The 71,898-nt window shown below is 41.6% G+C and overlaps 2 protein-coding genes, 1 non-coding gene and 1 pseudogene across 5 annotated transcripts; 2 read left to right on the plus strand and 2 right to left on the minus strand.

Moving 5' to 3' along the window:
• Window positions 1-7,001: 7,001 nt before the first annotated feature.
• On the minus strand, window positions 7,002-16,396 carry LOC117076707 (zinc finger protein 177). Of its 2 annotated transcripts, XR_004434450.1 has the most exons (6): window positions 16,305-16,396; window positions 15,561-15,687; window positions 15,030-15,122; window positions 14,495-14,577; window positions 12,825-13,984; window positions 7,002-7,012 (listed from the first exon to the last, which is right to left on the minus strand). XR_004434450.1 is itself a non-coding variant. In XM_033200506.1 (5 exons), exons 1-5 carry the CDS (start codon window positions 16,335-16,337, stop codon window positions 12,968-12,970), a joined length of 1,353 nt encoding a protein of 450 aa, XP_033056397.1. In that variant the 5' UTR covers window positions 16,338-16,396; the 3' UTR covers window positions 12,558-12,967. The 2 variants fall into 2 exon arrangements, 1 of the variants encoding a protein (XP_033056397.1); XM_033200506.1 differs by lacking the exon at window positions 7,002-7,012 and having other exon boundaries at window positions 12,558-13,984.
• Window positions 16,305-56,302, minus strand: LOC117076706 (zinc finger protein 559). Of its 2 annotated transcripts, none has more exons than XM_033200505.1 (5): window positions 56,166-56,302; window positions 55,600-55,688; window positions 54,860-54,986; window positions 52,991-53,073; window positions 16,305-16,390 (listed from the first exon to the last, which is right to left on the minus strand). In XM_033200505.1, exons 1-5 carry the CDS (start codon window positions 56,191-56,193, stop codon window positions 16,319-16,321), a joined length of 399 nt encoding a protein of 132 aa, XP_033056396.1. In that variant the 5' UTR covers window positions 56,194-56,302; the 3' UTR covers window positions 16,305-16,318. The 2 variants fall into 2 exon arrangements, with proteins under 2 accessions (XP_033056396.1, XP_033056395.1); XM_033200504.1 differs by lacking the exon at window positions 16,305-16,390 and adding an exon at window positions 50,027-52,166.
• LOC117077078 lies at window positions 20,210-20,338 on the plus strand. The gene has a single exon (XR_004434664.1). It is a non-coding gene; the product is annotated as a U6atac minor spliceosomal RNA (small nuclear RNA).
• On the plus strand, window positions 43,902-44,719 carry LOC117076072 (annotated as a pseudogene).
• Window positions 56,303-71,898: the final 15,596 nt, after the last annotated feature.

Here is a 71,898-nt window from a genome sequence, read left to right on the forward strand (position 1 = left end):
CCTGCCTCAACCTCCGGGTAGCTGGGACTACAGGCGCCCGCCACCGCGCCCGGCTAGTTTTTTGTATTTTTTTAGTAGAGACGGGGTTTCACCATGTTAGCCAGGATGGTCTCGATTTCCTGACCCCGTGATCTGCCTGTCTCGGCCTCCCAAAGTGCTGGGATTACAGGCTTGAGCCACCGCGCCTGGCGAATTAATTTTCATATAAGGAGTAAGGAAAGGATCCAGTTTCAGCTTTCTACTTATGGCTAGCCAATTTTCCCAGCACCATTTATTAAATAGGGAATCGTTTCCCCATTTCGTGTTTTTGTCAGGTTTGTCAAAGATCAGATGACCGTAGATGTGTGGTATTATTTCTGAGGGCTCTGTTCTGTTCCATTGGTCTGTAGCTCTGTTTTGTTAACAGTACCATGCTGTTTTGGTTACTGTAGCCTTGTAGTATTGTTTGAAGTCAGATAGCATGATGCCTCCAGCTTTGTTCTTTTGGCTTAGGATTGTCTTGGCAATGCGGGCTCTTTTTTGGTTCCATATGAACTTTAGAGCCGTTTTTTCCAATTCTGTGAAAAAAGTCATTGGTAGCTTAATGGGGATGGCACTGAATCTTTAAATTACCTTGGGCAGTATGGCCATTTTCACGATATTGATTCTTCCTATCCATGAGCATGGTATGTTTTTCCATTTGTTTATGTCCTCTTTTATTTCACTGAGTAGTGGTTTCTAGTTCTCCTTGAAGAGGTCCTTTACATCCCTTGTAAGTTGGATTCTGGCTGGGCGCAGTAGTTCAAGCCTGTAATCCCAGCACTTTTGGAAGCCAAGACAGGCAGATCACGAGGTCAGGAGATCAAGACCATTCTGGCTAACATGGTGAAACCCCGTCTCTACAAAAAAATACAAAAAACTAGCCGGGCGAGGTGGCGGGCGCCTGTAGTCCCAGCTACTCGGGAGGCTGAGGCAGGAGAATGGTGTAAACCTGGGAGGCGGAGCTTGCAGTGAGCTGAGATCCAGGAGGCTGTGTCTCAAAAAAAAAAAAAAAAACTTGGATTCCTAGGTATTTTATTCTCTTTGAAACTATTGTGAATGGGAGTTCATTCATGATTTGGCTCTCTGTCAGTTACTGGTGTATAAGAATGCTTTTGATTTTTGCACATTGATTTTGTATCCTGAGACTTTGCTGAAGTTACTTATCAGCTTAAGGAGATTTTCGGCTGACACACTGTTTTCTAAATATACAATCATGTCATCTGCAAACTGGGACAATTGGACTACTTCTTTTCCTAACTGAATACGCTTATTTCTTTGTCTTGCCTGATTGTCCTAGCCAGAACTTCCAACACTATGTTGACTAGGAGTGGTGAGAGAGGGCATCCCTGTCTTGTGCCAGTTTTCAAAGGGAATGCTTCCAGTTTTTGCCCATTCAGTATGATACTGGCTGAGGGTTTGTCCCAATAGCTCTTATTGTTTTGAGAAACGTTCCATCAATACCGAATTCATTGAGAGTTTTTAGCATGAAGGGCTGTTGAATTTTGTCAAAGGCCTTTTCTGCATCTATTCAGATAATCATGTAGTTTTTGTCTTTGGTTCTGTTTATATGCTGGATTATGTTTATTGATTTGCGTACGTTGAACCAGACTTGCATCCCAGGGATGAAGCCCACTTGATCATGGTGGATAAGCTTTTTGATGTGCTGCTGGATTCGGTTTGCCAGTATTTTATTGAGGATTTTTGCATCGATGTTCATCAGGGATATTGGTCTAAAATTTTTATTTTTTGTCGTGTCTCTCCCAGGCTTTGGTATCAGGATGATGTTGGCCTCATAAAATGAGTTAGGGAGGATTCCCTCTTTTTCTATTGATTGGAATAGTTTCAGAAGGAATGGTACCAGCTCCTCCTTGTACCTCTGGTAGAATTCAGCTGTGAATCCGTCTGGTCCTGGACATTTTTTTGGTTGGTACGCTATTAATTATTGCCTCAATTTCAGAGCCTGCTATTGGTCTTTTCAGGGATTCAACTTCTTCCTTGTTTAGTCTTGGGAGAGTGTAAGTGTCCAGGAATTTATCCATTTCTTCTAGGTTTTCTAGTTTATTTGCATAGAGGTGTTTATAGTATTCTCTGATGGTAGTTTGCATTTCTGTGGGGTCGGTGGTGATATTCCCTTTATCGTTTTTTATTGCGTCTATTTGATTCTTCTCTCTTTTCTTCTTTATTAGTCTTGCTAGCGGTCTATCAATTTTGTTGATCTTTTTAAAAAACCAGCTCCTGGATTCATTTATTTTTTGGAGGGTTTTTTGTGTCTCTATCTCCTTCCGTTCTGCTCTGATCTTAGTTATTTCTTGCCTTCTGCTAGCTTTTGAATGTGTTTGCTCTTGCTTCTCTAGTTCTTTTAATTGTGATGTTAGGGTGTCAATTTTAGATCTTTCCAGCTTTCTCTTGTGGGCATTTAGTGCTATAAATTTCCCTCTACACACTGCTTTAAATGTGTCTCAGAGATTCTGGTATGTTGTATCTTTGATCTCATTGGTTTCAAAGAACATCTTTATTTCTTCCTTTATTTCATTAGGTACCCAGTAGTCACTCAGGAGCAGGTTGTTCAGTTTCCATGTAGTTGAGCGGTTTTGATTTTCTTAGTCCTGAATTCTAGTTTGATTGCACTGTGGTCTGAGAGATAGTTTGTAATAATTTCTCTTCTTTTACATTTGCTGAGGAGTGTTTTACTTCCAACTATGTGGTCAATTTTGGAATAAGTGCAATGTGGTGCTGAGAAGAATGTACATTCTGTTGAATTGGGGTGGAGTGTTCTGTAGATGTCTATTAGGTCTGCTTGGTGCAGAGTTGAGTTCAATTCCTGGATTTCCTTGTTAACTTTCTGTCTCTTTGATCTGTCTAATGTTGACAGTAGGGTATTGAAGTCTCCCATTATTATTGTATGTGAGTCTAAGTCTCTCTGTAAGTCTCTAAGGACTTGTTTTGTGAATCTGGGTGCTCCTGTATTGGGTGCATATATATTTAGGATAGCTAGCTCTTCCTGTTTAGTTGACCCCTTTACCATTATGTAATGGCCTTCTTTTTCTCTTTTGATCTTTGATGGTTTAAAGTCTGTTTTATCAGAGACTAGGATTGCAACCCCTGCTTTTCTTTGTTCTCCATTTGCTTGGTAGATCTTCCTCCATCCCTTTATTTTGAGTCTATGTGTGTCTCTGCATGTGAGATGGGTCTCCTGAATACAGCAAACTGATGGGTCTTGACTCTTTATCCAATTTGCCAGTCTGATCTTTTAATTGGACCATTTAGTCCATTTACATTTAAGGTTAATATTGTTATGTGTGAACTTGATCCTGTCATTGTGATATTAGCTGGTTATTTTTCTCATTAGTTGATGCAGTCTCTTCCTAGCATCAATGGTCTTTACATTTTGGCATGTTTTTGCAATGGCTGGTACCAGTTGTTCCTTTCCATGTTTAGTGCTTCCTTCAGGGTCTCTTGTAGGGCAGGCCTGGTGGTGATAAAATCTCTAAGCGTTTGCTTGTCTGTAAAGGATTTTATTTCTCCTTCACTTATGAAACTTAGTTTGGCTGGATATGAAATTCTGGGTTGAAAATTCTTTAAGAATGTTGAATATTGGCCCCCACTCTCTTCTGGCTTATAGAGTTTCTGCCGAGAGATCTGCTTTTAGTCTGATGGGCTTCCCTTTGTCAGTAACCCGACCTCTCTCTCTGGCTGCCTTTAACATTTTTTCCTTCAACTTTGGTGAATCTGACAATTACGTGTCTTGGAGTTGCTCTTCTCGAGGAGTATCTTTGTGGCATTCTCTGTATTTCCTGAATTTGAATGTGGCCTGCCTTACTAGGTTGGGGAAATTCTCCTGGATGATATCCTGAAGAGTGTTTTCCAACTTGGTTCGTTTCCCCTACTTTCAGGCATACCAATCAGATGTAGATTTGGTCTTTTCCCATAATCCCATATTTCTTGGAGGCTTTTTTCATTTCTTTTTCCTCTAGACTTCTCGCTTCATTTCATTCATTTGATCTTCAGTCACTGATACTCTTTCTTCCAGTTGATCGAGTCAGTTACTGAAGCTTGTGCATTGGTCACGTATTTCTTGTGTCATGGTTTTCATCTCTGTTGGTTCGTTTATGGCCTTCTCTGCATTGATTATTCTAGTTATCCATTCATCCATTCTTTTTTCAAGATTTTTAGTTTCTTTGCGCTGGGTACGTAGTTCCTCCTTTAGCTCTGAGAAGTTTGATCTACTGAAGCCTTCTTCTCTCAACTCGTCAAAGTCATTCTCCGTCCAGCTTTGATCTGTTGCTGGCAATGAACTGTGTTCCTTTGGAGGGGGAGATGCGCTCTGATTTTTTGAATTTCCAGCTTTTCTGCCCTGCTTTTCCCCCATCTTTGTGGTTTTATCTGCCTTTGGTCTTTGATGATGGTGACGTGCTGATGGGGTTTTGGTGTGGGTGTCCTTTCTGTTTGTTAGTTTTCCTTCTAACAGTCAGGACCCTCAGCTGTAGGTCTGTTGGAGTTTGCCTGGGTATCAGCAGCGGAGGCTGCAGAAGATAGAATATTGCTGAACAGCGAGTGTTGCTGTCTTTGATTCTTGCTCTGGAAGCTTCATCTCAGGGTTGTACCCCGCCATGTGAGGTGTCGATCTGCACCTAGTGGGGGATGTCTCCCAGTTAGGCTACTCAGGGTTCAGGGACCCGCTTGAGCAGGCAGTCTGTCCGTTCTCAGATCTCAACCTCCATGCTGAGAGATCCACTGCTGTCTTCAAAGCTGTCAGACAGGGTCATTTACATCTGCAGAGGTTTCTTCTGCTTTTTGTTTAGCTATGCTCTGTCCCCAGAGGTGGAGTCTACAGAGACAGGCAGGCCTCCTTGAGCTTCGGTGGGCTCCACCCAGTTCGAGCTTCCCAGCGTCTTTACCTACTTAAGCCTCAGCAGTGGCGGGTGCCCCTTCTCAAGCCTCCCTGCTGCCTTGCAGTTAGATCTCAGAATGCTGTGCTAGCAATGAGGGTAGCTCTGTGGGCATGGGACCCTCCAGGCCAGGTGTGGGATATAATCTCCTGGTGTACCATTTGCTAAGACCCTTGGTAAAGCGCAGTATTAAGGTGGGAGTTACCCGATTTTCCAGGTGTTGTGTCTCAGTTTCCCTTGGTTAGGAAAAGGGATTCCCTTCCCCCTTGCGCTTCCCAGGTGAGGCAATGCCTTGCCCTGCTTCAGCTCTCGCTGGTTGGGCTGCACCAGCTGACCAGCACCGATTGTCCAGCACTCCCCAGTGAGATGAACCTGGTACCTCAGTTGAAAATGCAGAAATCACCCATCTTCTGTGTCGCTCATGCTGGGAGCTGGAGGCTGGAGCTGTTCCTATTCGGCCATCTTGTGCTGGGATCCTTTTTTTTTTTTTAAACAGATTGATGGTGAAGTGTCTGATTGTGGTTTTCTTTGCATTTATCTCACTTGGGTTTGCCGAGCTTGAATCTGCTGGTTTGATGTTTTTAATCAGTTTTACAAAATACTCATTGTTTTCCCGTGTCCATAAGTTTGGCACATTTCTGTTAACCTACCTTGAGTTCACTGATTGCCCTCTTCCCCCACCTTTATTTGCTGTGTTTAGTTTGCTTTTAGGCCCACTTACAGAATTTTTTAAAAAAATTTCAGAGATTGTCATTTTTACCTCTAGTTTGTCTGTTTCTACTTTATAGATTCCACTTAGATAATATAATTCTATGTATTTTCTTTTCTTTTTTTTTTTCTTTTTGATTCTTGCTCTGTCACCCAACCCTGGAGTGCAATGGCACAATCTTGGCTCACTGCAACCTCTGTGTCCCAAGTTCAAGTGATTCTCCTACCTCAGCCTCCCGAGTACCTGGGATTATAGGCATGTGCCACCACACCTGGCTGACTTTTCTATTTTTAGTAGAGATGGGGTTTCACCATGTTGTCCAGGCTGGTCTCGAACTCCTGACTTCGTGATCCGCCTGCCTTGGCCTCCCAAAGTGCTGGGATTACAGACGTTAAGCCTACAATTCTATGTATTTTCATCCATTTGAAATTTTTTATTTAATGTATCTGTGATAACTTATAGGGACAATTCTGAAACTGCTCCTATAAACTTTATAAAATTAATCAGGAAAGAAGGGAGGGGGATAAATGAAAAACCAAGCTTATAGCACATTCAACATTAATCAAGTTTAATCTCTGACCTCCTCCTTCATAGTTCACTGGTGCCTACTGTCCTAGAATCATGTAGACCCTGTGTATTAGTCTGTTCTCATGCTGCTAATAAGGACATCCCTGAGACTAGGTAATTTATAAAGGAAAGAGGTTTAACGGACTCACAGACCCTCATGGCTGGGGAGGCCTCACAATCATGGCCCAAGATGAAGAGCAAAGGGATACTTTACATGGTGACAAGCAAGAGAGCGTGTGCAGGGGAACCGCCGTTTTATAAAATCATATGTTCTCATGAGACTTATATCATGAGAACAGCATGGGAAAGAGCCACCCCCATGATTCAATTACCTCCCACTGGGTCCTTCCCATGACAGGTGGGATTACAATTCAAGGTGAGATCTGTGTGGGGACACAGGCAAACCGTATCACCCTGTTACAAGATCATACTTCCCCTTAACCATTATAAAACATTAAGTTTTTCCTTTGAGATATTCTTTCACACTTTTTACATGCTGATAAACCTACCATGTCAGCTAGTCTGAAGGACCCCATTGACTCAGCTGGTCTGAGGCGCCCCACAAGCTGACTTACCAAAGAATCCAGTTTCCACATCCTGATGACTTCATCCTGCTTGCTCTGACCATCAACAACCCTAATTCTCCAGTCCTTCACCCTCCCTGATCCCCTTTAAAACTCCAGCCTGGAACTTCTTGGGGGTATAGATTTGTCTCCTCTTATCTCCTTACTTGGCGCCCTGTGGTAATTAAACTCTGCTTAATCCCTGTGTAATTGGTCTGCTACTACACAGCAGACATAACAAACCTATTGGTTCTATAACATTTCTAAAGTCCTTGTCTGCTAATTCTAACTTCTCATATCATCTATGGATCTATTTCTGTTGGAGCATTTGCTCTTCATGATTGGTAACATTGTCCTCCTGCTCTGCACATCATGTGATGTTTTAAATTGTATGTGGATATTATGTTTAAAAGAACAGCAGAAATCGAAAAAATATTTTCATATAGAAGTCACTCCGTTTCCTCTGTCAAGCAGTTCAGATGAGAATCTCCTCAACTTTGATCCAATCAGAGGTTGAGATGTGAAAAAAATTAATTTTGGTTCACTTCTGGTTTCAAACATCTTGAGTAAGATCTTTCCTGTGACTGTTTCAGACCACTTCCTCTAGCAGGACTGTGGCATCTAAGCATTGCAAGACAACAGGGATATCTATTTTTTTTCCTGGTTAGTGCCCAACACCAGGTATTGCTACACTCAGCAAATCATCATAGGGATATGCAGCACTGGTAGAGACAGTCCGTTTTTTTTTTTTTTTTTTGAGACGGAGTCTGGCTCTGCCGCCCAGGCTGGAGTGCAGTGGCCGGATCTCGGCTCACTGCAAGCTCCGCCTCCCGGGTTCACGCCATTCTCCTGCCTCAGCCTCCCGAGTAGCTGGGACTACAGGCGCCCGCCACCTCGCCCGGCTAGAGACAGTCCGTTTTATATTACAGTGTCACACTAGCCTTGTGACCATAATCCCTCCCCCACCCTATTCCAGTAAAGTTCCTCTGCCTGTGGCAGGCCTGGCTCGCCACCAATCTGCTCCTAGACCAGGAAAATGCCTTCAGGGAAGAAACCAGCCACTGATTTCTACTCTTCTAGGAGGAGCTCATCCTCTGGCATTTAATTCTCTCACTCCTTTTATTGTCCACAGATTTCCAGGGTCTTTGAAGATGTTAATTCACTATTTATTCATGTGAGTTCCTGTAAATGTCTACAGCCAATCTGGAAGTGGAGCTGTGTAACTTTGGAACTTTTGGAATCAATCAGTTTGGGAGAACTGAGTCTTTTCAGAATTTGGCCTATGAAATTTGTTTAGGTCATCTTTATTGTTTTCAATACTGTCTTCCAAACAATTTTGGTAAATTTTAAATTTATTCTTCCGTATGTTATACTACTGTTGCTATCATTAAGTGGTATCAACCTCTAAATTTTATTATTTCTATTCCTGAGTATAAGTTGCAAGTTTACCTTAAGATACTAAACATTTTCATTAATTCTAATAATTTATATATAGATCCTTTGAAATTTTCCATTTAGGTAATATTATAAAGACATTTACTTCTACTTTTCTGGTCCTTAGGTTTTTAAATATCATTAGCCTGCCTCACTTAAGATTCCAGTAAAATACTAAGTAGTGTTTTTAATAGTGGATACCATTACCTTCCTGATTTTAAACTCGTTTTCCACCATTGTTTACTTTTGCATTTTTATATAGTGTTTATATTTTGAAAGATTTTTCTCAGTAATACCTCTTTATGGCTTTTTCTATATTTACTGAGATAATCCTATTTTTTCAATAATGTGTTAAATGCTTTGAACACTGCCTCATTCATTTTAGGTGCCTAGTAATTATTAGTATGAGTGAATGAGTAATAAGCCTACTTTAAAAGTGAATTGTATTTATTGATTTTTTCCAATGTATAACCAACTTTGCATTTCTGGGTAAATTTAAATTTGATACGATGGTTTCTTTTTAAAAAATACCCAGTTTCAGCCGGACATGGTGGCTCACACTTTTAATCTCAGCACTTTGGGAGGCTGAGGCAGGCAGATCATGAGGTCAAGAGATCGAGACCATCCTGGCCAACGTGGTGAAACCCCATCTCTAACTAGCTGGGTGTGGTGGTGCATGCCTGTAGTCCCAGCTACTTGGAGGCTGAGGCAGGAGAATTACTTGAACCCAAGAGGCAGCGCCACTGCACTCTAGCCTGGTAACATACCAACACTCCATCTCAAAACAAAAAGTTTCTATCTTGTAAACTGTTTTTGAAGGTTTTCAGGTTTCATTCTGTCCTTGTCTGAGTTTGTTATCCTGCCCTCATACATTGCCAGAATGTGTTGTTGTTCTTTTTTTTTGAAATGGAGTTTCGCTCGTTGCCCAGGCTGGAGTGCAGTGGTGCAATCTCGACTCACTGCAACCTCTGCCTCCCGGGTTCAAGTGATTCTCCTGCCTCAGCCTCCCAAGTAGCTGGGACTAGAGGCATGTGCCACCATCCCCAGCTAATTTTTTATTTTTGGTAGAGGCAGGTTTTCTCCATGTTGGTCAGCTCAGGTGATCCACCCACCTCGGCCTCCCAAAGTGCTGGGATTACAGGTGTGAGCCACCATGCCCGGCCCATAATGTGTTGTTTCTCCAAATTTTCGAAGTGTTGTCATATTGCTTCTTTTCTGTAAGGTAGAAACTTCACTAATATAGTCATCTGCAGATGGGTCAAATGTGTCAATATAGTGCCTCCAGAAACCAAAAAAGCTTACTAAGCATTGTGCTATTTGTTGTTAGTAGCACAAATTACAGCAATTTTCCTTTCACTTTAGAGGGAATATCTTGGCAAGCTCCAGATAACTGAACCCCTAGAAACTTCAGGTAAGGTTAGCCTGAATGTTTGGGTCTATTCCCAAACATCTATTCCCAAACATCTTATTCACCTATGTCTTAAGAAAGAACTCATAAAGGCTTCAATAGAGAGGACAAATTGTGGAATGAAAAGATGAGCATACCTGGTGGATGTTATTGTAAGCAACAGTGTAACTGATGTAATGCTGAGAAAAAGTTGCTCCTGGTTGTCCTTACAGTTTGAGAAAATGGCATTTCTAAGTCAGTAGCTCACATTTATATCAAGTAAATTAATGAAAATTATTACGGGAAAACTATGGGTACTAGATAAGAATAATAGGACAATTTGCCAGAAACATAAAATGAGTAAGCCCATTTATACCCAATTGTAATGCCCCCCAAAAAATGAGAAACAGATTTTTATTTTTTCCTGAGACAGTCTCGCTGTGGCCCAGGCAGAAATGCAGTGGTATGATCTCAGCTTACTGCTACCTCTGCCTCCTGGGCTGAGGTGATCCTCTCAACCTCAGCCTGCTGAGTAGCACACTACTATACCTGGCTAATTTGTGTGTGTGTGTGTATTTTTTTAGAGATGGAGTTTCGACTCATTGGCTGGGCCTGAACTGGTAAGTGCAAGTGATCTGCCTGCCTTGCACTCCCAAAGTGCTGGGATTCCAGACATGCACCACTGCACTGGCCTAAAAAGACTGATTTTTAAAAAAACAATTTGGCTGGGTGCAGTGGCTCACACTTGTAATCCCAGCACTCTGGGAGGCCAAGGCAGGTGATCACTTGAGATCAGGAGTTTGAAACCAACCTGGTAAACATGGTGAAACCTTGCCTCTACTAAAAATACAAAAAGATACCCAGGCGTGGTAGCATGTGCCTGTAATCCCAGCTACTTGGGAGGATGAGACACGAGAAATCACTTGAACTTGGAAGGCATCGAGGTTGCAGTGAGCTGAGATCACACCACTGCACTCCAGCCTGGGCAACACAGTGAGACTATGTCTCAAAAACAAAAAAATTAGAAAAACCATGGTTATAGTATGACGTTTTAACATACTGAGAGGTGACAATGTGCCAGCGGCCCTCACTCTCAGTGCCTATTCGGCCTCGGCGTCCACTCTTGCGGTGCTTGAGGAGCCCTTCAGCCCGCCACTGCACTGTGGGAGCCTCTCTCTGGGCTGAGCCAGCTCCCTCTGCTTGTGGGAAGGTGTGGAGGGAGAGGCGTGGGTGGGAACCAGGGCTGTGTGCAGCACTCACAGGCCAGTGCGAGTGCCCGCAGGCACGGGCTCGGCAGGCCCCACACTTGGAGTGGCCAGCTGGTGCCGCCGGCCCGGGGCAGTGAGGGGCTTATCACCCAGGCCAGCAGCTGTGGTGGGTGTGCCCAGTTCCCCAGCAGTGCCAGCCAGCTGGGCCTAAGCTGTCTCCCCGTGGGGCAGGGCTCAGGACCTGCAGCCCCCCATGCCCCAACCACTCTATGGTGGGCTCCTGAGCAGCCCAAGCCTCCCCGACAAATGCTGACCCCTGCTCCACGGTGCTCAGTCCCATCAACTGCCCAGGGGCTGAGGAGTATGGGTGCATAGCACAGGACTGGCAGGCAGCTCCACCTGCAGCCCCAGCGCGGGATCCACTAAGTGAAGCCAGCTAGGCTCCTGAGTCTAGTGGGGACTTGAAGAACTTTTATATCTAGCTAAAGGATTGTAAATACACCAATCAACACTGTTGTGTCTAGCTCAGGGATTGTAAACATACCAATGAGCACCCTGTGAAAACAGTCCAATCAGCTCTCTGTAAAGTGGACCAATTAGCAGGATGTGGGTGGGGTCAGATAAGGGAATAAAAGCAGGCTGCCTGAGCCAGCCAGCGGCAACCCACTTGGGTCCCCTTCCACACTGGAAGCTTTGTTCTTTCACTCTTTGCAATAAATCTTGCTGCCACTCACTCTTTGGGTCCATGCCACCTTTATGAGCTGCAACACTCACCTTGAAGGTATGCAGCTTCACTCCTGAAGCCAGCGAGACCACGAACCCACCAGGAAGAATGAACATCTCCAGACGTGCCACCCTTAAGAGCTGCAACACTCACTGTGAAGGTCTGCAGCTTCACTCCTGAAGCCAGCAAGACCACGAACCCACCAGGAGGAGGAAACTGCGGACACACCATCTTTAAGAACTGTAACACTCACTGCGAGGGTCCGTGGCTTCATTCTTGAAGTCAGTGAGACCAAGAACCCACCAATTCCGGACACAATACCACTCTCGATTATAGAGATCAGAAGACAAAGTTTGTAAATATACGACCTTTTTTGTTTAAGAGTTGGGGTCTCACTGTTTTCCAGGCTGGAGTACAATGGTGCAAACACGGCTTATTGCATCCTCAACTTCTGGGCTCTAATGATCCTCCTGCCTCTGCCCTCCAGAGTAGCTGAGGCTACAGGTGTGGAGCCTGCACCCAGCTAATTATTCTTTTTTTGGTAGAGATGGGGTCTGTGTCACCTAGGCTGATTTCAAGCTCGTAGGCTTAAGTGATCCTTCTGCCTTAGAAAACACAAATTTTCAACCGTACTTGAAAGAGTCCTAAAACTTGACCATAATATTAGATGTAACAGTTGGGACTGAAATCAGCTGAAAGAGGAACTTCCCACAAGAGTGGTTTAAACCACGTGGCAGTTAATTTTTCTCTTGTAATACAAAACCCAGAGATAAGCAATACAGGATTGGTGCAACCAGATAATATTGTATCTCCCCTGTTGTTTCATTTAGTATCCTTTGTCCTCCTCTTGGTGTATATATTTTCTAGGAAATAAGGGATAAGACAGAGGGCAAATAGTTAAGAAAAAAATACCAGATGAGATATTCCCATTTCCATGAGCTTCCTCAGAAGCTGTATCCAGTGACTTCTGCCTACTTTGCATGGGCTAGGGATGTGGACATATTTGGCCACTCACAGCTGTAAGGAAAGCTGGGTGAAAACTGTCCACATTGCCAGCTTGAACTAAATAGTAAATTTTATTACTTTAACAAGGGAGGAATGAGTATTGAGACAGCAACTAGTTCTGTCTGCCTCAGTACATCAGTGTCCAGCAATTAATTATGTTCAAATCTGTATCACAAAGAATCTACAAATTGAAGACCATGTATTCTGTTCACAATGGAATTAAACTGAAAAGATAACTATAAGATCTACATAATATACTTAGTAAGTTGTGACACATATAAGAATGAAATACGGATAAAAACAATCAGCGCTATAACATAAGGTTTGTCCCAGTGTAACAGCCATCCAGAGTTGGGCCAGAAGGCTGTTTCCATGTGGCCATAACAGGGCTTCTCTGCAATGTATGTTCTAAAGTGAGAAAGGAGGCATGAGGGGCAACAAACACTTTCCTGTCATCATCTCATTCATGGAGTTCCTGGCCAGTGTGGATTCGCTTGTGCATTATAAGGTTAGTGCTTGTGCTAAAGGCTTTTTCACACTGAATACATTTATAAGGCTTCTCTCCAGTGTGAGTTCTCACGTGTACCCTCAGGCAAGAGGAATTCCTAAAGGCCTTCCCACATTCTTTACACTCATAGGTTTTCTCACCAGTGTGAGTTCTCTTGTGCACAATAAGGTAAGAGCTTGTGCTAAAGGATTTTCCACACTGGTTACACTCATAAGGCTTCTCTCCAGTGTGAGAGCGTATGTGTTTCTTAAGGGATGACTGATCAATGAAGGCTTTTCCACAGTCACTGCATTCATATGGTTTCTCTCCAGTGTGGGTTCTCACATGTTTCTGAAGGGATGAAGGAACAGTGAAAGCCTTCCCACATTCTTTACAGTCATAGGGTTTCTCTCCAGTGTGAGTTCTTTTGTGCACATTCAGATGAGAGCTCTGGCTAAAGGATTTTCCACAGTGATCACACTCATAAGGCTTCTCTCCAGTATGAGATCTCATGTGTTTCTTAAGGGAAGACCGAAAAATGAAGGCTTTCCCGCAGTCACTGCATTCATAGGACCTCTTTCCAGTGTGAGTTCTGACACAGTTCTGAAGGGTGCCATAGTCACTGCATTCATTGCCTTTCTCTCCAGTAGGTATTTGCTCATGTAGTGAGCAGGAAGAGTGTAGGCTGAAGGACGTATCACATTGATCATACTCATGACAATTCTCTCTTGTGGGAGTTCTTAAGTGTTTCCCAAGGGATGACTCTTGATTGAAAGCTTTTCCACACTCAGTAAATTCAAGAATGTTCTCTCCAATGTGAATGCTCACATGACTCATAAGACTTGAGGGATGGTTGAAGACTTTGCCATACTCTGTATATTTATAGCATTTCTCTCCCTTGCAGTATCTTGTACAAATAAAGAGAGTGTTCTTTCTGAATTTCCCACAATGGTTACACTCCAGGGAGTTCTTACCAGGTTGATTTTCTGCCTATTGAAAAGGGAGTAAGTGGTGACTAAAGGCTTTTTCACTTTCACCTTATTCACAGGAATTCTCTTCCATGAGGATTCTGCCATATATAGATAGGAAGCACATGATCATAACTGACATGTTTACCATTTTCAGTATGTGCATATGACTTTTGCCCTATTAGCTTTTTCAAGTTGAATAAGCCCAGTCCTCTGTCCAAGGCTCTATTCCTTCCCAGCAAAGGGCTTCTTTAATATAGTTTTTCTAATACTGAGTGAAGAATGAATTATGTACTAAATACTTAACATTAAAATCATATTTAAGTAAATGTTTACTTGTGGTTATTCTCTGTGAGCCAGCAAGCGTTAACTTAGGTTTACAGATTTCTCCAATTTCATGAAAATCAAACTCTCTCCTGAGATAGCTTGGTGCCTGAACTCTTACGCCTGCTTTGGGTGCTGATGTTTTAACTCACTGAAATTCCCAGATGACTTCTACAAAGACCAGGAATAATTCCGAGTTAAGTCTTACCATGTTTATGCCATTGGATGTTTTTCCCCCAGGAATGTTCTGCATAGCAATTACATCTTTTGATTTAAGTCGAATTTCCCAGTCTGAAATAGCACAGGAAAATTTTTATAATTATTGGGAGAAAAGGTTGGGATGAAAGAAAAAGGGAGCAAGACCCTATAGATTTGTTTTCAAATAGTATCTTGCAAGTAGAGAAATGTGAGAGAGAAGACACAACCAGTGATTCACCAGTGATAGGAACAAGCAGTAGAAATGGGAGGTATTTTAGCTGGAAAGGATTGTGGAGGTTGGGAAATAAGACAGTATCTGGAAAATAGGGAGAACTAAACAAAAGGCATTCATGGAAATGTTACATTTAAAGAGGGATTAAAACTTTTCTCGGAGACCAAATTAACACATGAATGATTGGACAGATGGTGAAACAGGAAGGAAGCTCATGTAATGGCCTCAGATTTCTTTTCCTGCACTGAGTGACATTCCCAAATGTACCAACCCTCAATGGCCAAGGCCGTACTCTGTTCTGCTCAGGGCTCACCTGCACAGTCACCTTGTAGAATTCCTCTTTCATCTGTCTTCAGCTCTTCTTGATCCACCTTGGAGATCAGACTGTGTCTGCAGAGCTGATACCCTGCTCGTGCAGAAAGAGAGGATGTGGGAGAAATGTGTGAGAATTAAATATTCCACAAAACTGACTGCCATACTTTGACTTTAATTAAAGGACTGCTAAAATAGTCAAGTGCAGCTTTAGGAACAGCAAAACAATCAGAGCCGAGTTCGCTCTTTCACAAAGACCAAAAAGCATAGTCCATGCCCTATACGGAAGTGACCCTTGAAACCTATACACAAGATCAGAGACAGATCACAAATTACCTAAAGCTATTAGTGACAGAGAAAATGAAATCAGTGCATTTTCATGGGAAGCCACTGGACTGCCCCCTCAAGGGCAGGGACCATTTGTTTTGCGGTTAACCACTGTATTGCCGTTTTTTTCACAGATTCTGGAATACAATATGCGCTTAAGAACTATTTACTACATAAACAAATGAAGGAATGAGGCCAGCCTTACCCACTGAGGCCAGGTTCCTAAAGTTCTCCAGCATCACATCTTTGTATAGATTTTTTTGAGCAGGGTCCAGCAATGCCCACTCCTCCTGGGAAAAGTCCACTGCCACTTCCTGGAAGGTCACGGAGTTCTAAAACATCACATACATATTCTGGCTCAGCCGATGACCATTTTTGACAATATACCAGGAGAAAGGTGGGTGAGGCTCACAGGACTGGAGAGAAGACCCAGGGCACTGGAAACTCAGACATACATCAGAGGCCTTCTATTCATTTGCCTTAAAGCTGACTTCTCAGAACTCTCTTTAAATCCTACTCCCTGGGCCATTTCATTCAGGGTCATGGTCAAAACAGCTTTTCTAAAATATGATTGGCTTGATCTTTGCACAGTGAGGCTGTAAGGACTCTCTTGGTCTTATTCAGATCCAGTATAGATAGGGTATACTGTAGGAATGCAAGAAATACTTGAGAAATGATAAACAGTTTTCCTAGTAAAAGTCTTCGTTTACAGCACTCACTAAAGCATAGAATTCATACTCAAAAATATGGAAGAATATCTGGAGAAAGTTAACAAATGTGGGAACACAAGCCTTTCCCAGGGATTCCCTCTTCCACATGAAGCAGCCTGGGAACTGCGGAAGATGAAGCCAGCTCAGATTGGGCTGTGAAGCTTCAGGTCAGGGGCAAGAGATGTGTTCTTTTCAGGAATGGCAGTGTGCTTTTGGAAATCAAGAAATTTCTTGTGTACCTGTGACCAGGCTGTCAGCCACCTTGCAGCCATTCTTCCTCCTGTAGGTTTCCTTCCTGGCTGGGCAGAGTCCTAAGCAGGCAGAGCTAGAGGAGAAAATAGAAGCCATTAGAGTCTAGGCCTGCTAGATACTCAACACTAGAAGGCTTGGAAGCTTCTTCATACTAAAGGGTATACACACACGTAGAGTTTAGTTACAATTTGTCTCCTTATCCAAGAACACAGTATATCCTCAAATTAGAAATATAGTATGCATTTTTCATTTTTTCTTATTGGACTTTTTTCTAGCCTGAACCACTAAAAAGGCTTATGACTGCTAACAGCTCAGGAGGAATGAGCCTCTAAAGTGCAAAACTCTCTCTGAATACCATTCACCCATGACAGAAACCAGGACTTACTGGGGAAATAGCTGAGTCTGGTATAGAATAAGAAATCTTCAAGATGAGTTTGGAGTATCTTATATCGCACCTCACTTTCCTCATTGTTAGAATAGGACAGACTTCATAGGGTTGGGCTGAGTTAATATCCCTAAATTACTTACAATAATAATGAGTAACTTGTAAGGACCATAAAGGTGAGCATATTTGCATTTCATAATAAAAGGGTGACATTCCAGAACAACATTTAGTACACTTAGCTGTATATGTGAAGTCATCAAAATCTGCTGCAAATCTTCCAGGACTCTGTCTTCTTAACTCAGTAGCCTACCTTCAAGGCCCAGTTTGCCTGCCCAATTTTACTTTTTAAACTTTTTTGTTGTAAACGAAGACACATATGCATTAATCTAGGCCTACATAGGGTTAGGATCATGAATATCACTGTCTTACACCTTCTATTGTGTCCCATTTAAGGTATTCAGGGGCAATAACACGCATGGAGCTGACATCTATGGTGACAACGCCTTCTGGAATCTCTTCTGAAGCCTCTGCTTGAGGCTGTTTTTGAGTTAACTCTTCTTTTTTAGTAAGTAGAAGGAATACACTCTAAAATAACATAAATAGTATAAAAATAATATAAACCAGTAATGTGGTCACTTATTACTATTATCCATTATTATGTACTGCACATAATCTGTACTGTACATAATCATATGTACTACTGTTACATGACTGACAGTGCAGGATTAAACCACGACATGTGAGTAATGTGCTTTACAGTGTTACATTGGCTATGTCACTAGGTGATTGGAATTTTTTTAGCACCATTATGTTATGAGACCACTGTCACATATGTATCCATCACTGACCAAAATGTCTTTATGCAGTGCATGACTGTACTACCAACCAAGAATGTTTTATCTGCCAAAAATGGCCTTCAGAAATGAAGAGATAAAAACTTCCTTGGACAAACAAAAGATGAAGGGCTTCATGAGTAATGGAGCTGATTTATAGGAAATAGCAAATTCTTCAGCTTAAAAGAAAGGACACTTAGTAACATGAAAACATAAAATTATAAAACCCACTGGGATAAAGGTAATTATACACTCAATCCAGATTACCCTAATACTGTAACAGTAGTATCTAAATAACTTTTAACTCAAGTATAAAAGATTAAAAAATAAAAATATTAAAAAGTTATAATAATTTGTTAATACACAATATAGAAAGATGTAAATTGTGAAATCAAAAACATAAAATGTGGAAAATGGAAGTAAGAGTATAAATTGTATGCAATCAAAGCTAAGCTGTTAACAGCTTAAAACAGACTATTAAAACAACAGGATGTTTTAAGCTTCATAGCAGCCACAAAGCAAGAACCTATATTATGGAGAAAAGAGAAAGGAATCAAAGCATATCACTAAAGAAAGTCATCAAATCACAAAGGAAGGGAGGAAGGGAGGAAGAAAGGAACAAAACATCTGTACAACAGCCACAAAAGAATGAACAAAATGGCAACAGTAAGTACTTATCAATAATTACTTTAAATATAAATGTACTCAGGAGGCTGAGGCGGGAGGATCACTTGAGAGCAGGCAGGAGTTTGAGACCAGCCTAGGCAACATAGCAAGACCACATCTCTACAGAAAATAATTTTAAAAAATTATCTGGGTGTGGTGGCATCTGCCTGTAGTTCCAGCTATTTGGTGGGCTAGGGTGGGAGGATCGCTTGAACTTGGGAGTGGTCAGAGTATGATCATGCCACTGCACTCCAGCCTGGGTGACAGAAATCCTATCTCCTTAAAGCAAACAAAAAAGTAAATGGATTAAATTCTCTAGTCAAAACACATAGTAGCTGACTGGATTAAAAAAGAAAGACCTAAGGTATATGCTGCCTACAAGAAACTCACTATAGCTTTAAGAATGCATGTATCCTGAAAGTAAAAAGATGGGAAAAGACATTCCATGTAAATGGGAACCAAAGAGAGCAAGGGTGAGTAGGAAAGATCTTATATAGCTTAATGTTACACCTCAAGTTACTAGAAAAAGCAGCAGCTAAGCCCAAAGTCAGCAGAAGGAAAAAAGAAGAAACTAAGCCCAAAGCCAGTAGAAGGAAGGAAATTAATAATAAAGATCATAGCAGAAATAAATGAGAAAGATATAAGACAACAGAAAAGATCGATGAAACTGAAAGTTGGTTGTATGAAAAGATAAACCAACAAAAACCTTTAGCCAGACTACCTAAGATTAAAATAGACAAGACTGAAGTAAAATTAGAAATGAAAGAGAAGGCATTACAACTGATAACTACAGAAATACAAAGGATCGTGAGACTATAATGAAACATTATATGCCACAAAATTGGATAATCTAGAATAAATGGATAAATTCCTAAAAACATATAACCTGCTAAGACTGAATCATAAATAGAAAACCTGACAAGATCAATAAGAGTACAGAGATTAAATCAGTGAGGAAAAATCTTCCATCAAAGAAAAGCCCAGGACTTGGTGGCTTCACTGTTGAATTCTACCAAACATTTAAAGAATAATCCTTCTCAAACTTTTCCAAAAAAATCGAAGAGGAGCCCAACCAAGCTCTTCATCAAACTCATTTTATGAGGTCAGCATTACACGGATACCAAAGCCAGAAAAAAACACTGTAACAGCAAAAAACTACAAGCCAATATCCCTACTGAAAATAGATGCAAAACTCCTCAATAAAATACTAGCAAACCATATTCAACAGTACATTAAAAGGATCATATACCATGATCAAGTGGGATTTATCCCAGAAATTCAAGGATAGTTCAAGATATGCAAAATCAATGTGATATGCCATACTGACAAAATGAAGGATAAAAACTATATGATCATTAGAATAGATGCAGAAAAAGCACTTAGTAAAATTCAGCATTCTGTGATAAAAACCCTCAACGAATTAGTTATAGAAGGAATGTACTTCAATAACAGTAAAGGCCATAGGTGACAAAGCCACAGCTTATAGTCAATTATAAAAAATTGAAGGCTTGTCCTCTAAGATTGGGAACAAGATGCCCATCCTCGCCACTTCCAGTCAACATACGACTGAAAGTTCTAGCCAGAACAATTATGCAAGAAAACAAAAGGCATCTACATTGGAAAATAAGTAAAATTATCTGTTTGTAGATGACATGACAGTCTGATGTAGTTTCACTTCATTATTTTTGCCTTTCTTGCCTGTGCTTCTGGTGTCAACTCCTTTAAAAAAAACAAGACCAGCCTGACCAACACGGTGAAACCCCGTCTCTACTAAAATGCAAAAATTAGCTAAGTGTGGTGGTGGGTGCCTGTAATCCCAGCTACTTGGGTGAGGCAGGAGAATCACTTGAACCTGGGAGGCAGAAGTTGCAGTGAGCCAAGATCATGCCACTGCACCCCAGCCTGGGAGACAGAGCAAGAATCTCTCAAAAAAAAAAAAAAAAAAAAAAAAACCAACTGAATTATGAAAGGAAGCAAGGGAAAAAAACAGATGTAATAAGAATGGCAGGTGTTGTATGAAAGGATAGAAGGTTAGCACTCCCCTTGACAAGGATGGAAGAGGCCCTCGGGCCTGACAACACGCATACGGTTAAGGCATTGCCACCTACTACTTCGTGGCATCTAACCATCGTTTTTGATGGGTGCAGCCCACCAACATGGCACAAGTATACATATGTAACAAACCTGCACGTTATGCACACGTACCCTAGAACTTAAAGTATAATAAATATATATATATATATATCGTGAATATAGTTCAATGACAGTCAATAGATGTACATCATCATCATCAATCTTAATATTACATACTTTTCTATTTTATGGAGTTAGTATAATTTGGTCAATTTCTATTTTAAGACTTTAGCTTGTTTCTAATTTTTGTCTTAATAAACCACATTTGATAAAAAAAAAAAAGAATGGCAAAATGGTGACAATCATTGAAGCTGGGTGGTAGGTAAATAGTAGCTTCATCATAGCACTCTATTCCTGGGTATGACTGAAAATCCATGGTGAAAAGTTTTTTAAAAAGTAAGTAAAATTTCCATATGAAAACATGAAGCAAGGAACCGTACCTGTCAGGTGTAACAGGAAGAAAATCTCTCTTGAGGATCTGTATACACAAGTGCTCTCTTTTAGGTTTCAGTCCGAATTCATTTGTGTAGTTCAAACAACCTCAAGAGAATAATTTCACTTAAGAGGGTCCTAAGTGGCATTGTCCCCAAGCAACTAGTGCAAGCAAATGGACCTATCTCTGGAAAATCAACTTTAAGTCAGGTCTTGAGAAAAAATCTTATATGCAAAGTTCTAAGTAAACTGAGGAAGGCACAGTTTAAGAAACAAACACAAATACGCAATGTACCATGTGTAAGACACAGCTAAAACACAGCTATCAGGTGGAAAAGCCTAACACTTCAGATATTATCCTTTTAGACATACTTTAAAAAATATAGAAGCTTAAAGAAATTAACAAAAATTTGAATGGATGTGGAATAAGATACTTTAAAATGGTTAATTAGTTTAAAAACCAATTTTTAGAAATGAAAAATAAACCCACTGAAATGAGAAATTCAATGCCAGTATTAACTACTAGATTAGAACTTAGATGAAAGCCTATTAGATGAAAACCTAGCAATTTTCTTGAATTAGTGAAAGACACTAACCTTTGGGTACTGGAAGTATTATAAGCCCCAAGCTGAATACATAAAAAGAAATCCACATCTAATTTCATTATAGATTTTTCTTCCTTAGTATTTGATTTTTTTCCATAATTTCCAAAGCAGCTAGGGGAAAAACACACGTCACCTATAAAAGGAAAAACAGACTGATAGCTGACGTCTCAACAGCAACAATGGACATCAGAAGAAAGCAGGACTATGTCTTCAGTGTGCTGAGAAAAAAATAACTTATCAACCTAGAATGCTAGACAGTTAAACTATCTAGCTGCTCTTTATAGGAAATACAAAGATAACCAGTTTAAGCAATGAAAACAAACCAGTCAGCAAAATCCAAATATTATGTGGGACATTTTAAGAACAAATAACTTTATTCCTTTAATAAATCAGTGGATTAAAAAAATGAAAAGGGAGGAGGAAGAGAACAGACACAACAGAAACTTAAGGGGTATAAAATAAAAAAAAAATGGGGACCCTGTTAAGCTTCTCATTTGAACAAACCAAACGTAAAAAGATATTCTGTAGCCAATCACGGAACATCAGACTTTGTTAGTTGGGATAATGGAGTAGTGGTGATGAACCAACTAGAGATGCACAGTTAGTAATTTACTGAAGAAATGACAGGATGTCTGGAATTTGCTTTAAAAACAAATCTGGGGGAAAAAAACAGCATTATCCATTAATATTTATTTGCAGTAACCACTAATACAGTAATCACTAATCATGTATGGACAGCTACTGAACACTTGAAATGAGGTTAGTGTTAAACTTTAAGCATTTAAACTTCAATAGCCACACGAGGCTAGTGGCTACTGTATTGGACAGCTAAGGGCTAGATGATGCAAGATGAGCAAAATATTGGTAACTGTCAAAGCTGGGTGTTAAGGACATGAGAATTCATTTTACAGTCAGCCCGCCACACGACCACAGATCAAAAATATGTGGAAAAAAAGATAAATGCTTGTGTCTGTACCGAACATGCAGACTTTCCCCCTTGCTATTAATCCTTAAACAATACAGCATACCTATTTATGGTCCAGCACAGTGGCTCACACTAGTAATCCCAGCACTTTGGGAAGCTGAGGCAGGAGGATGCCTTGAAGTCAGGAGTTCAAGACTAGCCTGGGCAATAAAGCAGAACCCTGTCTCTACAAATATATATATATATTTTAAGTTATCCAGGTGTGGTAGTGCATGCCTGTGGTCCCAGTCACTTGGGAGGCTGAGGTGGGAGGATTACCTGAGTCCAGGAGTTTCACGCTGCAGTGAGCTATGATCACAACACTGCACTCCAGCCTGAGCAACAGAATGAGACTCCAGCTCTTAAAAAAAAACAAAAAACCAACCAACCACTTACAAAACACTTATTGTACTAGGTACTATAAGTAATCTAGGGATGACTTAAAGTAAATGGGAGGGAAAACATAGCATTTATGGGAGGATGTGTATAGGTTATATGCAAATAAAATGCGATTTTATATAAGGAATTTGTGACTGTGGAGTTTGGAAGCCCTGTGGGGGTCCAGGAACCAGTCCCCCATGGATACGAGAGACACCTGTACTATTCTACTTCTGTGGAGAATTAAAAATTTTCATGATTAAAAGCTTAAAAAATATACAAGTTAAACAAAGGCATTTTAATATAAAGACCTGAGACAATGTACCCATCAAAAAAGACCATCACAGAAGTAAATTAAAAGTACTTCAGGAGATAGGAATGTTAAGCAGAATGAACACAGGTAAAATGGATAAAATTAAAGAAACCTTTATTATATAAAATGATAATAATATCCAATTTGTGAGATGGAAAAATAAGCTCAATCCTAATACTAAATAATATATAAATTGGGAAGGAGGTGACTGAGTTGTATGTTCCTTGTATTCTTCCACTGGGGACTCACAATATTGATTAGCTTTAGACTGTAAGTACGCATGATAAAATAGGGTAAAAATTCAAAGGATGGATATAGTGAGTTTAACTCACAGTCTAGAAGACAAAATGGAATTAGGTTAAAAAAAAAAAAACCCTCAATTCCAAAGGTAAGAAAAATAAGGGAAATGAAACAAAAAAATAGGTCAAATGAAAAGCACAATGTAGTAAGATGGTAGAAAATGTCTGACTTTATCAGGAAGTGTACAAATGGGCTAAATTCTGCAGTTTAAAAAGACTGTCCTGGTAGATTAAGATAAACTCCAGCTCTATGTTATTTCATTAGATGCACTGAAACCCACAACAACACATAAAAACTGAGTCTTGCCAAGGCGGAGTGGATCACCTGAGGTCAGGAGTTTGAGACCAGCCTGACCAACATGGAGAAATCCCGTCTCTACCAAAAAAAAAAAAATACAAAATTTGCCGGGCTTGGTGGTGTATGCCTCTAATACCAGCTACTTGGGAGGCTGAGGCAGGAGAATCACTTGAACCTGGGAGGTGGAGGTTGCGGGAGCTGAGATTGCGCCATTGCACTCCAGCCTGGGCAACAAGAGCGAAACTCCGTCTCAAAAAATAAAAAAGAAAAAAAAAAAAAACTGAGTCTCAAAAATAAGAAAGATATACCAGGTGAATATTAACCAAAATAAAGTTTGCTAAATTAATTTCATACATTTTAAGACAAAAAGCACTATCAGAGGTAATGACATGAGGATGTAAAGTACCAATTAATCAAGAAGATATAAAATTCTAGTCTCATAAAACTCATAAAGCAGAAGCTAGTACAATTAAAGAAGAAATAACACAAATCATCAACACTTTAAGACTTTCAAACACGGCTCAGCGATAGATCATATAAAAAAGGATATGGGTCGGGCGCGGTGGCTCAAGCCTGTAATCCCAGCACTTTGGGAGGACGAGACGGGCGGATCACGAGGTCAGGAGATCAAGACCATCCTGGCTAACACAGTGAAACCCCGTCTCTACTAAAAAATACAAAAAAAAAATTAGCCGGGCAAGGTGGCGGGCGCCTGTAGTCCCAGCTACTCGGGAGGCTGAGGCGGGAGAATGGCGTGAACCCGGGAGGCGGAGCTTGCAGTGAGCTGAGATCCGGCCACTGCACTCCAGCCCGGGCGACAGAGTGAGACTCCGTCTCAAAAAAAAAAAAAAAAAAAAAAAAAAAGGATATGAAGATTTGAACAATACAATAAGTATGTTTAATCTAGCACACTGAGGGACACGACTGAATGTATTGAGTATACATACATTCTTTTGAAGCACATATGAAGTGTTTATAAAAACTGACCATATTGTATGGTAAATATACTGTAAAGCTTGTCTTCAACCTTTCAAAATTTGGTATATAAAACATCTCAAGTGCCCCTTAAATATATACACCTACTATATGCCCACAAAAATTAAAAATTAAAAAAATTAGAAAAAGATTTGGTATACAGACACGTTCTCTGACATGTCTTAATTACAATGTAATTAAGTTGTAAGTTAATTACAAGAGATTACGTTGAACTATATGAAATGGCTGTTTTGGTAGTTTAAAACTGTGGTTGATTGTTAGTGGTTTCCTATTTTTCAAGCAAATAGAAAAAAGTAACACACTTGGAATACAGAACACATCACACTTCCAAAGAACTTATGGTTTTATAAAAGAATTGCATTAGAAAATACATAATACTATGGTTATTGATTAGTTCTAAGTACCACAACTTGTAGAATGTGGCTAAACTGGTCCATAGGAAAAAAATAAGCTTTATATGTTTATATTAGAAAAGAAGTAAAGTTAAAAATTAACTCAAGCGGTTGGAGCAGGAATAGCAAAAAATACTATGATGAACTAGAAAACAACAGTATCACTCAAGCGACAAACTGGTTCTTTGAAAGCTACTAGGAGAAAAATCAGGCAAAACTCTTCAAACAAAAAGGGAGAAAAACACAACTATAGATGTTGCAGAGATTAAACAAGACATGAATAACTTTAATCAAATTCAAAACTTTCAGGAAATAAATTGATTCCTACAGAAATATAACTTACCAAAACTGACTATGTAGAAATTACAATAAAAAGAACTAGCTGGTGATGGTTGAGTAACACTGTGAATGCAATTAATGCCACTGACTTGTACATTTAAAAATGATTAAAATGGCAAATTTGGCTTTAGATATTTACCACAATTTAAAACATGTAAAAGAAAGAAGAATCTAGACTGATGCTGTCAGCAAGGCGCTAGGTCTTCCCAGCTTAACTCACCGCCCAGACATTCTTTTAAAATAGAAGACAAAACTGGATTATTTAGGTATTCACCAAAAAACACCATGCTCAAAGGCTTTACCAGTTATGCCACTCAAAGAAGAAAGAATTCTAGTCTGGATGAAAATCTTCCAGAGATTAGGCATATTTATGAAGACTCTGGTTACTTAAACTACACTTCAATGTAATTCATCACTAATGTTTACATTATATTAGGTAAAGGTAACTTATCCACTCTATAGGGAAGAGTTGGGTATTTAGAAGGTTTAATATAGCCTTTATGCAAACCCCAGAATTGTGTATGATTCAAAATGTCACGTTTGCATTTGATTATTCTATTAACAGCAGTTTACAATATTACAAGGGAAAAAAATGGTCACTTTTAAACTAATTTCACAAAACAGTTTAACTTATCAAAGGGATTACAGTGATTAACAGTATAAAAGGAAGAATGTTCTCTGAGATTGGCACACTGATATCAAACATGACAAGGCCACTTTAAGTAAACAAAATTATAGGCAAATTTCAACATAGATTCAGATATTCTAAGGAAAATAAGTCCAAATAAAAAATGTCAATAAATAGGAAAAATAGTACAACAGAATTAAGTTAGGTTTACCAGAGGAATACAAGAGATGCTTACTATTAGAAAATCAATCAATATAATTTGCTTCATTAATAGAGCAAAAGAAAACCAGGATGATCAACTCAAAGTGATAAAAACCAGTATCACATAATGATTTCAAAAATAAATATTTTCAGCCTGAAAACTTTCAGGCTGAATGTAATTCAGCCAGCTTCTTTATTTATTTATTTTTGAGACGGAGTCTTGATCTGTTTCCCAGGCTGGAGTTCAGTGGCACGATCTCTGCTCACTGCAACCTCTGCCTCCCGGATTCAGGCGATTCTCCTGCCTCAGCCTCCCAAGTAGCTGGGACTACAGATGCGTGCCACCATGCCTGGCTATGTTTTTGTATTTTTAGTAGAGATGGGGTTTCACCGTGTTAGCCACGATGGTCTCCGTCTCCTGACCTCATGATCTGCCCGCCTCGGCCTCCCGAAGTGGTGGGATTACAGGCGTGAGCCACTACACCCAGCCTCAGCTGAATTTTTAAAATACAATTCAAAGATGGGCAAAATGACCTGAATGAACATTTTTCTAAAGATAAAAATGTCAACTGCACATGAAAAGATGCTAAATATCATTAGTCACCAGGGACATGCAAATCAAAACCACATTAAGATACCACTTCACACACTAAGGTGAGTGTAATTAAAAAGACAAGTATTGAGGATGTGAAGAAATTCTGTTTTTTTGTGGAGGGGAGTGAAGTGGTGCTGCCACATTGGAAAACAGCCTGGCATTTCACCAGAAGATTAAACATAAAAGTTCGTCTCATGAACAAGCCATTCTACTCCTAGGTATGTATATACCCAAGAGAAATATTCACAGCAGCATTATTCATAATAGCCAAAAAGGAGAAACAACCCAAATGTCTATCAATTGATGAATGGATAAATGGATAAATGAAAATGTGGTGTATCCATACAATGGACTATCATTTGACAACCGAAAGGAATGAAGGCCAGGCATGGTGGCTCATGCCTGTAATCCTCAGCACTAAGGGAGGCTGTAGTGGGTGGACCACAAGAACCCAGGAGTTCAGACCAGCCTGGTAACACAGTAAGACTCAATCTCTACTAAAAATTTAAAAAATTAGCCGGGCTTGGTGGCCCACACATGTGGTCCTACCTACTCAGGAGGCTGAGGTGGGAGGCTGAACTAGGAAGGTCGAAGGCACCACTGCACTCCAGCCTGGGTGACAGAGCAAGACCTCGTCTCATTAAAAAAAAAAAAGGAATGAGGCTGGGCACGGCGGCTCACACCTGTAGTCCCAGCACTTTAGGAGGCCAAGATGGGCGGATCATGAGGTCAGGAGATGGAGACCACCCTGGCCAACATAGTGAAACTGCGTCTCTACTAAAAATACAAAAATTAGCCAGGCATGGCGGAGCACGCCTGTAATCCCAGCTACTTGGGAGGCTGAGGCAGGAGAATCGCTTGAACCCGGGAGGCAGAGGTTGCAGTGAGCCGAGATCGTGCCAGTGCACTCCAGCCTGGCGACAGGGCTAGACTCCGTTTAAAAAAAAAAAAAAAAAGAATCAGGCAGTGATGCATGCTACAAAATAACCTTGAAATCATTACGCTAACTGAAAGCAGCTAGTCGCAAAGGACTACATAGTTTGTGATTTCCATTTCATGATTCCATTTATATGAAATGTCTAGAATAGGCAGATCCACAGAAACACAAAATCTCTTAGTGGTTGCCAGTGAAATGGAGTGGAATGGGGGAATAATTGCTGATGAGTATGGGGTTCTCTTGGGGCAATGAAAATGTTCTAGAGTTAGATTGTAGTCATGGTTGTACAACTCTTAATATACTAAAAACCACTGATTTATACACTTTAAATGAGATGAAATATATGACCTTATGTCAATAAAGCTGTTACAGAAGGGAATGTCCTTAATTTATCCAAAACATACAGCAAACATATAAGTAGTGACAAGCTGAAAGCTTTCGTTCTGACACCTGGAAGGCAGCAAGGATTGCTCCTTCTAATGTTTCGGAGGTCTTAGGCAGGGCAGTAAATTTGCGGGGCAGGAGTGGGGTCATAATAGGATTATAAAGGGAGAATAAACTTCTTATTCATAAACAATATGTCAATATGTAAACATCCGAAACAAACTACAGGTAAACTGAAAACTAAGGTCTGCTGCTTGCTGCATACAAAACATACATTTTCGAGGGCTCAAAACATACATTTTTGAGGGCTCACAAGTCCCATAGACGGGGATCTGGTCATACCTAGGAATTACACATTCATTTACCCTTTGACCCAACAACTTGACTTCCAAAAACAAACTTTGAAGACCTAAGTCCACAAATATGAATAAACACGCACAAGCCCACTCAGATGGAACAACTCAAATGCCTATCAGGCACTAGGGTGCATCCCCATAACAGAGGGGAAAAAAAAGGGACGATCTCCGCAAATTGATAACGCACATCCCAAAATATGCCTTCTAACAGCGGAAAGAGAGGCACACGAGGGCATTTTCTTGAGAAAAATAGTCTCATACTGGGGAAGACGTTTAAAGAGTATGGTACGTAAAGTGGAGTACGCAAAGTGGAGAAGAGGCCCCGGCAACGCGCTCTGACCACGTGAACCCACTCGCCTCCTCCCAGGGACCAACGTCCGGAATGGCCGCCCCAAGCCCAGAGGTGCCGGAAGGAGCCGTAGTCGGGGGCTCTAGGAAGAAACACAGCGATAGCCGGAGGCTTGGGTGGGAAGCGGCAGGCAAAGTCTGGAGCAGCCCGGACTGTGCACGGCGCCCTCGACCCCTTCCCTCCCCACTCCGCCGGCCTGACTAGCGGGGCGCACCTGGGCCTGGCTCGCTGGGACAACAACCGATACGACAATCTCTCTCAGCTACAGGCGGCAGCGCTGGGAGACGGAGAGGCGACGAATGCGCACTTCCGCTTCCGGCCAGCGGCTGTGAGGGGCGGGCTCACCAGCTCGCGCATTTGGCGGATTCGCCCTGAGGACTTGGGAATGGGGCGTGGCAGACGGCTCTGCTCCTTTAGGGCGAAGGCTGTGACTTTATTCATTGCATTAGAGAAAAAAAGAGGCACAAGCCAAGAAACTTGCTTGGGTCTCAAAGTTAAGTAAAAGGGTCCGCAAGAACTAGAATCCGTACGGTCTTCCCAAGGGAAAAAGCAAATGTCCCCAGAGGAAAATGGGACTCTGCAGCCGCAGGGGGAAAAGGGGTCCAATTGCCCCCTCCCCTCTTCCTGACCAAAGGAAGACCCCCGAGGTCAGGGATATTTTGGTCTGGACTCCAGTTTAAACAATTAAGTCCAGGTATTTAAAAAAACTAAGGGTCTCTGTCAGCACTTGAAATTATCCGCCAACAAAGGAAACCCTGTTAGGACCAACAGGGTTTGATTCACATTTGCAAGACTGGAACCTTGGAATTAAAACCGAAAATCTCAGTCCGGTGGTAGAAAAAAAGATGCATTTTAAATGACTTTGGAGTTATTACTGTATTCAGACATCCCAAATCCAGGCTTTAAAAAAATCTCAATAGCCTTTGTCCCTTTTCCAGACACTCCCATGAATAAAATTCCTACCTAGACAGAAGGATTTAAGAATGTTTAAGAGAATCATTATTTTCAAAATTATTTTTTTGAGACTGAGCTTTGCTCGTCATCCAGGCTGGAGTGCAGTGGTGCGCTCTGGGCTCACTGCAACCTCCGCCTCCCAGGTTCAAGCAGTTCTCCTGCCTCAGCTTTCTAAGTAGCTGGCGTTACAGGTGCCCGCCACCACGCCCAGCTAGTCAATTTTTGTATTTTTAGTAGAGATGGGGTTTCACCATGACCAGGCCAGGCTGGTCTTGAACTCCTGACCTCAAGCGATCCACCCGTCTCGGCCTCCCAAAGTACTGGGATTACAGGCATGAGCGCCCGGCCAGAGATTCACTGTTAATGTTATTCACTAGAGCCACTCAGAACTAAGAATCCTGGCTAAAGGAAATCTCAATCTCTCCTGGCAGTTTGTGCCTCTCACATAGACCAACTCCATAAAATAACTGCCTATAAACAGAAGATCCTTAAAGCACTAGGGATTAATTACTAACATTAGATTTAGGCATTAGGGCCATTGTGTTTAAAACAAAAATTTCAATCTAGATCCAAAAAAGGAAAGATTTTAAAAAGTTAGGTTCTTTTCTTTACCACATTATTAGAGACTAAAAAGGAACTACTACTAAGTGAAGTGTGAGGATATTTACACACGTTCATTGACCAAGGACTCTCGACTTTGTTCTGGGGACAAAGTGTGATGGTCTGAGGCAGAAGTAAAATGTCCATTAGCCCTCCTGAGCTCCATGGCAAACATGCAGCCTCTGTTAATGCCGGTCTTGGCCTCCATCTGTATTCATGCAAGAGGTGGAACCTCTTTTTTTTTTTTATTTTTTTTGAAACGGAGTCTCACTCTGCCGCCCAGGCTGGAGGTGCAGTGCCTTGGCTCACTGCAAGCTCCACCTCCCAGGTTCAAGCCATTCTCCTGCCTCAGCCTCCCGAGTAGCTGGGAATACAGGCACCTGCCACCACGCACAGCTAATTTTTTGTATTTTTTTTTTAGTAGAGACGGTGTTTCACCTTGTTAGCCAAGATGGTTTCGATCTCCTGACCTCGTGATCTGCCCACCTCGGCCTCCCTAAGTGCTGCAATTACAGGTGTGAGCCAACGTGCCTGGCCTTTTTTTTCTAGAGAAAATGCCAAGGCTGCATGCATGCAGATGCAAGAGCAGACTGCTTGTTCACTGGAATACAGCTACCTCACTGATTACACCGATTCCATTTTTAAATTATTATTTTTTTCTGGAGAGGGAGGGTGGATAGAGGAGAAGGAAGTTCCAGGGAGTCAAAGGCCCAGAAACTCAGTGGAATGTCTCTTCTCACCACAATCTGTTCTGCTCCCTGCTGCTGACAATTCCCACTGAGCCCTTCAACGGTCTCCCACACACAGGACAAGGGCTGCTTCTCCTACCTCCTCTCCCATGGATGCAAACATTGGTGGGAGCAATCATTTTATTTTTATGGCAAAGAGAAGCCCTGAGGGTACCCACATGGATGCCTTCAAGGTGACAGGCAGAGCCTGAGGCTCTGAAAAAGGCTGGCCTAAAACTACTGCACTAGATGTGCACTTCCTGCTTAGATGAATCTCATTTGAGAATTAATGCTATAGCCTTGCCTACGTGGGGCCCTGTTCTGACTGCAGTCAGGTTTGGGGTAGGCAGTGTAGAAACCCCCAAGATACCCTCACAGGCATCTGTAAAAATCATGTTAGGGATTTATTTACACTAAGCCACAGTAGGTTCACGCAAATCTAAAAACGCTTTATGACGTGTTTGTGTTTGCTAAAATCCTTGATCTCTTAAAGCAATTAAAAAAAAAAAAAAAAAAAGCAGGCCCCAAATTGAACAGGCTTTCCAATTTCAATGGGTAGTATTTCTTCCGTATGAAAACTTTACATTTGTGAGTCCTGTATTATTATTGGCCAGATTTTCAGAATTATTTTTTTAAAAGACTACTTTAGGATTTTTGTTAAAGGATACTGTCACCATTTATATATCAAAAACTGGCAAAATTGTGCCACCTCTGGATCCAGAGCAGAGACATATTTGAAAACAAATTCCCAATGAAACCAAACCTGGGGGTTTTCAGGGCTCAAAATCAAAACCTATAGCCTTGTTAAATGCTCATATATATACTTTTTTTTTTTCCCTGAGATGGAGTTACCCTCTGTTGCCCAGGCTGTAGTGCAATGACGCCATCTCGGCTCACTGCAACCTCCGCCTCCTGGGTTCAAGCTGTTCTCATATCTCAGCCTCCCCAGTAGCTGGGATTACACACGCCTGCCACCATGCCTGGCTACTTTTTGTATTTTTAGTAGAGACGGGGTTTTGCCATGTTGGTTAGGTTGGCTTCGAACTCCTGACCTCAGGTGATCCACCCGTCTCGGCCTCCCAAAGTGCTGGGATTAAAGGTGTGAGCCACCGTGCCCCGGCCTCACATATACTTTCAACTTTTCATTCCTTTGTCAACTGCAAGAACCGTAACAAGTTGGGTGTTTCTTGTCAAATACTACAATTCTTGCAGTTGACAAAGGAATGAAAGTTGTTTTTTTTTTTTCAGTAGCTTGGCAAAACAATCCTCTTATTTCTGATGACAGCAATACTCACTTCCTTCTAATTCCTGAAAATCAGCATATAACATACTTTCATTTTATTGTGCTGTGCAGATAATAGGTGGGGTTTTTTTTTATTACAAATTGAAGGTTTGTGGCAATCCTCCACTGATGAAGTCTACTAGCACCATTTTTCCAATAACACATACTCATTTTGTTTCTCTGTCAGCATTTTGAAGCAAAGTATTTTACAATTCAGGTGCGTCCTTTGTTTTTTAGACATAATGCTACTGCACACTTTTAATAAACTTTTTTTTTTCTTTTAAGATGGAATCTTGCTCTGTTGCTAGGCTGGAGTGCAGTGGCATAATCTTGACTCACTGCAGTCTCCAACTCCTGGGTTCAAGTGATTCTCCTGCCTCAGCCTCCCGAGTAGCTGGGATTGTAGGTGTGCTCCACCACACCTGGCTAATTTTTTTTTTTTTTTTTTTTGAGGCGGAGTCTCGCTCTGTCGCCTGGACTGGAGTGCAGTGGCCAGATCTCAGCTCACTGCAAGCTCCGCCTCCTGGGTTTCCGCCATTCTCCTGCCTCAGCCTCCCAAGTAGCTGGGACTACAGGCGCCCGCCACCTCGCCCGGCTAGTTTTTGTATTTTTAGTAGAGACGGGGTTTCACCGTATTAGCCAGGATGGTCTCGATCTCCTGACCTCGTGATCCGCCCATCTCGGCCTCCCAAAGTGCTGGGATTACAGGCTTGAGCCACCGCGCCCGGCCCACACCTGGCTAATTTTTGTATTTTTAGTAGAGATGGGGTTTCACCATGTTGGAGAGGCTGGTCTTGAACTCCTGGCCTCAGGTGATCCATCACCCGCCTCAGCCTGCTAAGTGCTGGAATTATAGGCACGAACCACCATGCTCAGCATTTTTTTTTTGAGACAGGGTATTGCTCTGTCACCCAGGCTGGAATGCAGTGGCACAATCATAGCTTACTGTAGCCTTGAACTCCTGGACTCAAGCAATCCACCTGCCTCAGCCTCCTGAATAGCTAGAACTACAGCTACTCCACCACACCAGATTTTAAAAAATTTTTTTTGTAGAGATGAGGTCTTGCTATGGTTGCCCAGGCTGGTCTCAAATTCCTATACTCGAGTGATTCTCCTACCTCAGCTTCTCAAAGCACTGGGATTACAGGTGAGAGCCACCTCATCCAGCCAACGTAACTTTTATATGCACTAGGAAACCAAAAAATTTGTATGACTCGCTTTACTATGATGGTCTGTGGACGCAAACCCACAAATCTCCAAGGTATGACTGTATATAACTGTGAAAACCTGAAATTAAATAAACTGTATTGTCTACAGGTGCCAAAACAGTGGCAAAAAATAAACAGCCCTTACTTATATTTTACCTTGAGTGTGGTTCTGAATTTGAAGAATGGTTACTCAGAGGCAAAGTGACTGGGGAAAAAAAGATCAGTCTAACTCTTGATATTATTTCACCTAGACTTAATGGGTCTCCAGGGTCAGCAATAAGGGAGATTTTGGGTTCATCACAGAATCTCTAAAGTAAGTGGCTTAATGACAATGTTGTGAGCTTTATTACTATCATGCTTATACTCTGAAATACTTCATTCTAACAGGATATGACATACATATCCCATTACACAGATGCAGCTTGCTGAGTAACTTCCAAAACAAGAGAGAGGAAAGAAATTGGAGAGAAAAAAAAAAAAAAAAAAATTGGGGCATGGTGATTTGTGCCTGTAGTCCCAGCTCCTGGGAGACTGATGTGGGGGGATCACTTGAACCCAGAAGGTGGAGGCTGCAGTAAGCTATGATCATGCTACTGCACTCCAGCCTGGGTGACAGAGCAAGACCCTGTATCAAAGGAAAAAAAAAAGATATTTTGAACTGTGAGTTCTCTGCCCAGAGGCACACAATAATTCTGAATATCTGGCCAACAATATAGAACCCAGAAGAATGCAAATTGGCTGCTGTTAATTTTGGATGAGGCCAGAAAGTCTGGAATCAGTAACCAGGGTTCCCCTGTTAACTCTAAAGACTGGACAGACTCAAGTGAAACAAGGTACGCTGGAATCCATCAGAGATGGTGGTGGATATTTCATCGTACACAGATCACTTAAGACAGTAACAATGGTGCTCCCTCAGGGAGTTGTAATGAGGTGAGTTGAACCACAGGCATTTTATGGCATCCATTAAGGGCAAAATAACTGTGAAGTCATCAGACCTTGTGACAGTTACGACTATTAGAAAGTTTCCACTGGCATTTAGCAACAAAATCATTTGCCTTATTTATGACGTCATTTAACAAATGAAGAATGAGACTCAGGAAAGGCTAAGGGAAGGGCCCCAGACACACAGCTCAACAGTAACAGCTGCAAGGCCCACATTCCAGCAGCTGGGCTCCAGAGTCTAAGCCCTCAATGCCTAGGCTCTATGTGAGCAAACAGTACCTCTACAGGCTTTGCAACTCTGAAGCTGTTGGGACCCTGGAATCTTCCCAGTCAGCCGTCTAGTCCACTGAAGAAACTAATAATTAAAAAGAAGAAGAAAAAAGGGTATGAGTTTGGTTCTGATTATTATTGTTGTATAAAAAAACCACCTCAAGCTTAGTGATACAGAATAGCGGTTCTCAGGGTTGGTAAACTGCTGAGGGACCCAAAACTCTTTCAGGGGGTCTGTGAGATTAAAACTATTGTTATAATAGCACAAATACATTCTTGACCTCTTCACCATATCCACATTTATACTGATGACACAATATAACAGTGGACAAAAGTGCTGGTGCCTCAGCAGAAATTAAGGCAGTGGGCTGGGTGCCATGGCTCATGCCTGTAATCCCAACACTTTGGAAGGCCAAGGTAGGCACTAAAAATACAAAATTAGCCGGGCATTGTAGAGTGTGCCTGTAATCTCAGCTACTTGGGAGGCTAAGGCAGAAGAATCACTTAAACCTGGGAGGCGGAGGTTGCAGTGAGCCGAGATTGTGCCATTGCACTCCAGCCTGTGGCTAAAAAGAGCAAAACTCTGTCTAAAAAAAAAAAAATAAAGAAATTAAGGCAGTGGCACTGAACTGCATGGTCACTGAATGCCTCACTGTCCCACACTCGGGATAAAAAAAAAACGTCCTTGAGGGAAGAGAAAAAGTTGGAAAGCTTAGATCTGTCACCTTGGAAGTGTCTCAACACATATAACCTTTTCTGATAGGACCAATGGTCACATTCATGAAGGTTTATTTTAGACACTGTACTATAAAATGGGTCAATATTTGGAAGATCTGCATAATGAAGTAAATGACTATTTCCTTTCATTTTAGAAATGAGGGTCTCACTATGTTGCCCAGGCTGCTTTCAAACTCTTGGGTTCAAGTGATTCTCCCACTTTGGCCTCCTGAAGTGCTGAGATTACAGGCATAAGCCACTGTGCCAGCCCTATTTTCTAAGTCATGTAGTAAGGTATAAAGTCATGCATTAATAAAATAGCCAAAGTGCAAGATATAGGCTGGGCGCGGTGGCTCATGCCTGTAATCCCAGCACTTTGGGAGGCCAAGGCGGGTAACTGACTGAGGTCAGGTGTTCGAGAGCAGCCTCGCCAACATGGTGAAATCCTGTAACTACTAAAAATACAAAAATTTGCCAGGCATGCTAGTGGGTGCCTGTAATCCCAGCTACCTGGGAGGCTGAGGCTGGAGAATCGCTTGAACCCAGGAGGTGGGGGTTGCAGTGAGTGGAGATTGCACCACTGCATCCCAGCCTGGGCAGCAAGAGCAAAATTCCATCTCAAAAAAAAAAAAAAAAGAAAGAAAGAAAAGAAAAGAAAGAAAAAAATAGTGCAAGACAAACAAACGGATTTTAATGTAACAGAAAAGAAACAATTCCTTGACAGGATTTCATATTCCATATTGCAACTAATCCTTCACAAACTACCATTTCTTGAGCTTTGGTGTAATATCAAAGAAAATTCAAAATTACCTGAAAATGCTTCTCTCTTTTCCAACTATATATCTCAGCAAAGCCAAATTTTCTATATATACTTTAATCAAAGCAACTAATGACAAAAAATGTAGAAAAAGGTATGAAAATTCAGCTGTCATCTATTAAGCTCTTAAGACATTAAAGAGATTTGCAAAAGCATGCAATATGCCACTCTTTCCACATTATTTTGTTGCTATTGTGGAAAAGTTATTTTTAAAAAGCATGTTATGTATATTACTAAAATATTTTAAAAATTTGCAATTTTTTTTTTTGAGATGGAGTCCTTACTCTGTCACCCCGGCTGGAGGCTGGAGCACAGTGGCATGATCGCAGCTCACTTCAACCTCTCCCCCTGGGTTCAACTGATTCTCCTGCCTAAGACTCCCGAGTAGCTGGGATTACAGGCACACACCACCATGCCAGCTAGTTTTTTTGTATTTTTAGTAGAGATAGGGTTTTGCCATGTTGGCCAGGCTGGTCTTGAACTCCTGACTTCAGCTGAGCTGCTGGCCTCAGCCTCCCAAAGTGCTGGGATTACAGGCAAAAGCCACCACACCCAGCCTTAATTTCTAAAATATTACATATTCACAGATAGAATGCCCATTGGCAAAAGATTTTTGGGGTGCTCAATTTTTGGAGTATAAGAGTCTCAAGATAAAAAGTTGAGAACTGCTGGTACAGAACCATTACCACTCTATTATGTTAAGAGATCATGGGGCAGGAATTTGGACAGGATACAGTAGGAATGAAAGGCTTGTCCTCTGCCTCACAATGTCCAGGGCCTCGGCTGGGAAGTCCTACACAGCTGATGCTGAATCCAAAGGCTGGGGGCTGGAATCACCTTGATTCTATCATCACTCTTTTATCTGATGTTTTCCTTGAAATGGCTAACAGACAGACAGCAGCTGGTGGCTGTTGATGGCAGCCATCTACATGTAACCCCTCCCTGTTACAGCATAGCTGCTAGTTCCCAAGAGGAAGCACTGAGAGGAGCAAGCATCTCAAGAGGGAATGTTCTAGGATAACCATGAGGGAACTGCATGGCCCTTTGTGGCCTCGCTGTGGAAATCTCATGGAATCATTTATGTTGTACTCCTTTGGGAAATGCAGTCAAAGGTCAGTGCAGATACAAGGGGGAGGTAGAACTATCAAAGAATTTTAGGGCGTTTTAAAACCATCGGAGTCTGCACGTGGCTACAAATTATTAATATTTATACTTCCCACATACAAGAAACACTCACCACTTCCTAAGGCCACACCAAAGTCTCATGCCCATAGTAGCAGACTCTGGTTTTCTGTCCAGGATCTAGTCATCTAAATAAGGTGCAATCCAGAAAAGAGGGCCAAGAGCAGTGGCTCACGTCTGTAATCCCAGCACTCTGGGAGGCTGAGGTGGGAGGATCCCTTGAGTCCAAGAGTTCAAGACCAGCCTGGGCAACATAGAGAGACCCCCCATCTCTACAAAAAATACAAAAATTAGGTGTGGTGGCATATGCTTCTGGTCCTAGCTACTCAAGAGGCTGAGGCAGGAAGATCACCTGGGCCCAGGAGATCAAGTCTGTAGTGAGCTATGATTATGCCACTGCACTCCAACCTTGGCAAGAACAGCAAAAAAAAGACTCCCCCCTACCCCCCACAAACACATGCTGGGTATGGTGGCATGTGCCTGTAGTCTCAGCTACTCAGGAGGCTGAGGCAGGAGGATCATTTGAGCCCAGGAATTTAAGGCTGCAGTGAGCTATGATTGTATCACTGAACTTCAGCCTGGGTGACAGAATGGGACCCCGTCTCAAAAAATTTTTTGAAAAGTGGCTGGGTACAGTGGCTCATGCCTGTAATCCCAGCACTTTGGGAGGCCAAGGCAGGAGGATAGCTTGAGCCCAGGAGTTTGAGACCAGCCTGGGCAAAATGGTAAAACCCTGTCTCTACCAAAAACAAATAAATAAATAGCTGGGCATGGTGGCATGTGCCTATAGTCCTGGTACTCAGAAGGCTGAGGTAGAGGATTGCTTGAGCCTGGGAGGCAGAGACTGCAGTGAACCAAGATCATTGTGCCACTGCACTCTAGCCTGGGCGACACAGTGAGACACTGTTTCAAAAAATAAATAAAAATTAAAATTAAAAAATAACAATAAGGCCGGGCGCGGTGGCTCAAGCCTGTAATCCCAGCACTTTGGGAGGCCGAGGCAGGCGGATCACGAGGTCAGGAGATCGAGACCATCCTGGCTAACACAGTGAAACCCCGTCTCTACTAAAAAATACAAAAAATTAGCCGGGCGAGGTGGCGAGCGCCTGTAGTCCCAGCTACTTGGGAGGCTGAGGCAGGAGAATGGCGTAAACCCGGGAGGTGGAGCTTGCAGTGAGCCGAGATCCAGCCACTGCACTCCAGCCGAGGCGACAGAGCGAGACTCCGTCTCAAAAAAAAAAAAAAAACAAAAAAAACCAATAAAAACATAAATAAAAATCATAAGAGCCCTTGGGTTTGGTTTCTTGAATATACTCCTGCTCCTCTAGATCTGAGCATTTGTAAGCTAAAGAGACGTTATCTGTTCCCCACACAACCAATACAGACTTTGGAACAGGAATGAGAGAGTTAAAATAGACATTCCTATTAAAAAGGCCTGGGTGGGAAGAAATGGGATTCCACAGCAGCCCCTGACCCACAGCAATTCTTAAATTCAGGCAGAAACATGTTACCTGTTTCTTAAGCACCAGTGCAACTCCACAGGAGTGATTCTTCTGAAGTTCTGTACTCTGAATCATACTTGCTTTCCCATAAAAAGTAAACATTTTCAACTGAGTAGTTTTATAGGCCTATTTCATCTGTTGTCTAACTGCAGTTTGGGGGTTTGAAGGTCTCTTTTCATTTTGTACTACTTCTTTCCATTTTATTTGGACAAAGTTGGCCTTGCTTTTGCCAGCGCAATAAAAACCCTTTTCCCATTTATCTCCATTAATTTTACTGGGTTTGTGTCATTAGACAAAAGCCATGGCTTAAATATCTTAGGCCCTTCTCTATCTTGGACCCCTGTCTGTGAGAATGCAGGGGAACAATGCCCAGAAGGGATGCTGAGACGCTCTCTTGGTTAATGGAGAGGCACCTTATTTAAACTTCTTACATATTATATCTATTCATAAGACTCTATCAAACACCAAACTAAAGGTCTCTGAGATCTTAAGAAATGGTTCTATGATAAAAGGTTTTCATAATAAAATCTCTCACTGAACTACTGTAGTCCCAGCTACTTGGGAGGCTGAGGTGGGAAGATCACTTGAGCCCAAAGTTAGCAGCTGCAGTGAGTTATGATTGCATCACTGGACTCACGCCTGGGCAACAGAGTGAGACCCTGTTTCAAAAAAAAAAAAAAAAAAGATAAAAAATTAAAATGCATAAATGCTAAAAAAATAAAAATAATAAAATAAAATGTCTCAGTGAACAAGCAGTGGAAGGGAACGTCGTCAACCTAATAAAGCTGTCTTCAAAGGAATCCACAGCTAACATCATACTTAATGGTAGAAGACTGAACGCTTTCTGCCTAAGGCTGGGAATAAGACAAGGATGTATGTTCTTACCACTCTCACTCAACACTACTGGAGGCCCTAGCCAGTACATTAAGAAAACATAAAGAAATAAAAGGCACAGATATCAGAAAGCAAAACTGCCTTAATATAGAGGACAGATTTGTTTATGTAGGATATTCCAAAAAGTTACAGGAATAGGTAACTATACAACGTTTGCAGGATTCAAGGTCAAATATAAATTATACACAATTAGAAATAATTTTATACACTAGCACTGAAAAATTGAAAATTTAAAACTAGTATTTATAATAGCATCAATAAAATGGTGCAATACACAAAACCACAAAACACTGTTGAGAGAAATAAGACCTAAATTAACGGGGAGATTGTCTTAGTCCGTTTGGGATGCTAGAACAAAATACCATAGACTAGATGGCTTATAAACAACAGAAATGTATTGCTCACAGTTCTAGAGAATGGGAAGTCCAAGACTAAGGTGTTGGCAGATTTGGTGTCTGATAAGGTCCCACTTCTTGGTTTACAGATGACTTCTTGCTGTGTCCTCACAAGGCAGAAGAGATAAGCAAGCTCTCTAGAATATCTTTTATAAAGGCACCAATCTAATTCATTAGTGCTCTGCCCTCGTGAGCCTAATCGTCTCCCAAAGGCCTGACCTGCCAGTATCACTGGACTGGGGATTAGGATTTCAATATAAAAATTCTGGCGGTATGCAAACATTCAGATCATGGCAGAGATATTGTGTCTATGGTTCAGAACAGCCAATATTAGTAAGATGCCAATTCTCTAATTCATCTTTAAACTGAATCTCAGTTTAAAAAAAAAAAAAAAAAATCCCAGCAGGCTTTTTATGGAAACCAGTAAGTTTATTCTAAAATTTATGTGAAAAGGCCGGGAGCAGTGGCTCACGCCTGTAATCCCAGCACTTTGGGAGGTCAAGGTGGGCGGATCATGAGGTCAGGAGATCAACACCATCCTGGCTAACATGGTGAAACCCCATCTCCACTAAACACACACACACACACACACACACACACAGACACACAAACACAAAACTGGCCAAGTGTAGTGGCACGTACCTGTAGTCCCAGCTACTCAGGAGGCTGAGCTTGCAGTGAGCTGAGATTGTGCCACTGCACTCCAGCCTGGGAGACACAGCGAGACACTGTCTCAAAAAAAAAAAAAAGAAAAAAGAAAAAAGTGAAAAAACAAAGAACATGGACCATCCCAAATGATTCTGAAAATTAAGGTCAATGATGGAACTCTTATACCACTTGCTTTCAAGATTTACTAGCAAGCTACCATCATCAAAAAAGTGTAGTATTAGCAGGCCAGATGTGGTGGCTCATGCCTGTAATCCCAGCATTTGGGGAGGCTGAGGTGGGTGGATCACTTTAGGCCAAGAGTTTGAAACCAACCTGACCAACATGGTGAAACCCTGTCTCTGCTACAAACACAAAACTTAGCCAGGTGTGGTGATGCGCGCCTATAGTCTCAGCTACTCGGGAGGTTCAGGCACGATAGTCCCAGCTACTCGGGAGGCTGAGGCACAAGAATTGCTTGAGCCTGGGAGGTGGAAGCTGCAGTGAGGTGAGATGATACCACTGCACTCCAGTCTGGGTGACAGAATGTGACTCTGTCTCAAAAAAAAAAAGTGTAGTATTAGCAAAAGAACAGACATACATTAGTTGAACTGAATAGATCCCAGAAATAGATTTAAACATATGTAGTCAATTTGATTTTCAAAACAGGTGCAAATAATCCAATAGAGAAAAGACTGTTTTCAACCAACTGTCCTGGGGAAAAAAAAAAAAAATTAAAACATTCAGATCCCTTCTACCCCTTCCAAAAGAAATCGTGACCCATGCATTGCAAAAAAGATCACAGAAGGGCTCATGCTTCCCAATTTCAAAAATTACTCTAAAGCCTAGGGCAGTATGGTTACAAACAGGTTAGACATGTACAATGGAGGCAAAATGAGAGTCTAGAAATAAATCTTAATGCTGGGCACAGTGGCTCACATCTGTAATCCCAACACTTTGGGAGGCCGAGGCAGGAGGATTGCTTGAGCCCAGGAGTTCAAGACCAGTGTGGGCAACAAGATGAAACCCTGTCTCTACAAGAAATACAAAATTAGCCAGGTGTGATGGTGTGCACCTGTAGTTCCAGCTACTTGGGAAGCTCAAGGTGGAGGATCACTTGAGCCTGGGAGGTCAAGGCTGCAGTAAGCCAAGATCACACCACTGCACTCCAGCCTGGGTAACAGAGCAGGACTCAGTCTCAAAATAAATAAATAAGCCTTTACATTTATGGTCAATTGACTTTTGACAAGACTGCCAAAACAATTCAATGGGAGAAATAGTCTTTTCAACAAATATGCTAGGGTAACTAGGTGTTACATGCCAAAGAATGAAGCTGGATACACTGTTCACAGCATGCATAAATATTAGTTCAAAATGGATCATAGAACTAACGGTAAGAGCTGCAACTATAAAAATCCTAGAAGAAAATATAAAAGACTTCATGACCTTGAGTTGGCAATGGTTTCTTACATTTGACACCAAAAGCATAAGAAAAAAATAAATTTAAAACTTTTACACTCAAAAGGATGCCACCAAGAAAGTGAAATGACAACACAAAGAATGAAAGAAAAATACTTGTAAACCATTTATTTGATACGGTATTTGTAGCTAGAATTTATAGAGCTCTTGCAACTCAATAATAAAAATAACTCAATTTAAAAATGGCAAAGGATCTAAACAGGCATTCTCCCAAAGAAGACAGATACATAGTCAAAAACTGATGAAAAGATGATCAACATCTTTAGTTTTCAGGTGAGCTACGCTCAGAAAAAAAAAATAATAAAAATCTTTAGCCACCAGGGAAATAAAAATAAAAAACAATGAATACTATTTCCCACCCAATAGGTGTTATAAAAAAAAAAAAAGATAATAAAAAAGGTAGTTACTAAATGGTCAAAGATTCAATGATTTACTCTCAAGACCAGAAACAAGGCAAGACTGGTCTCTCAACTTCTATTTAACAATACACTCCAGGTTCTAGTTAATGCAATAAGAAAAATACAAAACGCGGGCCGGGCGCGGTGGCTCAAGCCTGTAATCCCAGCACTTTGGGAGGCCGAGACGGGCGGATCATGAGGTCGAGATCGAGACCATCCTGGCTAACACGGTGAAAACCCGTCTCTACTAAAAAATACAAAAAACTAGCCAGGCGAGGTGGCAGGCGCCTGTAGTCCCAGCTACTTGGGAGGCTGAGGCAGGAGAATGGCGTGAGCCCGGGAGGCGGAGCTTGCAGTGAGCTGAGATCCGGCCACTGCACTCCAGCCTGGGTGACAGAGCGAGACTCCATCTCAAAAAAAAAAAAAAAAAAAAGAAAAATACAAAACGCATACAGATTGGAAAGCAAGAAATAAAAAATTTTATGTGCAGACTCCAGGTTCTAGTTAATGCAATAAGAAAAATACAAAATGCATACAGATTGGAAAGCAAGAAATAAAAAATTTTATGTGCAGACAACAGAATTGTCCTAGTAGAAAATCTGACAGAATCTACTACAAAGCTGCCAGAGGCTGGGCACGGTGGCTTACATCTATAATCCCACCCCTTTGGGAGGCCGAGGTGGGTGGATCGCTTGAGCTCAGGAGTTCCAGACCAACCTGGGCAACATGGCAAAACCCCGGCTCTACTAAAAATACAAAAAAATTCAGCTTGGCATGGTGGGGAACACACGTATTCCCAGTTACTCCAGAGGCTGAGGCACAAGAATTGCCTGACCCCCAGAGGCAGAGGTTGCAGTGAGTCAAGATCATGCCACTGCACTCTATCTAGCCTGGGATACAGAGCGAAACTCATCTCAAAACAACAACAACAAAAGCCCATGCACGCTCCTCAAGTCTGCAGGCAGCAGGTGTGGGCGAACACTTGGTGCCTGGTGGAGACAGAGGCAGACGGGATTATCAACAGCGCAGCCGGGGTACTGGAGGAGGTCTGGGGCGAGGTGCTCCGGGTCTGAAGGGCTCCAGCCAAATGGTGCTGGTGGCCCCTGAGCTGAGTGAGGCCGAGGCTTGGCGGCTATGCTCGGAGTAAGGCAAAAGAAAATGAAAGAAGTAGATAATCTTGAAAGTATAAAAGACTGGGTTTGTGAAACAGGACCTGACAATCAACCTCTTCGTGATAATCAATAAACAAATTGTGAATAGTTTGTTGATAGCCTTTTTGAGGAAGCTCAGAAGGTTGGTTCCAAATGCTTGTCTCCCACTTAACAGAAGAAACAGGTAGATGTAAACATAAAATTACAGAAAAATGGATTCGCTGTCAACGATTTCAGAAGTTATTCAAATGGTGCAAGTCAGCAGTTTTTCAACTCCATCAAAAAGCAAGAATTACTTTCAGAATTACAGGGAATTTTTGATAAAGAAGAGGTGGGTGTCAGCGTTGAAGACAAGAAAAATGAAATATGTATGTCTACAAAGCCTGTCTTCCAGCCCTTTTCAGGACAGAGTCACCGATTAGGAAGGGTAAGCCATAACAAAGACTTCATTGAAAAATACTAAGGATCTCAAAAGAAGTCCTCCCTTTTCCCTGGCAACAACTCTTCCTGTCCTCAGACTGTTAGATGAAACAATCACACTGGAAGAAGCAGATTTACAGAATGCTGTCGTCATTCAGAGGCTCCAAAAAACTGCTGCACCTTTTCGAGAACTTTCAGAGCACTGCAGTGGAAAATTTGCAAAAATGATGGTTGTAAGCAGACATGCAAACCAAACTGGGTACTGGAGAAGTCAGATTCACTGGAGTTTCGGTTCAGGAACTATTGAACTCTCTCCTGATGAGATGTTTAGATAAGTGCAAGTTAGAGAAGTAGCATATGCCCCACCTCTACTAAAATATACAAAAAAAAAAAAAAAAACTAGCCAGGTGAGGTGGCGGGCGCCTGTAGTCCCAGCTACATGGGAGGCTGAGGCAGGAGAATGGCATAAACCCGGGAGGTGGAGCTTGCAGTAAGCCGAGATCCGGCCACTGCACTCCAGCCTGGGCGACAGAGCAAGACTCCGACTCAAAAAAAAAAAAAAAAAAAAAAAAAGTAGCATATGACTGGAAACTATATTCTGTGCACTTTTTCCAAAAGGCTACTTGGAAAAATACACTTATTTCAAATACTAATTATCAAGATATATTAAATAGTTGTATTATTTAGAATATTAATATAGTATAAATTAGCAAATATGTCCACAATATTATTCACTTAAACATCATTCCCAAACAGGGATTTATTTAAATGTTAGCTGTCTCAGAGTTATTAAACGGCTAATACATTGAAAAATTACACATGGCAGGTTTAAAAGCATCGATGTCATTATTTTACAATTTAGATGCACAGTTGGAGAGAGCTGTTTTTATCACAGCTATGCCTAAACCTCAAAGTGTCTTTGGTTATCACTCCGTAATGGCAACATATATTTGAATATTAATTTGGCAGCCAGGTGTGATGGCTCATGCCTCTAATCCCAGCACGTTGGGAGACCGAGGTGGGTGGATCACCTGAGGGCAGGAATTCAAGACCAGCCTGGCCAACGTGGTGAAACTCCATCTCTACTAAAAATACAAAAATTAGCTGGGTGTGGAGGTGGGTGCCTGTAATCCCAGCTACTCAGAAGGCTGAGGCAGGAGAATCACTTGAACCTGGGAGGTGGAAGTTGCAGTGAGCCAAGATTGTACCACTGCACTCCAGCCTGGGCAACACAGCAAGAAAACTCCATCTCAAGAAAACAAACAAAAAACAAATATGAATCTGGCGACGATATCAAAGATCTATTTTCATTTAAGAATAAAATTGCGGCCGGGTGCAGTGGCTCACACCTGTAATCCCAACACTTTGGGAGACCAAGATGGGAAGATCGCTTGAGGTCAGGAGTTCAAGACTGGTCAACATAGCGAGACCTCCATCTCTATTTTTTTTAATTTAAAATAATAAAGAAAGAATAAAATTATGTAGGTTAGTATAATATTAATATAAATATAAAAAATATTCCAGAACAGGTTTAACAAGGTTGCAGCATACGAGATGAATATATGTACAAAAACTGTATTCCAGGTAGTAGTGAACTAGCAGAGAAATTGAAATCTTTAAAACACCATCTGCAATAGCGTCAGAGAAAAAATGTCTAGGAAGACCCAAACACCAAAAAACACAAACATTGCTGAGAAAAAAACTGTAAATCCTAAATAAGTGGAGAGATAGATACATTATGTTCATGGGTTGAAATGCTCAATATTGTGAAGACATCAATTAATCTACAGATTCAACACAATGATAATCAAAATCTTAGTGAGTTACTTTGGGGGTGTGGGGTGGTGGTGGTAGAAATTGACAACCTGATTCTAAACTTTATATGGAAATACAGAAGTCCTAGAAAGGAAGTAAGTCAACAAAGTACAGCCACATCAAGACCAAATGTGGCTCATTGCCTATAACTGTACAGGTTGAATGGAATGTGAGAACTATTTTTATATTTTAAAAGGTCTGTAACAGAAAAAAGAACATGCAACAGAAACTATATACAGCATGTAAAGCTTAAAATCTCTACAATCTGGTCTTTTACAAAAAACTGTGCCAACCTCTGACCTAAAATAGGACAACTCTGAAAAAGAAAAAGCTGGAGGACTAAAACTCTATCAGACTGCAAAAGTTATCAAGTTGTCAAGAGAGGGTAGTCTTGGAATAAAAGATAACTAGCTCTATGGAACAGAACAGTTGAGAAGCAGACACATGTATAAAGACAACTGATTTTCAAGAAAGAAGCAAAGGCAATTAATTAAGTGGAGAAAGGATAGTCCTTTCAACAAATGATGCTAGAACAATTAGATACAAAGAAAAAAAAAAAACCCACAACTTTGATCCAAACTTTGTGCCATGTAAAGATTTTAACTCAAAATGCATCATGTACTTGTACCACAAGTACAACATATATTAAATATATTGTAATACAGATACTCCTCAACTTATGACAGGGCTATGTCCTGATAAACCCATTTTAAGTTGAAACTATCGTAAGTTGACAATTTGTAACCTCATTGTAAATTGAGAAATGTATTGAATGCATCATGTGTTTCCATCATTGTAAATTAAAAACAATACTAAGTCAAACTCTCATAAATTGGGAACTGTATTTATGTTACCTCTGTTAAAATGAAATGTCTTACTATATAAATGTACATTAAATGTAAAGTATTAATATATCAAATACACTAATAGGTTTAATATTAAATAATTACAAAATTTAAACTCCCAAAATTTAATAAAAATTGCAAAACCACATGATCGTGCCACTGCACTTCAGCCTGGGAGACAGAGCAAAAACCTGTCTCTATTAAAAAAAAAAAAAAATTCAAAGCCAATATAAACAGGCAAAAGATTTGAAGAGACTTCCCCAAAGGCTTAAAGAGTGCATGTGAAACCAGGTAAAACCTCATTAGTCACTGGGGAAATACAAATTAAAACCATGATACTACTGTACACCTATTAAAACGGTCAAAATAAAAGACTGACCATATCAATAATTGGCAAGGATGCAGAGGAATTGCAACTCTTATACACTGCTCATGGAAATGTCAAATGGCACTACCACTTGAGAAAGGTTTAGCAATCTCTTAAAAAATGAAACGTGGCCGGGCGCGGTGGCTCAAGCCTGTAATCCCAAAACTTTGGGAGGCCGAGACGGGCGGATCATGAGGTCAGGAGATCGAGACCATCCTGGCTAACACGGTGAAACCCCGTCTCTACTAAAAAATACAAAACACTAGCCGGGCGAGGTGGCGGGCACCTGTAGTCCCAGCTACTGGGGAGGCTGAGGCAGGAGAATGGCGTGAACTCGGGAGGCGGAGCTTGCAGTGAGCTGAGATCCGGCCACTGCACTCCAGCCCCGGCGGCAGAGTGAGACTCCGTCTAAAAAAAAAAAAAAGGCCGGGCGCGGTGGCTCAAGCCTGTAATCCCAGCACTTTGGGAGGCCGAGACGGGTGGATCACGAGGTCAGGAGATCGAGACCATCCTGGCTAACACGGTGAAACCCCGTCTCTACTAAAAATACAAAAAACTAGCCGGGCGACGTGGCGGGCGCCTGTAGTCCCAGCTACTCGGGAGGCTGAGGCAGGAGAATGGCGTGAACCCGGGAGGCGGAGCTTGCAGTGAGCTGAGATCCGGCCACTGCACTCCAGCCTGGGCGGCAGAGCGAGACTCCGTCTCAAAAAAAAAAAAAAAAAAAAAAAAAAAAAAAAAAAAAAAAAAGAAACGTACAGTAACATATGATCTGATCATTCCACTCTTAATTAGAAATAGAAGCATATGTTAAAAGAATAAAGCATTTCTTCTATTTCTTAAAGAAATAGAAGCATATGTTAAAAGAATAATCTGCATATGGGTGTTCAAGGCAGTTTTAATTGCAATAGCCAAAAGGTAGAAATAACACATGCATAAATAGCTTGTGGCATGCCTTACAATGGCATACTGTTCAGCAGTGAAATGGACTCTACAACATAAATGGATCTAGAAATTATCCTGAAAGATGCCAGACTATGATTCCATTTATATAAAAACTGTACATAATATAAAGTTATCTAAGAGAAAGCAAATCAGTGGATCAGGAGAGTGACAGACAGGGAAGGGTGAGGAGAAAAAATTATAAAAGGGCATGAGGAAACCATCTGGTTTGATAGGTATGCTCATTTTCTTGGTGTGTATGTACACACATGTGTATGTGTCCAAACTTAAAGTGTACGCTAAAAACGTGCAGTTTATTACATGGCAATTATACCTCAATAAACGTATTGAAAGAACCTGCCTCAATAATTCAAACCAAAGACTCTCGGCAACAGTGAAAAAAGATCACTAAACGTACACTTCACCAAAGACTCATAAGCATATGAAAGCTATGTTCAACATCATTAGTCTTTAAAGACACATAGAAAGGCAAACTTAAATACTTAGTTGGTTTTCTTTGCTGGCGCCAATTTTCTTTTCTTTTTTTTTAGACAGGGTCTCATCCTGTAGACCAGGCTAGAGTGTAGTGGCACGATCTGGGCTCGCTGCAACTTCTGCCTCCCTGACCAGGCTCAACCAATCCTCTCCTCCCAGACTCCTAAACAGCTGGGACTACAGGCACGAACCACTACACCCAGTTAATCTTATTTATTCTTTGTCAAGATGAGGTTTCACTATATTGCCCAGGCTGGTCCTGAACTCCTGGGCTCCAGTGATCCTTCTGCCTTGGCCTCCCAAATTGCTGGAATTAAGGTGTGAGCCACCATGCCTGGCCAGGACCAATTTTCTCGTATGCAGTAAGTAAAAACTTATACCCCCTAAATGTTCCTCAATTCCTTATTCTTATAACTAAGTTTTTCATGAAAAAACCCTTTGAGGATATTTTAATTTCTTTTTCTTTCTTTTTTTGAGACAGAGTCTCACCACATCGCCCAGGCTGTAGTGCAGTGGCGTGATCTCAGCTCACTGCAACTTCTGCCTCCCAGGTTCAAGCAATTCTCCTGCCTTGACCTCTCGAGTAGCTGGGATTACAGGCATGCACCACCACGCCTAATTTTTGTATTTTTAGTAGAGATGGGGATTCACCATCTTGGCCAGGCTGGCCTCAAACTCCTGACCTCAAATGATCCACTCGCTTTGGCCTTTCAAAGTGCTGGGATTTTAGCCATGAGCCACTGCGCCCAGCCTAAAATTGTTTTAAAGACTAGTGAAGTGGGCCGGGCGCGGTGGCTCAAGCCTGTAATCCCAGCACTTTGGGAGGCCGAGATGGGCGGATCACGAGGTCAGGAGATCGAGACCATCCTGGCTAATACGGTGAAACCCCGTCTCTACTAAAAAATACAAAAAACTAGCCGGGCGACGAGGCGGGCGCCTGTAGTCCCAGCTACTCGGGAGGCTGAGACAGGAGAATGGCGTGAACCCGGGAGGCGGAGCTTGCAGTGAGCTGAGAGCCGGCCACTGCACTCCAGCCTGGGTGGCAGAGCAAGACTCCGTCTCAAAAAAAAAAAAAAAAAAAGACTAGTGAAGTGTAGTACTGACAAATGGGGGAAAGAGTGGACTCCTAAATAATTAAAAGTTCCATCTGTAACCGTGAACAACTGAGATAACTCAGGATCTTCAGACCAGCTAGATATTTTTATTAATAATATATACCTCTTTAAAACATGTATATTTACCAAAAGCATTCTGATATGGCATTCCTCTAGTGTGACTTTTTGCATCTAAATTAATACAGCCTTTTTGACCTTCCATAGTCGAGTTCCTCTTCAGTGTGGATGTTTCCTAATGACCAAGTTCAAGGGCTTTCCAACATCTCTTTCACTCACAGGACTTCCCAATGTGTGCTTTGACACGTTCCCAAAGTGGAAGCTAAAAACAAAGAAGAATCTCCACACATCTTACATTCAAGATTTTAACACTTGTGAGATCACAGTTGAATATTAAGGTATAAGGCAGAGCAAAAGGTTTCAACACATTCCTTACATCCAGAGGATGTGCATTTACATCCAGTGTGCTCACAAGCTCAGTAAGGCCTGAGGAAAATAATGAAAGCTTTTCCACCTTCCTCACATTCACAGCATTTCTCTCCAGCATGAGTTCAAACAGACTCAGTAAGCTGTAAGCATGGACTGATGGTTTTCTACATTCAGTTTGTTTCCTAGGATGCACAGACACATGAATAGTAAGTACGGCTGATGGAAGGAGTCAAGACTTTCCCACATTCCTTACATTCATGTCTTCTCTTCTATTGGAATTGTTGAGATCTGAGACACCAAGGAAGGCTTCACACATTCCTTATGACTGTGTACATTGCCACTATGAGTACATATTCAATAAGTATGAGGAAGTAGTGGCTTTACCACATTCTTTCCAAATATCAGCCCCAATTCACACACATTCAGTAAGGCATGAGGAATTACTAAAGGTCTGCCCACATTCCTTATATGGTTTCTTCACACTGTGACTTCTTATATGTCGAATAAGATACGTGGACCGAGTAAAGGCTTTCCCACATTCCTGACATTCAAAGGGCCGTTCGCCAGTGTGAGTTCTCATGTGTACTGTAAGGCCTGATGAGATAGCGAAGGCTCGCCCACACTTTTGACATTTATATGGCTTCTCCCCTGTGTGTGTTCTTTTATGTTGACTAAGGTGCGAGGAGTATCTAAAGGCTTTCCCACATTCTTCACATTCAAAAGGCCTTTCCGCACTGTGACTTCTTAAATGTCGAATAAGAAATGAGGATCGAATAAAGGCTTTCCCACAATGTTGACAGTCATAGGGTTTTACACCAGGATGAGTCTGCATGTGACTTTTAAAGCAAGAGGAATTAATAAAGGCTTTTCCACATTCCTTACATTGATAAGGCTTCTCACCAGTGTGAGTTCTCATATGTACAGTAAGATGTGAAGAGTTAGCGAAGGCTTTCCCACATTCCTTACATTCATAAGGCTTTTCTCCAGTGTGAGTTCGCCTGTGTTTTATAAGACCTGAAGAATCAGTGAAGGCCTTCCCACATTTGTTGCACTCATATGGTTTTTCTCCAGTGTGAACCCTTATGTGAATGTTGAGTTTTGAGAAACAAGTAAACTCTTTGCCACATTCATTACAAACATAGTGTTTCCCTCTAGTTCTAAGTCTCATATGTTTAGCAAGCTCTGGGGAAAAAGCAAAGGCTTTGCCAAATTTCTTATGTTCTATAGGTAACACTCTACTATGAGTTCTTAAATGTTGAGTAAGATATGAAGACTGAGTGAAGGCTTTCCCACATGCTTTACATTCATAGAATTTTTCTGCATCTTGAGTTTGCATGTGTACAAAAAGGCCTGTAGAATCAGAAAAGGTTTTGACATACTCCTTATGAGTATATGGTCTCTCTCCACTATAAATTCTTACACATTCTCTGAGGTGTGAGGAGGAAGGTAAGCCTTTTTCACAGTCACTGCATTTGTATGGTTTCTCTTGAGTGTGAGTTTTCTTGCAAACAAGATGTAGATTTTGGCTAGTTTTCTTGCAAACAAGCCGTAGATGTTGGCTGAAGGCTGTTTCACATTGATTACAGTTAGGAAGTTCCTCTCCAGTATCAGTTTTCTTGTGTAAAGTAGAGGGCTTTGTGAAGGCTTTTTCACACTGATTATGCTCACAGATTTTCTTTCTAAAGTAGGTTCTCCTGTGAGTCTTAAGGCATGAGTGTTCACACAAGGCTTTTTCACATTGGTTAAAGTCAAACAGTTCCTCTCCAAAATGGTTTCTCTCCTGTTGGTAAAAATTAATGATGATTCATACAAGTTTTTTTTTTTTTTTTTTTTTTGAGACGGAGTCTGGCTCTGTCGCCCAGGCTGGAGTGCAGTGGCCACATCTCAGCTCACTGCAAGCTCCGCCTCCCGGGTTTATGCCATTCTCCTGCCTCAGCCTCCCGAGTAGCTGGGACTACAGGGGCCCGCCACCTCGCCCGGCTAGTTTTTTGTATTTTTTAGTAGAGACGGGGTTTCACCGGGTTAGCCAGGATGGTCTCGATCTCCTGACCTCGTGATCCGCCTGTCTCGGCCTCCCAAAGTGCTGGGATTACAGGCTTGAGCCACCGCACCCGGCCACAAGTTTTTCACATTTATTTCATTCAGATTCTCCCTTTTACTCTCAATTCTGTTATGCATGGAAAATAAGTTAGTATAATTGAAATTGTTTGTTCCTGCCATTTTCATTGCAATGCATGGTTCAGATCTGAGTGCTTTCAAGTGAAACAAAGTGACTGCAGGAAGTTGTTACATTCTTTACTTTCACAGGGCTTCTAAACAGAGCTTAGCTGATAATGGCCCAAGAGTGAATTATTTATCAAAAACATCTCAGATACCTATATGGGAATGTTTAGTTGAAGGAAATACGTAAGCAAATATATTTTGAGGGATGTTTAGAGTGTTTGTCAAACTCATGATCCACAGTGTCTCCAAGAGACAGATTATTTTTGGGTGAAAAACACTAGTCTCAAATGTCTCAAGGTTATTGTGCAGCTTTTCCATTTTATGGGATTTCCAATCTTCCTCTAGCATGGAAGGCAATAAATTATACCTTCTGAATCTTACCATTTCCACCACACTGGATGTTTTCCCCTGCAAAAAATTCTGCTGAGGTGCTGACCATTTGGTATTAATATGACTCTCCCAATCTGAAATAAGATGAAAAAAAAAATTTTAAGTTCTTAGAGAAATAATGATTTTAAAAAGGGTGTTAAAAATGCAAGAATAGAGTGTACTGTAGTTTCAAACACTGGCTTGAAATACAGTTTTTTTTTTTTTTTTTTTTTAGAGAAAGGGAAACAGAAATTGAGAAACTTGGACGTAATAAGAGTCTAGCAACAGTAAGGTACTGAGGTCAAGTTGGTAGGTGATTCACTAAGAAATGGTTCTCTAGGCTGGGGGTTGTGGCTCACGCCTGTAATCCCAGCACTTTGGGAGGCTAAAAAAGGCAGATCACGAGATCACGAGGTCAGGAGATTGAGACCATCCTGGCCAACATGGTGAAACCACGTTTCTACTAAAATACAAAAAAAAAAAATTAGCCAGGCAAGGTGGCACGCACCTGTAGTCCCAGCTACTCAGGAGGCTGAGGCAGGGGAATCGCTTGAACCTCGGAGGCAGAGGTTGCAATGAACTGACAGAGTGAGACTCCGTCTCTAAAAAACAACAACAACAACAACAACAAAGAAATGGTTCTCTAAACACTGAGACTTTAGAGTGAACAAAAAAGAGGTACAGCCAGTGAAACAAAGTTGAAAGGAAATGGATACAGAGCTAAATGCAAATCATAAATTTAAAGGAGAAATGAGACAGATCTTAATGTCAGGGCAAAAGAAAGTTTCCAAGACGGATGGAAAGTGAAAGAGAAAGAGAAGTTAAGGTACCCAAGGAACCACAGAAATCAACTGGCCTTGATATTCTCCCCAAAAAAGTACACTTTCAAAACCTTCCTACTTAACATTTATAAACAGACTGCACCTCTCATAGGTCAGGGCTGTTTCTCACAAATAATCACATCTGTCTTTTCTCTCATCTTGGAGAATTTTCTGCACTGTCTTTAACTCTCCTTGTTTCACCTGAAAAGTCAAACCATGTCTGCATAGCTAGTACCCTGCTCTCGGAGAAAGATGAATGATGTTAGAATGTGCAAGGGATGGCCGGGCGCAGTGGCTCAAGCCTGTAATCCCAGCACTTTGGAAGGGCAAGGCGGGCGGATCACGAGGTCAGGAGATCAAGACCATCCTGGGTAACACGGTGAAACCCCGCCTGTGCTAAAAATACCAAAAAAAACCCACAAAAAAATTAGCTGGGCGTGGTGGTGGGCACCTGTAGTCCCAGCTATTCTGGAGGCTGAGGCAGGAGAATGGCGTGAACCCAGGAGGCGGAGCTTGCGGTGAGCTGAGATGCCACTGCACTCTAGCCTGGGCGACAGAGCGAGACTCTGTCTCAAAAAAAAAAAAAAGAAAGAATGTGCAAGGGATAACAAATGCTTCCATGAATTAAGGGCTAAGATTTTGCTGTATGGGCATTCTGAACCCTCTCAGGTATAACTTAAACAACACAATGTTCATAACAAAAACTTTCACAATGTTCATAACAAAAACTTTCAAGTGAACCTAAACTGCAAATACTCTTTTCTCATTCACTGTGTACCAAAAGGGCTAGCAATCCTTCCCATGCAACCCAGGCTCAAGCTCGTATACATATTCAAGAAGCTCTAAGTCTTTTATCCATGGAGAAAACAAAGCCAGAACAATGAATAGATGTTCAATCTCATCAGAAAAATCACTAGGCAGTAAGGTCTATGAGATGGAAACAATGTTTCACCTGTTTACCAATGCAGCCCATTAACAAGCAGAGAACCTAGAATATAGTTACTTAAGACATATTTGTTCCAGAAAAAAAACTAAATGAAAAGAATGGTACCAGCCTTACCTACTGCAACTAGATTCTTGTAGTTCTCCAGCATCACATCTCTGTATAAGTTTCTCTGAGTTTGATCCAGCAAAGTCCACTCCTCCTGGGTGAAGTCCACAGCCACATCCTCAAAGGTCACTGAGTCCTAAACCATCACACACATGCTGGCATCAAGTAAGTACCTTCTCCACTATGTTGACTGGACAATGAGGGACCTTGTCTTGGCATGCCTTGACAAGACTCTTTGGTCCCCTACCACTTGACAGTCCTCACTTTCTTCTCCTCTGTCTGTACATATTCACTGGTGATCTCATCTAGTCACACGGCTTGAAGAGCACCTCTTTCACCTAACTGAATATATCTCAGCACAACTAGATTGTGACTTCTTATTGTTCACTATTGACAGGTTTTATCACAATCCTGAGTACATTATAGACACTCAAATAAATGCTCTAGTGACAGCACAAATTCTGAGAAGCACAAGTGCATTCTCTCCCTGTCTATCACAGCAAAATGAAAGAGTATAATCAGCATGGATGAGAGTCAGACTGAATTAGCAAACACTGGGATAGTAGGATCATTTCTCTGTGAAATCTGTTAACCACGTGAGAGGCCTGTGGTCCGAAGGAGTTTGATGAGAGATGTAGTCCCTAAGCAGACCCTCTTTACTTGTAGGAGCTCTGTTCCACTAGGAGAAAACACATCTATATGGTAATAAGAAGCATATGCTTCTACAGAAAAAGCAATTTCCTACTTACCTGAGAGTAATTTGTCAACCACCCAGCCACCATCCTTTCCTCTTCAAATTTTGCCTCATGAAGACAGAAAAAGTCTTGAGAAAGATGATCTTGAGAAGAAGAAATAAAACCTGAGAATCCAGGCTGCTGATAGCTTCCATACTCACAAGCCAAGAAGCCACCTCATACTAATACTAAGCGGACACACATTCATTATTACAATAAAATGCCTGAGCAGCATGTCTCACCTGAAGCCAGAAAATATGCTTCAGGCTTTGATGACCAGGAGAATGAGTTTAACAATCCCATTTTATAAGGAATAAAAAGTCTGGAGAAGTTAACATTTTCCTTATTTGCCAAAAATGAAACTCATCATGTGATTAAGCTGAACATCTTCCACAAAAGCCTGCGTACTTACCCCTCCTTCCCAAATCCCAGGATTTAGACCACAGAATATTCATATCTACTTTAGCCCCTTCTAGATATCTCAAAAGCAGAGCCATTTAGACTCTAAACCCTAATCACAAGACAAGCTGTTCACAGACTGGTTAAAGCAGGGTCTCGAAGGACCATTAACACGGACTTACCACAAAGGGAAAGATCGATGGCCAGCATCCTGTGAGTCTAACAGTGAAATGTACCTGAATATCTTGTTCCCAAAGTCTCTTCAAGACATTGTCTGAACTTATGGGTAGGTCAATCTCAATTCCGCTTGATTAAGTAGTAATGGGAGTCTTGTCTCATACCATCCATCTTTAAGCAACAGGCATTACTCATCTATCATCAAGAGCCATTCATTAGCCACCTCTCTGCAGAAGATAAAGTTGTTCATGTGAATGCCACTACAGTATTATGCCACGTGGACATAAATAATAACAAATGCCATTTACCTGGTACCCATGTGCCAGAAACAGTGGTAGGATAAGTTCATATAATTATCAAAGCAGTTTTTGTTACTATCGTATTAGTTAAAGAAACCTAATAAGCTCAGACACTAATTGACCCAACATCACCAATTAGGAAGTGTGAGCCAGGATAAGAATGCAGGTTACTCTGACTAACAAATCTAAACTCTTGAGGTTCTTCTTATTCTCCAACGTGACCATAAGATGGTCATGAAATGATGTGCGGAAAGGTTAACTCAACAGGCCTGGGATGCCCAAACCCTGCACTCTCCTGAGAAAGATCTGTCTTTAGGACTGACACTTGGCTCAGTTTGTGAGAGATGACCTGTTAGCCTGTGGAATATCTTGCCTGATAAGTGTATATTTTTGTATGGTTGAGCTATTGAGCCAAACTATATTAGTGTGACCACATTGTGTATGCTAACCATATGATTTATTCTGAAGGCTTGTTTTTGTATGCCTGAGGCTTCTGGCAATAACGCATGAATTTGAACTGTTGACAGGCTGGACATAAGTGTATGAAGTAAGTCATTCAGGTGCTGTATGCCTACGGGACTAAGCCTTGGTAAAAATCCTGGACACCAAAGCTCAGGTGAGCTTCCCTAGTCGGCAACAGTTTACATGAATACTACACACTTTTACTAGGAGAATTAAGCACTGTCCATGTGACTACACGGGAGAGAAGCCTGGTTTCTTCCACACTTCATTCATCTTTTCCCTTTGCAGATTCTAATCTGTACCCTTTTATTGTAATAAACCATAAGTGTAGGTTTAATAGCTTCTGAGTCCTGTGAGTGCTTCTATCATTGAGCATGAGGGTGGTGGTCTTGAGGACTCCCAACACAAACGGTTTATTGAATTTAGACATCTTTAGCTCCTCCAGCTGGCAAAGTCATGTAGGCCAGGTGGCTTCCCTTCAAGTCCTTATCTCTGGCTTATGCTTTCATTCACTCTACAAATATTTATGAAGGACCTTATCTTCGTAAGGTAATATACTAGACACTTAGGATAGTCAACTATACAAAAAATGTCCTAGACCTTAGGTATCTCACATTCTAAAGTGCTAAGTAGATAATAAACACATAAATAAGTTTTTTTTTTTTTGAGATGGAGTTTCGCTCTTGTTGCCCAGGCTGGAGTTCAGTGGGGCAATCTCAGCTCACTGCAACCTCTGCCCTCCCGGGTTCAAGCAATTCTCCTGCCTCAGCCTCCCACGTAGCTGGGATTACAGGCATGTGCCACCACGCCCAGCTAATTTTGTATTTTTAGTAGAGACAGGGTTTCCCCATGTTAGTCAGGCTGGTCTCGAACTCCTGAACTCAGGTGATCCGCCCGCCTTGGCCTCCCAAAGTGCTGGGATTATAAGCGTGAGCCACCGTGCCCGGCCATAAATATGTATTATGTCAATTGGTGACAAGTGCTATGGAAAAAAGTAGACGAATGGATAAGTAGTATCATCCTCCACCTCTCCTACCACACACACATATAAATGTATATTTACAGACTCAGAACTGGTTCTGGGCAAGAAAATAGAAGAAAGTAACCATAAGACACTTGAAAACTGACATCTGGCTTGCCTAAAAAATTGACACTCAACTTCTTATCCAAAGCAATAGAGTAACACTAATGGTTCACAAAAGAAACTCAGAATACTGACAAGGCTAACGCCTAGATGTAGGCAATTCAGTAATTTCTTTACTTTGCTTCCACATTCAGTCTATAAAACCCAGTTGGGCATGCTGCTACAGCAGAGCCCCTGAACCTCTTCTGGTTTTGACTGCTGCCTGATTCATGAATCCTTTAATGCTTAACTATTACATTTATCTAAAGTTTTTCTTTTAATATTCATAGGTCCTAGCAGAGGGTAGAAAATGTATGGGGTGTGGCTCATGCCTGTAATCCCAGCACTATGGGAGGCCAAAGCGGGCAGATCACTTGAGCTCACAAGTTTGAGACCAGCCTGGACAACATGGTAAAACCCCGTCTCTACAAAAAACACAAAAATTAGCCACGTGTAGTGGTGCATGTCTGTAGTACCAGCTACTTGGGAGGTGGGAAGGTGGCTTGAGCCTGGGAGGCAAAGGTTGCAGTGAGCCGAGATCATGCCACTGCACACCAGTCTGGGCGATAGAGCCAGACCTTGTCTCAACAAAAAAGAAGAAAAAGAAAAAAGAAAACATATGGGGTGGATGAAATGCTGAATCACACATTATGCAAAAGTTTATCTTTTTTTTGAGACGAAGTCTGGCTCTGTCGCCCAGGCTCGAGTGCAGTGGCCGGATCTCAGCTCACTGCAAGCTCCGCCTCCCAGGTTCACGCCATTCTCCTGCTTCCGCCTCCGAAATAGCTGGGACTACAGGCGCCTGCCTTGTCGCCGGGCTAGTTTTTTGTATTCTTTAGTAGAGACGGGGTTTCACCGTATTAGCCAGGATGGTCTCGATCTCCTGACCTTGTGATCCGCCCGTCTCGGCCTCCCAAAGTGCTGGGATTACAGGCTTGAGCCACCGCGCCCGGCCAAGTTTATCTATTTTATACTTTTCTGGGGGTATGGGAGAGACAGGGCTTCACTCTGTCCCCAAGGCTGGAGTGTAATAGTAGGATCAAATTCACAGCAGCCTTGAACTCCTGGGCTCAAGCAATCTTCCTGCCTCAGCTTTCTGAGTAGCTAGGACTTCAGGCACAAGCCCCCACCACACCTGGCCAATTAAAAAAATTTTTTTTGGTAGCTAGAGATTGGTGGTAGGGCTGGAATGGAGAAGGGGTTCCTCACAATGTTGGGAAGACTGATCTTGAATTCCTGGGCTCAAGCGATTCTCCCGCCTTAACCTCCAAACGTGCTGGATTACAGGTGTTAGCCACATGACCAACCAATTGTTTGTTTGTTTGTTTGTTTTTGAGACAGAGTCTCGCTCTGTTGCCTAGGCTGGAGTGCAGTGGTGACATCTCAGCTCACTGTAAGCTCCGCCTCCCGGGTTCACACCATTTTCCTACCTCAGCCTCCAGAGTAGCTGGGACTACAGGCGCTCGCCACCACACCTGGCTTATTTGTTTTGTATTTTTAGCAGAGACGGGGTTTCACTGTGTTAGCCAGGATGGTCTCGATCTCCTGACCTCGTGATCCGCCCGCCTTGGCCTCCCAAAGTGCTGGGATTACAGGCGTGAGCCACCACAACCAGCCATGGCCAGCCAATTTTATACTTCTAAAAAACCTATCACTTGGCTGGGCACGGTGGCTCACGCCTGTAATCCCAGCACTTTGGGAGGCCGAGGCGGGCAGATCACCAGGTCAGGAGATCGAGACCATCCTGGCTATCACGGTGAAATCCTGTCTCTGCTAAAAATGCAAAAGATTAGCCGGGCGCAGGGGCAGGCACCTGTAGTCCCAGCTGCTTGGGAGGCTGAGATAGGAGAATGGCATGAACCTGGGAGGCGGAGCTTGCAGTAAGCCGAGATCACGCCACTGCACTCCAGCCTGGGTGATGAGCAAGACTCCATCTCAAAAAAACAAACAAACAAACAAAAAAACCTATCACTTGAGTTTACTGATCAGTTTTACTTTTTTTCCCATTAAATGTTGCTTTTAGTGTTGTTATGTTTTCTTTACATTCATTTTGCTAATCTCTTTCAAATACTTGGAAATGACACCTGAATTTTTTAAACATTTAATTGAAATATATATTCACAAAAATGTAGAATTACAAAGGTATAATGCATCATTAATTTCTACACAATGCACACGACACATCTAAATCATTGTCCCTCTTCTCAAATGGTAGCACTATTCTCACTTCTAACAGTATAGATTAATTTTGTCTGTTTTTAAACTTTATAAATGAAATCATTTATTTGTTTATGTCTAGCTTTTTTGATTCAACATTATGTTTACGAGAGTCATCCACACTGTTGCAAAGAGCTGTAGTTCTTTTCCTTTTACCTAAAAGCACTCCATAATACAGGCTGAGTATCTCTAATCTGAAAATCTGAAATCCAAAATGCTCCAAAAAAACCTTTTTGAGCATAGACATGACACTCAAAAAGGAAATGCTCACTGGAACATTTTAAATTTCTGAAGTATAATGCAAATAATGCAAAATCTGAAGAAATCTGAAATCCAAATCACTTCTGGTCCCAAATATTTCTGATACTTAACCATTATAGCATGGTTTATTCATGTATTCTTGTAGATAGACATTAGAGCTACTTAATTCTGAGCTACTTCAAATGATGATGTTATATGGTTCTATTTAAGGGTATATCCTTAAGTTCAAATTTGGAATGCAATGCCAAATCGTTTTTCAAAACATATTTTTACTTTACACACTAAAAGTATATGCAAACTCTAGTTTCTCTAAATTCTCTTCGACATTTGGTATTGTAACTCTTTTTGGATTTAGCCATTCTGATGCATGTGTAGTGGAAGATTTAATTTCCATTTGCCTGATTATTAATGAGAATTAAAAACTTCAATTTTTCATATTTATTATCCATAGCACAGTCAGTTTTGTGAAGAGCCTGCTCAAGCCTCTTACCGATTTTTCTACTGGATTGTTTGAATTTTTGGAATTAATGTGTAAGAGAGTTCTTAATATATTTTGGATATAAGCCTTTTTTTTTGTCAGTTACCTAAGTAGGAATTATCTCCTCTTATTCTCAGGATTGTTTTTGGGTGGGGGTAGGGGACAGGGCCCTGTTCTGTTGCCCAGACTGAAGTGCAGTAGCACAATCTTGGCTCACTGCAGCCTTGACCTGCAGGGCTCAAGCAATCCTGCCTCAGCCTCCCAAATAGCTAGGACAAGAAGCATGTGCCACCATATCCAGCGAATTCTTTAGTTTTCTGCAGAGATGAGGTCTTGCTATCTTGCTCAGGTTGGACGCAAGTGATTCTCCTGCCTTGGCCTCCCCAATGGCTGGGATTACATATGTGAGCCACTATGCCTAGCTTCCTTTGGAATTATTTTTAACTTCATTAAAAAAAAAAAAAAAACACTAGGGAATTTGGCAGCATGTAGTTAAATTATATAGGCATTTACCCTTTGACTTAGAAATCCCATTTCTAAAAATCCTCCTGGATGTGTAACTCTACAAATATCTATTTTTAAAATTTTCTGGCTGGGCATGGTGGCTCATCCTAGCACTCTGGGATGCTGAGGAAGGTGGGCTGCTTGAGCCCAGCCTAGGCAACACATGGTGAAATCCTGTCTCTACAAAAAATACAAATATTCGCCAGGTGTGGTAGCACTCACCTATAGTCCAAGCTACTCAGGGGACTGAGGTGGGAGGAACACCCGAGCCTCGGGAGGTCAACGCCACAGTGAACCGTGATCTCGCCACTGCACTTCTGCCTGGGCAACAGAGACCTCGTCTCAAAAACACAACAAAACAAAAACCAAAATAAATGCTCTCATATATTCATATTAGAATGTAAAACTCCCAAGGGTTGATCCTTCTCTCTTAAAACACAAGCCACATAGCTATAAAATCATACCTTTTAAAAATACATCAGAGGCCGGGCGCGGTGGCTCAAGCCTGTAATCCCAGCACTTTGGGAGGCCGAGACGGGCGGATCACGAGGTCAGGAGATCGAGACCATCCTGGCTAATACGCTGAAACCCCGTCTCTACTAAAAATACAAAAACTAGCCGGGCAAGGTGGCGGGCGCCTGTAGTCCCAGCTACTCGGGAGGCTGAGGCAGGAGAATGGCGTAAACCCGGGAGGCAGAGCTTGCAGTGAGCTGAGATCTGGCCACTGCATTCCAGTCCGGGCGACAGAGCGAGACTCCGCCTCAAAAAAAAAAAAAAAAAAAAATACATCAGAGAGCCAAGAATGCAGATACACCTAAATAATAAGCTTCGCTAAGAAAGAATATACCCATGATTTTTCTCAATCTTGGATGAGTGCTGAGAGAAGGAATCTGCCACACATGAAGGTATAAAGAAATCATCATTAAATCTTACCAAAATTTGACAGCAGAGTGTGGTTGATAGACCACATTAGAATTTTGAGACATCTCAGTTACAGAAATCACAGTGATGAATCCATCCACAGACTCTCACAAGTCTTCACCTAATATCAGACCATAGTATATTTAAGGCTGGGATAAGGCAGGATCACTGAGGTGCATGTAGTCTCCCTGATGACCAAGGCAGTCATCCCCAAAAGCAAGTGGCAGGGCAAAGGGGTGAAGATAAATCCATTTAAGGCATTCTGGGCCCTCAGCTATCACAGGTTGATTGCAGAGCAGAGTTAATACAAACCCTTAATAAAATTTTAGCAAAATGAATACAGTGATATATATACACACATAGATATGTATACCTCTATATATGAAGAGATAATACATCAAGTTAGAACATATCCCAGAAATGCGAGGTATTCAAATGTAAATCAATTTAATGCAACATATTGGCAGGCCAGAAAATCAGATGATTTCATGAGATGCAGAAAAGGAATTTGACAAAATTCATTAACCATGATTGTTTTTAATGAAGTTCAATAAGGCCAAGAAAAATTTTCAGCCTAATAAAGGGCATCTACAAAAATGCCAAAGCTAACATTATACTTTAAGGTGACAAAAATGGTTGCTTTTTAACTGTATTACAAATGAATAACAAAACCATATTGAAAGATAAAAATAACTCATATAAGTGAATTTGGAAAACAGTATTTTGAACATATAATCTAAGCCTAAATTATTATAAAAGAATCACACAAAAATAACTCAGTTAATAAATCTGCTTTCCACAGGGGTCTGAATTAGCAATTCAGAGCTACCTTATTTGTATTTTAAGATTCAATAAGTAATATATCACAGAGAATGTCAGTAAAACGGCAGAGTAGGAAGCCCTACCTCTCTGTTCACTCATGGAAACACGTAACAACAATACTGGAACCAAAATACCTTGAAGATAAATCCATAATCAAACTAATAATTGCAAGCAACCCCAGAAGAGCACAAACTGAGAGCAGCTGCATTTATATGGGTAAGAACAATTTTCAACTTACCCTCATCAGCCCTTCCCCCAAACCAGCTCAGCTCAGTTGCTCTGACTGATTATTTCTTCATGGGAAGAAGTGAGATTGGCTACTTGACCTCCTGACCTGTCAGAGGAGGTCAAGGAGGTCCAAGGAGTTAGTAGCCATCTTGTCTCATACTGAGGTGCTGATCATCTGAGAAAGCAATGAGGCAGACATCCTCTTACATCTGCTCTGTATGACTGAGACGCTTTTCTGTGGAGAGAGAGAGAAGATGTACTTGTCACCAATCTTATGGTACACTCCTGTAGGGGTCAGTCCTGATCTTGTCTCATATGGAGCATGGCTCATGGATGAAGGTCTTTCCCAGTCAAGACTAACTCATAAAAGACTGAGAGAAATACCTACTACTACAATTCAGACAGCAAAGCAAACCTACAAATAGCATGACAAATCAAGAAGAAACCATGACACAAAGGAAGAAAACAAATATTCAGTAGCCAACCCAAAAGAAATGGAGACCTGTGAATCACCTGAGAAGGAAGTCATAATAATCATCTTAAAGATCAGTGAGTTAAATTACAGCAGAGATACGTAACTATATGAGGTCAGAAAAATAATAGATGAATGAAGTGAGAAATTCAACCCAGAGATTGAAATGACAAAAAACAAAAGAGAAATACTGGAGCTGAAGAGTACAATAACTGAACTGAAATATTAACTAGAGGGGTCCAAGAGCAGACATCATCAAGCAGAAGAATCAACAAAATAAAAAACAGATTCTAGTCAGTCAGAGGAACAAAAAGAAAAAACAATGAAAAAGAGTAAAGAAAGCCTAAAGAACCTGTGGAACCCTGCCAAGTGAATATAAGCATTAAAGAAGTTACAGAGGGAGCAGAAACAGAAATGAGTAGAAAGCCTATTTAAAGAATAGCTATAAATCTTCCAAATCTGGGGAGACAGAGGCACCCATATTCATGAATCCCAAAGCTCCCAAAAAGGTTCAACTGAAAGAGATCTAAACTGAGACACATTACAGTCAACTTGTCAAAAGGCAAAGACAAAGAGAATTTCGAAAGTAGTAAGAGAAAAATGACTCACTACATACAAAGAAATCTCCATAATATTACCCATTGATTTCTCAGCAGAAACCTTGCAAACCAGGAGACAGTAAAATGGCATATTCAAAAAGTTATCAATTGCAAAGACTGCAAGAGAAGGCAGGAATAAAAGAACTATAAGACAGCCAAAAAGGCCGGGCGCGGTGGCTCAAGCCTGTAATCCCAGCACTTTGGGAGGCCGAGACGGGCGGATCACGAGGTCAGGAGATCGAGACCATCCTGGCTAACACGGTGAAACCCCGTCTCTACTAAAAAAACACAAAAAACTAGCCGGGCGACGTGGCGGGCGCCTATAGTCCCAGCTACTTGGGAGGCTGAGGCAGGAGAATGGCGTAAACCTGGGAAGCGGAGCTTGCAGTGAGCTGAGATCCGGCCACTGCACTCCAGCCTGGGAGCAGAGTGAGACTCCGTCTCAAAAAAAAAAAAAAAAAAAAAAAAGACAGCCAGAAAACAATGAACTAAATGGTAATTACAAGTCATCGTCTATCAACAATTACTTTAAATGAATTAAATTCCCCAATGAAAAGACACAGAATGGCTGAATATGGTTAAAACAAACAAACAGGTGGGGCGTGGCGGCTCAAGCCTGTAATCCCAGCACTTTGGGAGGCCGAGGCAGGCAGATGATGAGGTCAGGAGTTCGAGACCAGCCTGACCAATATGGTGAAACCCTGTTTCTACTAAAAACATAAAAATTGGCCGGGCGCGGTGGCTCAAGCCTGTAATCCCAGCACTTTGGGAGGCCGAGACGGGCGGATCACGAGGTCAGGAGATCGAGACCCTCCTGGCTAACACGGTGAAACCCCGTCTCTACTAAAAATACAAAAAACTAGCGGGCGAGGTGGCGGGCGCCTGTAGCCCCAGCTACTCGGGAGGCTGAGGCAGGAGAATGGCTTAAACCCGGAGGCGGAGCTTGCAGTGAGCTGAGATCTGGCCACTGCACTCCAGCCTGGGCGACAGAGCGAGACTCCGTCTCAAAAAAAAAAAAAAAAAAAAAACATAAAAATACTTTGGGAGGCCAAGGTGGGTGGATCACAAGGTCAGGAGATCGAGACCACGGTGAAACCCCGTCTCTACTAAAAATACAAAAAATTAGCCGGGCGCTGTAGTGGGCATCTGTAGTCCCAGCTACTCGGGAGGCTGAGGCAGGAGAATGGCGTGAACCCGAGAGGCGAAGCTTGCAGTGAGCCGAGATCGCGCCACTGCACTCCAGCCTGGTGGACACAGTGAGACTCCGTCTCCAAAAAAAAAAAAAAAAAAAACCATAAAAATTAGCCAGGCAGGCCGGGCGCGGTGGCTCAAGCCTGTAATCCCAGCACTTTGGGAGGCCGAGACGGGCAGATCACGAGGTCAGGAGATCGAGACCATCCTGGCTAACACGGTGAAACCCCGTCTCTACTAAAAAATACAAAACACTAGCCGGGCGAGGTGGCGGGTGCCTGTGGTCCCAGCTACTCGGGAGGCTGAGGCAGGAGAATGGCGGGAACCCGGGAGGCGGAGCTTGCAGTGAGCTGAGATCTGGCCACTGTACTCCAGCCTGGGCGACAGAGCGAGACTCTGTCTCAAAAAAAAAAATTAGCCAGGCATGGTGGCGCATGCCTGCAGTCCCAGGTACTCAGGAGGCTGAGGCAGAAGAATTGCTTGAACCCGGGAGGCGGAGGATGCAGTAGGCTGAGATCAAGCCACTGCACTCCAGCCTCGGCCACAGAGCGAGACTTTGTCTCAAAACAAACTAAACAACATCCAACTATCTCCTGGCTACACGATACTCATTTTAATTTTAATGGGCACAGACTAAATGTCAAGGGTAGAAAAAGATATTCTATGCAAATGATAACCAAAGGACAGCAGGAGCCCCTATTCTTGTATCACACAAAATACACGTTAAGACAAAAATTGTTACAAGAGACAAAAGTCCTTATATAATAATAAAGGGACCAATTTATCAAAAGGATATAAAAGTTTTAAGTACCTATACACCAATATATGTAGGGAGCTCATAATACATAAAGCAAATATTAATGGATCTGAAAGAAGAAAAAGCAATATGATAATAGCAGGAGACTTCAATACTCCACTTTCAACAACAACTAGATCATCCAGACAAAATATTAGTAAGAAAATAGACCTTGAAAAACAATATAGATGAAATGGATGTAGAAACAGAACATTCCATCCAACAGCAGTACAAAATACATTCTTCTCCAGCACACAGGAGAATATTATCCTGGAATATTCTCCAGGATGATAAGATGTTGAGTGACAAAGCAAGTTAACAAATTTAATAAGACTGAAATCATAAAAACCATCTTTTCTGAAAATAATGGTATGAAGCTAGAAATCAGTTAACAGGCTAAAAACTGGAAAATTTAGAAAGAGGTGGAAATTAACCAATATACTCTTGAACAAGCAAGGGTCAAGGAATACACTAAAATAGAAAACTAATAATTATCTTGAGACAAACAAAAGTAGAAACTTGACATACCAAAACTTACAGGATGCAGTTAAAAGAAGTTCTAAGACAAACCTTTAGAGCAATACATACTCATATTAGAAAAAAAAAGATATCAAATAAACAACCTAATTTATGCCTCAAGGAATTAGAAAAAGAACTAAGCCCAAAGTCAGAAGGAAGGAAATAATAAAGATTAGAGCAAAAATAAATCAATGAAATAGATACTAGAGGCCGGGCGCGGTGGCTCAAGCCTGTAATCCCAGCACTTTGGGAGGCCGAGTCGGGTGGATCACGAGGTCAGGAGATCGAGACCATCCTGGCTAACACGGTGAAACCCCGTCTCTACTAAAAAATACAAAAAACTAGCCGGGCGAGGTGGTGGGCGCCTGTAGTCCCAGCTGCTCGGGAGGCTGAGGCAGGAGAATGGCGTGAACCCGGGAGGCGGAGCTTGCAGTGAGCCGAGATCCGGCCACAGCACTCCAGCATGGGCGACAGAGCGAGACTCCGTCTCAAAAAAAAAAAGAAATAGATACTAGAAAACAAAAGATCAACAAAACTGAGAGCTTGTTTTTTTAAAACAAATTAAACAAATGGAGAAATCTTTACCTATAGTAATTAAGAAAAAGAGAAGGAAAACTCAAATAAGATTATAAACTTAAAGAAAGGGACATTAGGCCGGGCGTGGTGGCTCAAGCCTGTAATCCCAGCACTTTGGGAGGCCGAGACGGGTGGATCACGAGGTCAGGAGATCGAGACCATCCTGGCTAACACGGTGAAACCCCGTCTCTACTAAAAAAATACAAAAAACTAGCCGGGCGAGGTGGCGGGCGCCTGTAGTCCCAGCTACTCGGGAGGCTGAGGCAGGAGAATGGCGTGAACCGGGAGGCGGAGCTTGCAGTGAGCTGAGATCCGGCCACTGCACTCCAGCCCCGGCGACAGAGCGAGACTCCATCTCAAAAAAAAAAAAAAAAAAAAAAAGAAAGGGACATTAAAATGGATGCCTCGGAAAAACAGAACCAGAAGAGACTACCGTGAACACTTATATGCCAATGAATTGGATAACCTAGAAGAAACAGACAAATTCCTAGAAACATACAATCTATCAAGACTGAATCATGAGGAAATAAAAAACCTGCACAACCAAAAACAAGTAAGGAAATTAAATAAGTAAACAACCACCCTACACTAACAGGACCAAATGGCTTTACTAGTGAATGCTACCAAACATTTAAAGAATTAATGGGCCGAGCGTGGTGGCTCACGCCTGTAATCCCAGCACTTTGGAAGGCTGAGGCAGGTGGATCACTCAAGGTCAGGGGTTAGAGACCAGCCTGGTCAACATGGTGAAACCCCATCTCTACCAAAAATACAAAAATTAGCCGGGTGGGGTAGGGGGCGACTGTAATCCCAGCTACTCAGGAGGCTGAGGCAGGAGAATCACTTGAACTAAGGAGGCGGAGGTTGCAGTGAGGCGAGATCATGCCACTGCACTCCAGCCCAGGCAACAAGAGCAAAACTCTGTCTCAAAAGAAAGAAAGAAGAATGAATGCCAATACTTCTTAAATTCTTCCAAAACGCTGAAGAAGGAAGACTTGCAGACTCACTTTATAAGGCCACCAATACCCTGATACCAAAGCCAGACAGGAAGCCTTCAAGAAAACTATAGGCCAACATCCTTGTGGAATATAGATGCAAAAATCCTCAACAAGGCCAGGTGCAATGGATCATGCCTGTAATCCCAGCATTTTGGGAAGCTGAGGTGGGAGGATTCTTTGAGCCCAGGAGTTTGAGACCAGCATGAGGAACATAGTGATACCCCATCTCTACAAAAAGCCGCGTGTGGTGGCACACGCCTGTGGTCCCAGCTACTTGGGAGGCTGAGGTAGGATTGCTTGACCCCAGGAGGACAAGGCTGCAGTGAACCATGATTGTGCCCCTGCATTCCAGCTTGGGAGACAGAGTTAGACCCAGTCTCAAAAACAAAACACACACACAAAAAATCTCAACAAAAGAGAAGCAAACTGAATTCAACCACATGTTAACACCATGTAGGGTTTATTCCTAGGGTTCAAGGATGGTTCAAAATAATACAAATTAAGCAATGTGATACACCACATTAACAGAATGTAGGACAAAGTTCTTATAATCATCTCAATAAATGCAGACAAAGCCTTGACAAAATAAAACATCTTTTCATGATAAAGACCTTCAACAGGCCAGGCACAGCGGTTCATGCCTGTAAACCTAGCACTCAGGGAGGCCAAGGCGGGTAGATCATTTGAGATCAGGAGTTTGAGACCAGCCTGGCCAATATGGTGAAATCCCGTCTCTACCAAAAATACAAAAATTAGCGGGCCATGGTGGTGTGCATCTGTAATCCCAGCTACTTGGAGGCTGAGGCACAAGAATCATGTGAACCTGGGAGGTGGGGCTGTGGTGAGCAGAGATCACGCTACTGTACTCCAGCCAAGGAGACAGAACGAGACTCCCGTTTCAAAAAAAAAAAAAACACTCTCAAATTTGTGTAGAAAAGAAATGTACCTCAACATAATAACGGCCATATGACAAGCCCACAGCTAACATCATATTCAATAGTAGGAAGCTAATTAGACCTTTCCTTTAAGATCAGGAACAAGACAAGGGTGCCCAATCTAACCACTTATGTTCAACACAGTACCAGAAAACCTGGACAGAGCAATTAAGCAAAACAGAGAGAAATAAAAGGCATCCAAATTAGAAGGGAAGAAGTAAAATAAACTGTTCGCAGATGACATGATCTTATATACAGAAAACCCAAAAACTCCACCAAAAACTGTTAGAACAAGTAAGCAAATGTATTCTTTGTTGCAGGATACAAAATCAACATACAGGCTAGGCGTGATGGCTCATGCCTGTAATCCCAGCACTTTGGGAGGCCAAGGCGGGAGGAACACGAGGTCAGGAGTTCGAGACCATCTTGGCCAACATGGTGAAACCCCATCTCTACTAAAAATACAAAAATTAGCTGGGCGTGGTGGCATGTGCCTGTAATCCCAGCTACTTGGGAGGCTGAGGCAGGAGAATCACTTGAACCCAGGAGGTGGAGGTTGCGGTGAGCCGAGATTGCACCACTGCACTCCAGCCTGGCCACAGAGCAAGGCTCCATCTCAAAAAAAAAAACCATACAAAAATCAGTTGTGTTTCTATACATAAACTATCCAAAAAAGAAAATTAGAAAAGAATTCCATTAAAACACCATTAAAAATATTTAGTAAGGAGGTAAAAGATCTGAAAACTATAAACACTGATGAAAGAAACTGAAAAAGATACAGATAAACAAAAAGATACCCAGTGTTCATGTATAGGAAGAATATTAAAATGTCCACAGCACCTAAAGTGATCAACAGATTCCATGCAATTCCTATCAATATTCCAATGACATATTCTTCAGAAATAGAATAAAAGCTGAGATTTGGATATGATACCATGGTTTTTTTGGTAAATTGTTTTCTTTATTGTGGTAAAATACATAGAATATTTAACATCTTAACCATTTTCAAGTGTATAGTTCAGTAGCATTAAGTACATATGTTTGTACAATCATCACCACCATCAACCTCCAGAGCCCTTTTCATGTTGCAAAACTGAAACCCCAATACCTATTAAATACGTCATGGGTTTAGGAATATATACAAATACATATAGACAGATATAAATGTTTTGGTGTGTGTAACAGACACACACATTTCCCAGATGTATCCAGAAGAAAAAAGCACACCTAACACCCAGATCTTGGTTTATGAATTTCATTCTCCAACAAAAGGAACCAGAGTTCCCCAGAGATCAATTCCAGGTCTAAGGCAAGGAAAGTACAAGATGAGCCTGAATACTGCCAGAAGGTAAATAAATCCTCCAAAAAGGATGGGAACACGTCAAAAAAAAAATGCAGAAATCAACTTAAGGGAGTTCCCAATAACCAAGTCTGGGACATTCTGAGCAAGAAAATAAACAATAGTGGTAACAGCCACTGGCCTATACTGATGTGAAGTAATTTAATAAATGGAGGAGAAAGAAAAGTTGTGTTTTGCAGAATTCCAATAAATACAGAAGATACGACTGGAACAGAAATTCATAATTTGGAAAAATGGCACAATAATATTACAGGTAATAATTATCAATGGATACTAAAATTAGTGGGCATATAGTAAGATGAAAACAGAATCCTTGCCTAGTCTTGAAGTATCTCCCTATTAGAAACTTTTTTTTTTTTTGAGACGGAGTCTCGCTCTGTCGCCGGAGGCTGGAGTACTGTGGCCAGATCTCAGCTCACTGCAAGCTCCGCCTCCCGGGTTTATGCCATTCTCCTGCCTCAGCCTCCCGAGTAGCTGGGACTACAGGCGCCTGCCACCTGGCCTGGCTAGTTTTTTGTATTTTTTAGTAGAGACGGGGTTTCACCATGTTAGCCAGGATGGTCTCCATCTCCTGACGTCGTGATCCGCCCGTCTTGGCCTCCCAAAGTGCTGGGATTACAGGCTTGAGCCACCGCGCCCGGCCCTACTAGAAACTTTTTAATCGCATAGAGTAAGATATTAACTTTACAGTGGGTTAAAAGTGGAAGAAAACACATTAAACGTGAAAAACAAAGACTCTCAAACTAAATACAAAAATCAATCATATTGTATATAAATATAAAAAAATTTAAAAATATGACTCCACATACGCTCAAGGCCATTTCATTTATGAAACAGGAGTAATAACTATGATGTTTAAAAAGCTGTATTGGGTAAGCACAGGAATAAAAAAGGAAAGTTTAAAACTTAAAACCCCAAACCCAAAAACCGAAAAAAACAGCTGTACGGTTACCACAAAAGGAACAAAGCAGTTTTAA

The sequence above is a fragment of the Trachypithecus francoisi genome, unplaced genomic scaffold, assembly GCF_009764315.1.
Source record: "Trachypithecus francoisi isolate TF-2019V2 unplaced genomic scaffold, Tfra_2.0 Lachesis_group5, whole genome shotgun sequence".
Taxonomy (NCBI): domain Eukaryota; kingdom Metazoa; phylum Chordata; class Mammalia; order Primates; family Cercopithecidae; genus Trachypithecus; species Trachypithecus francoisi.

Bases quoted from the DNA above. Each gene is read 5' to 3' on its own strand.
- LOC117076706 (XM_033200504.1), bottom strand. From the start codon at position 56,193: ATGCTGGCCATCGATCTTTCCCTTTGTG. The intron at 55,689-56,165 runs GTAAGTCCGTGT...CTTCTTCTCAAG, and splicing joins CATCGATCTTTCCCTTTGTG to ATCATCTTTCTCAAGACTTT. The intron at 52,167-52,990 runs GTAAGATTCAGA...TTTTACCAACAG, and splicing joins CATCCAGTGTGGTGGAAATG to GAGAGAAACCATTTTGGAGA.
- LOC117076707 (XM_033200506.1), bottom strand. From the start codon at position 16,337: ATGGCTGCAAGGTGGCTGACAGCCTGGTCACAG. The intron at 15,688-16,304 runs GTACACAAGAAA...GTGATGTTTTAG, and splicing joins GGCTGACAGCCTGGTCACAG to AACTCCGTGACCTTCCAGGA. The intron at 14,578-15,029 runs GTGAGCCCTGAG...GTGCTATTTCAG, and splicing joins TCTACAAGGTGACTGTGCAG to ACTGGGAAATTCGACTTAAA.